This window comes from Haliotis rufescens, unplaced genomic scaffold (assembly GCF_023055435.1).
Source record: "Haliotis rufescens isolate VD_foot unplaced genomic scaffold, xgHalRufe1.0.p SCAF_1, whole genome shotgun sequence".
In the NCBI taxonomy this organism is placed as follows: Eukaryota; Metazoa; Mollusca; class Gastropoda; order Lepetellida; family Haliotidae; genus Haliotis; species Haliotis rufescens.
In genome coordinates, this window is record NW_025963779.1 from 35,855,517 (window position 1) to 35,918,382 (window position 62,866).

The following is a 62,866-nucleotide window of genomic DNA, read 5'->3' on the forward strand; positions in this document are numbered from 1 at the left end:
TAGTGGCTTTGATGTACAAGAAATATCTATGTACATACTTGCTGAACTCCTGTGTCAGATGTGTGTTCCAAACGCTTGGGTGTGTATTTGAGTATTGTACAGGTAAACGCTTTCTATTACTTTTGTGAGTTACTCGATTGATAAGCTGAACAGCTGTTGAGCTGAAGTTTGTTTCCAGCTATATGACGGCGGTCTGTAAATCATTGAGTCAGAAAATCCAGTAATTGGTCAGCGAACCTGACCACCCGATCTCGTTAGTCGCCTAATACGTCAAGCACAGTCGCCTTTTACGGCTAGCATAGATTGCTGAAGACCTATTCTAACCAGGACCTTCACGGGTGGTTGATCTGTAGGACTTGATGCACACCAATGAAATATGTGGCTAAGCATACAAAAAATACATTTTTCAATATTTGACATAAAAGCCACAGGAATCAAATTACGTTGTTTATGTAGGCATGTTTATTTAGGCATGAGATAATCAAACACAAAATTCATTCTTTCATTCTTTGTCATGCGAGTACATATGTACTTGTCCTTGGAGTTAAAGTTGATTATGCGTTTATATGTTTGTGGTTTGTTTCGTGTTTTATGCCGCAGTTAGATGCGCAATGTATATCACGTCGGCCTGAAAAATATCCAGTCTGGATCAGACAAACCAGTGATTGACATAATGACAATATCCCACGTCGTCGGGGTAAAATCACACGCAATCAACCAAGTCATCGATCTTGATCACCCAATCCTGTTTAGTCGCCTCTTAAGACAAGCAATAGAATGTATTATCAGTGTGAACGCAAAATGCTACACCTTTGTGTTTGGGCTACTGCTGACCTCATGGCCAGTGATCCACACAGTCGACGCACCATGGAACACAATTAGCCAGGTCACAAATTAAACTCTAACGACATTGGATACTAGGTACATGGACTCGGGTATTAATTTGGAGAAACACTTTATCCTGATAATAATGTCTGATGTTTTGGGGTATATTAGTTTTTGATGGTAGTCAGTTATGCCAAATATTACATAATGCACACCGTCAGTTTGAAGTGTTACATAATTAAAAAAGCTAATACGTTATTAATGTGTTCTGTTTTAAAAAAGAATGTACAGCTGAATAGTCTTGACCTTGGTTCTGTCAGCGGGTATATCTTAGTTCGAAACATCACCTGTACTCCTTTACCGCCGTGAATAGCAGAGATAAAGAATTTGCAAAATGTTTGAAAAACACCCTGAGTATTTCGACTAGAGTGTTGTCCATGTACAGTGCAGGTATAACATTCCCCATCCGATGTTCGGCGTATAACATTTGTATATACCTTAGATTTCTTCTAATATTATATGTTATTTGCTGACTTTTGATCATAATTTCTCTTCGGCCATTTTAAGCCATGCATTTCTACATTTCATAATTACAAATATATATGATCTGTAACAGCCAATACGTGACGCCTTAATAAACCATTAATTCATTCGGTATAAAACATTTAATCAAGAAGATTACCCTGAAGACACAAGACTTCAAGTCGTTTGATTTCGATTAAAAGCCCAGGAAAACACTTAGGTGCACCGATCGGGGATAACAGATTATCTCCTAGTAGAATCTGTGATATATTAATAAATCTTTCTGTCTACATAGCCAGTAAATATCAAAAACAATTCACTAACAATCACTTGTCATGCCCAGTGAAGAAAAGCAGGACCGTATCGTTGTTAATAGTTAACGATCACATGAGCTACGAGTTTCGTCGAGTTACAACACGGCAGCAGACACACGGAAACGTACAGCGTTTAACATTTATGATACCTTGCTGAATATTACACACTATTGTAGGTAGGTATGGCCTACATTTCAACCTACCTGGCAATCTCGCCACTGATTATGCATGGCGTAAACACCTGGAACAGGTATGGAGAAGACGAGCAGGTATCACCCAAGGTGTGTCGATACAGGTGACAGCAGTCTGATATGGGCCTGGTGTGCGGGACGGTTATCGCGCGACTGTCGTATGTGGAGCGAGAGAGCTGAATAACCTTCACCTTGGTTGTGTCAGCGAGTTTTAAGGTTGAATGAGCGTATGAAGCGATATGCGCTCAACTTGGGGTATCTTCATCACCGCGTTTCTTTATCTGATGACAAAAAGTAGCACTAGGCTCTGGCTTCTATCTTGTTATCTGACACTGCCGGAGTGAGTTGGGTGAGTGAGTGTGTGAGTGAGTTTGGTTTAACTTCGCTTTTAACAGTATTCCAGTTATATCACGGCGTGTCAGCTTAATGTGGGAGAAAAGCACGAAGTGATGCAGGTCTCAGACATCAGTTACCACTTCGGTGAAACCCATGAGCACGGTGAGCACCCATGAGTATAGTGATGACAACCCCCCCCCCCCCCCCAATAACAGGTTTCTGGCGTATCAAAGGGATGCACAACAAACTGCGGCGCCTTTGACGGCTGGGTGCCACCATGTCCGCTTGGGCTCATTTACTGCCGTGTGTTAGGAGTGAGTGAGTGAGTGAGTATGATTTTACTCCGCTTTTATTAGCAATATTCCAGCAATATCACGGCGGGGGACACCAGAAATGGGCTTCACACATTGTAACCATGTCGGGAATCGAACCCGGGTCTTTAACCATTAGGCTTCTCGACCGCCCCGCCGTATGTAAGGACAGTGGAAATACACTTTGAGGAAATGCCTGTACACATTCCTGTTTATATTTTGACATTGTGTATTTTATATTGAAACTGTGATATAAACCTTACTGTTTCACTGCTGTTTGTCGGCAAGTATAATGATCCAATTGATCTCATGATCATACAAATATATACAAATATGTGTCGGACCATCCTGACCCTGGGTTCAACCCATAACAACGACATGGAGATCGGAGCGTGCTAACCTACTTTACAAAATGTAACTATGACCGAGTTTAGACGACATCAACGACTGCCTCCGTGGTCTTGTGGTAGAGCGTCCGCCCGGAGAGCGGAAGGTCCGGGGTTCGATTACCCGGCCGCGTCATACCAAAAGAGGTTATTTTTAAGGAGCTAAAACAAGGACTAGTCGGGTCGGAGTCAGTATACTGTGTCTGAGTGGGGTATTCATGTTAAACTGTGGCATGGTATCTCAGTGTGCTAGCACTACAAATCGGCATCATTCCGGACTAGTACAAGCAGCCACACAACCACATACACACGCGCGCGCGCATGCATAAGTGTAGTAATCTTGGACGCGACGTTAAACCCCATTTCACCTCACCAAGGCGACATTAACACCTTCGGTTACATTCTAGTATAAAAGTTGCAACAGCGGTCTATGATATCACGCGTAGCTATGTCTAATGTCATGGTGGTAAATAGGGTTAACAACTTCTATATGACAATACATGCGACGTTTCGATGTAGATAGTAACACCGCTATAAAGCAAGTGATCTACTGATTGTGACACATCACATCATCATCTTTGATAACGCTGATACAGTATCCAAACCGAAACGTCGCATTTATTGTAATAAAGAAGTTGTATGTCCGTAGAACTATCTCGCTTGTTCGGATTTCGCGCAGTGGCGATGACATTGCAAGTGCCTGTGACTACCTCGAAAAGATGTACTCTGCAAAGACCAGCAAGTGTTATACAGATCCGAGTCCTGACGATGAAAGTGCCATTGGACAATAATATTATCGAGAAAGGACAAGAAAGTAAATGCAGTGGGCATGCAATGTTTTCGAAGCTTGGCATGTTACCAGAAGTGACAGAATCACTACTGATTCCATACTGCTGGCCAAAGATTAGCTTCATAAGCAACAAACTGGGCGATTAAAACGTGACGAATTGAACTGCAGCCCAGGGGAGTTGGTGCCAATATAGGCACCACAGACACGTGCTTCTACTTACACTTTCTTTAAAAAAACAACATATTCTTTATAAATTAAAAATAATAATATTTGTTTGTGGATCAATGTACTGGTGAGAATAATCTCTCCTTTAAGGGGAGATAACTCTAAGCAGACTTCATGCGACTCACTTCATGGCTGCAGCATGGCCTCAATATAGATCTTTTGATTCCCAGTTCATAAAGTCAACTCCTAAATCTAAAGAAGAGAGTCTACTACCCCAGGATATCACTGATCCTCACTCAAGTTTGGTAACTGTCCTGCAGAACGCGAACTAAAGAAGCGCACCACGTACCATAACCCGAAGCAGGTGTTCTTCCGGCGGCTGAGCTCAAGAATGACCTTGTGAAAAAGGACCTGCTAATTTGAAATGGGATGATTGTAACTTGTTCAAGTTCCCATCCAGGAACCACAATTAGATTATAATGCCAAACTGTAAGCGTCAAGTTCATCATACCATATGACTGAAGTGTGATATTTTTGTTAAAATGAATTTGTTTATTTAGCCCCATTCAGATGGACAAAATTTACTCATGTAAGCAAATTTACTCATGGAGTATATTTACTCATGTAAGCAAAAGTATATTTACATTGCGTTCACATGAAGTTGATGCAAGGCAGAAGTAAACATCATTTCATAAATAAATTGTGGACTTTTATCATTTGAGGCCATGTCGCTGTCGAAGATAGTCAAACAGAGGCGAAAGAGAGACTTTCCATACTTTCTTAGTATGGGATTAGTCTTAGGATTATGCCAGGAAAGAGAACTGTGGAAGAGAGATCGTTCTCAACACCGGTGGAACAATGTCGTCAAACGATCATTTGATGATAAACTGTGGATCGATAACTTTCGCATGACACGCGAAACATTTTATGAACATGTTATGTTCTTTGCAAGGAACTACAGCCGTATTTTCCTGATTATCAGTATCTTGGATTTAATATGCTTACGTAAGCAAATAGAGAATCTGTTCACATGACCAGAAATACTCCAGGAGCATTTATACTTATGAGTAAATATACTTTTACTAGACCTCATTAGGTGTAGCACATATACTTTTACTCATGTCTCTTTACTCCTGAGTATATTTACTCACGTACGCAAATGCGTTCACATGGCACCATAAGTAAATTTACTTATGTAAGTATATATACTCACGTAAGTAAAAGTGTCCATGTGAATGGGGCTTTAGAAACAGATTTATAGTCGAGATAAATAAATTAACGGGCAAAAGAAACGCCACCCAACAATTTTCTGGTCTAAAACAAAACAGGCGCGAAATTAAGTAACTCGGCAGACACGTTTATCATGTTGGGTGCACTGTCCAGTATTCCATCACACTCGCAGAATCGACGTCGATCTTTTTTAAAGTCCCGTGCTACACACATGGCTCAGTATCGGATGTGACCCCCTCCAGCAACAATGCAGGCCCTAACACAACGTCGAACTGAGTACACAAGTCTCCTGACATCCTGATTAGGGATCCTACGCCGTTCTTCCTGCAGGGCAATTGCCGAGGCACCAGTCGTTAATGTTTACAGACCGTCACATATCTGGAATATTGCTGTGTGCAGCGTTAAACAACAAACAGACAAACAAACACACTGTAACAACCAAATGTGTTTGCCCCAATGCTGTGGACCGCCTACTTGTCTCAAATGAGTTTTGTGAGTTGGTTACCTTGGAATACCAGTAAGTGACTGTCAGCGTATTATGGCATGTTTGTGGTTTGCCATCACTTTCAATGCATGGTTATTTAACGACACTTTTCCCATATCTTTAACCTTGATTATGGAACAATTATCACGAAAAACGTGTCGTCAGCGGGATTCGAACCCGCGCAATCCGCACCGAAGGCTAACGAATGTAGTCTTCTGCAACAGCGACATAGGAGAAATTATATGAAATTGAGAAATAAATATTCACTTACATCAGAACTAATAATTGTTCTGTTTAATGATCTATAGATCTAATCTAGTTGTGAGTGACGGTTAGAGTAGGATATGTTTACCCTTTCTGCAAACACCTGGTGTCATCACTGATTTTCATCACCTTTTTTCTTTTCACTCCAAATGGAATCTGTTTCAGTAGATATTCTTTACTGAATATTTCGTTGGCATTTACGTTTTGAAGTAAATTAAGTTTCTCTTTTGATGTCCCTTTTGATGTCAGTATTTCAGTTGTATGTATTTGGAAGAAGCACACGTCACAGCTCTAACCATACCAGTGAACACCTGCTTGCCAAAAGGTGAATGGGAGAAAATAATTGTTTCAGACACATTGATACAGTCACTTGAAAGCATGACATGCAATCAGCTGGCCTACACCTCCAGGTATAATGTGCAATCAGCTAGCCTACACCACCTGGTATGATACGTAATCAGCTGAGTCTGCACCACCAGGTATGACAAGCAATCAGCTGAGCCTGCACCACCAGGTAAGACAAGCAATCAGCTGAGCCTCCACCACCAGGTATGACAAGCAATCAGCTGAGTCTGCACCACCAGGTATGACAAGCAATCAGCCGAGCCTGCACCACCAGGTATGACAAGCAATCAGCTGAGCCTCCACCACCAGGTATGACAAGCAATCAGCTGAGTCTGCACCACCAGGTATGACAAGCAATCAGCTGAGCCTGCACTGCCAGGTATGACAAGCAAGCAGCTGAGCCTGCACCCTCAGGTATGACAAGCAATCAGCTGAGCATCCACCACCAGGTATGACAAGCAATCAGCTGAGCCTGCACCACCAGGTATGACAAGCAATCAGCTGAGCCTGCACCACCAGGTATGACAAGCAATCAGCTGAGCCTTAGCCCCTGATCCATTCAGTCGACTCTTCAGACAAGCAGTCTACAGGGGCATTAGTTCTAACCCATGACGGAAACCTACAATCTCAGTAAAGTGCTGGCAACCCAAGGATTTGAACCCACAAGAATCAGATCTTGGCAGAATCCCAGCAGATGGTGCCAGTGGGCCAACCATCCCTCATGCTGAATAGGGCTGATGAAGAACAAAAAACATTGGAATTGTCAGCGTTTATTGTGTTAAAAAGCTAGCAGCCACTAAACATGGGGTGTAAATATACTAGAAAATTAATCTCTGGATAATATCAATTTCTTAACAAAGTATATATTAATACTTGAGTAACAAATCCTGCTAATGCCATGCAGTCAAACCTCGTTGTAACACTATTTGTCATGGTTATATAGAGTGGCACTATAATGAGTCTGGCATTACAAAGGGGTTCAGATTCGATCATATCGAAATATCAAGTAGGTGAGCAGCAGTTGCCCGGGAGGGGGCGGGCTGCTTGGGGGCAACGAGGGCTGTATCCCTTTGAACAGTAACAGCATCATAATGAGAATTAACTGCACATAATATTAAATATATAAACTGTAAGTATTATCAACACTAAACAATGAAGAAAATTCTTCTAATGTCGAAATCTCTCTGGTAAAGGAACAGAAGAATGCCTCACTGTCATACCCAGTACTTGAGTAGACACTTGTACACACTGGTAATGTCTAAACCACCACACACAAAAAAACCCCACACTCTCTTGGAAAGAAACATACAAACTAAGATCCTGAAAATCTGTAAAAGAAAGTTCCTGATTTGAAATTGACAAGTGCATAGTGATGATGATTGACAGGTGCCAACACACAGAGGCTATCAACAAGCGTCTTGCCATGTGCAACATGTGGTGCACATCAGTAAATGCAAACTATCTAGAAATACCGTAGATGATGATATCTGAACTGTCAATACCATCTGCCAGCTGAAATTTATCAAGGCCAAACTATTCAGAATCCCTGTTTCAAAAACAAATTTACCTCACCGTTAAACAATACACTGACACTGTCAGTGACTCTGAGATTCAATCTTGATCTTTCGTTCATCAATTATTAATAACCATTACACAAAGCTAAAGACTGCATAGGATGGAGGTTTGGTTTTTACAGTATAAGCCACCAGCAGGAAAACAAATACCTATAATCAATAATACAGAAAATGGTGTTTTGAGCATTTGAATGAGATGCAATTTCCCTGTATGAAATCATTTAATGAACACTGAGGTAAACAAACAAAAAGCACTGCAATAAACTGCAGATATAAACATCAGTGATAGTCTAGAACGATACAACCAAGGATGTGGCACTGCTGGGGTGCTGAGCATTGATGTCAAACATAAATACATGGAAAATCAACAATTATATCCCTTAAACAAACACACCTAGTAAACCATGACTGCTCCCCAGTTTCCCCTCTCATCCTCTGTGATGCAGGGCATTTTTAATACAATGTTCCATTTAACAGCCTGGTCACAACTGACACGATATCACACAGTGCTGATCTATGTAGACATTCATGTTTAGTAACAATATCGCGCCCAATCAAACCAAAACCTATTATTTTGTTCCAAATCTCCAAAAAGAGCCAAGCAAGCATGAATTTGATTAACACATCCTGACAATTAAAAGGTTAGAACAAAGTTGTAATGAAACAACACTGTATCAGTAAGTTTGAAGTGTAGGTGTTTGATAATATTTGTTAGATACATAGCTTCACCCCAGTAAATAATAACATCAGTCGGTACTAAAAACACACCTATGATATAACCTAAAACCACTTCAACTCCACTATCACACTTTGTCATCTTCAACTGTAAGAAGTAGAGAGGCAGATTTCTTCATCAAGCAGCGAAGGACTTAATAACATACACATACCGCTGCCTGAGATTACAGATTATAGCATTCAGTGGTTGAAAGATTCGGGATATACACTGTATATGTGCTGCTATGATTCATATGCACAGTATACAAGGAAGACAACCATCTTTGGTGGCTACAAATCTTCCATTTTGTGTTTGAACTTACTACATCTATCCTTGACTTACTACATCTATCCTTGACTTACCACATCTATCCTTGACTTACCACATCTATCCTTGAAATGAGGAAGTGGGTGAGTGAGTTGGGTATTAAGCACCTTTTAGTATTATTCCTGCAATATCACCGGCAGGGGACACCAAAAGTGGGCTTTACACATTGTAGCCATGTGGGGAATCGAACCCAGGTCCTCATCGTGATGAGCAAATGCTTTAACCACGAGGCTACCCCACTGCCCTCTGTGAAATGAATGACATTTGTTATAAAAAACCCTACATAAAAGGGCCAGCACCTAGCTGATTTTGAATATTAATTGTTCAGTCCGTTGACAAACCATCACTGTTGAGGTAAGGTAGGAATAAGGTAGACCTAGTGTGATTCAGATGCTATTTGTCTCTGTACAAAGTACAATGTAGATATGATATGTATTAACATAGAAGCATCTTGAAGAAACCTCTTTGGCTATAGGCAAGTGATTTGGTCAGGTGATTTAGTCACGTGATCTAATCATGTGATCTGGTCATGTGATCTAGTCATGTGAGTGGGGCTGGTACAGGTAATCGGGCCGGATATCCTGCATAGACTTCAACAACAATTCACCAGCTTCAACCTTCTCGAATCTCTGTGCATCATCCAGAGCAGTGAAACCCCACCTGGAAGACAAAGGAGGAGAGCTTGTGCGAGAATATGTGATTAGGAAGTAATACATTGGAATGAGTGGATGAACATTTTAAGCAGCAATTCATCACTATTGCAGCAACATCACAGCAGACTGCAAGCTATCAATATCTGCACTACAAAACGAGTGGCTGACAGCATGAGCATATCAACAATGTCAGGATATGATATGGCACACAGTCACATGGAGCCTCATAATAATTTGACACGGTTCTGCCAAGTTGTTGAGGAATTCTAGAGGTACTTCTAGTTATTGTCTGATTTACATTAATGGCTACTCCCATGTTTATTCTGGATACAAACAAGGATACATAACAGTATTTGTTTTATTTTGTTACACTATCGATGGCAGTGATGGTATCTATTGATTTTAACTTGTCATGAATAAAGTGCCATTGGGCCATGAACAGTTGCCATGCATCAACAGATTTGAATCAATCATTGTGTCTGTGAAAGGCTTGACGCCTTACCTAGAGAAACAATGTGTAATATTGTGAAGACGGCCACCTAGAGAAACAATGTGCAATATTGTGAAGACGGCCACCTAGAGAAACAATGTGCAACATTGTGAAGACGGCCACCTAGAGAAACAATGTGCAACATTGTGAAGACGGCCACCTAGAGAAACAATGTGTAACATTGTGAAGATGGCCACCCACCTGTCCACAGCAAAGGGGCTGACTTTACACTTGTAGAGGAGGAACTTGATGACGTCAAGATGGCCCTCAGCAGCAGCAATGTGGAGAGCTGTCCGACCATCATAGTCAGGGGTGCTCATGTCCATCCCAGCAATAGCACATCTGTGAGCAGGACAGTACCACAAATCTTACACCCAGCTTGCAACAGGCTTACATGTGAAGTTGAGAAAGGACAAAGTGGCAGTTTGTGCAAAAGATGTTTGTTTCTCCAGGTAAGGTATTTCAAATCAACAATCTCTGAATGGGCAGGGCACACTTTTTGGCCCACTAGAAGTATAATTTTCAAACTTTCAAATGTTGGCCTGACAATTAACCTAATTTCTTTTATACACTTGTAAGGTTTGGAGACATGATCAAATACATGTACATATGGTTAAAATGAGTGAAAAGAGTAGGTACTTTTAAGTTCAAAAGAAAAAAAATCTAACAAAGAACAACTCTGTGACCCAAGATGAATTATTACCAGATATTATAATGTCTTTATCTGTATCTCCTTAGATAAACAGCTTGAGGCAAAGACTTCCTCATTTTCAGATATCGAAAAAATGCTTCCTGAAATCATCTTGAAGTCAGCCCTTTCAACACATAATAACATGTATCCACACATAGCTAGGAGATACATGGAACAGTAAGTTCTTATCTCTGAAAATATTGGCAAAAGAAATGTACATTGCCAATTGACAAAATGTTCCCTCGTACTTGTCACGAATATATCAAACATGGATCAAAGTGGAAAGATTTACAATGAATTTCCTTGGTAAATACTTTGAAAAATTAATGTGATATTTATGACATATCAATAGTAACTGACACTCATTTTAAACAAAATTACTGTAAGAGTGAAAATATTGCCTTTCTCCCTTTGGAATTTTATGATATCTGCCCATCTCAATTTGTAAATCAATACAATACAATGCTAAATCAGGACAAATATTAAATTGCTCATTTCTTAAATTATGCAGATCCTGTGAACAAAAATGGAGCCTTCTCACTTCTTATACTTATTTCATCCACTATTGCCTTCTGTCCTTCTCATATGAAGGTACAAATATAAGGGATTCTCTGTCTCGGACCAACTTGCATAAATGAACCTTAGTGCTAAGACTACTCAGTAAGTCTGTGTTAAAGTATGGGAGATTTGATAGTCTTAGTGCTAAGATGGCTTGGTGCAAGTGAACCCAGGCCTAGGGCTACAAGAACGCCATGTTGTCACAGAGAAGTAAGGCCGGCCACCGTTGTCCACTGACCTCCTCAGATCCGTCACATCCCCGTTAAAAGCTGAGAAGAGCAGCGTGACCACGTTGCTGGACTGGGTGTCCACCTTCCTCACCCGAGGGTCCCGCTTCTCGTGGGTGTGGTTGAGGTTGTCGTAGTTGTGGAAGTTGAAGCAGTCCACCAGGTTCTACAACAGCCACACAGACACAATGTTGCAATAGTCAACATATTGTCACATTGAAATGTTAACTTTGAAATACCAAGAGAGGGACAGTTTCATCCTGCTGTATCTTTTTTACCATCATTCTCCATGTTCTTAGTGAAAGTGTTTCTAGGTAGGTGGGTAGGTGGGTGGGTGAGTGGTTTCCCACTTCATCCCGTCAGTTCTTATCTTACTGCCCCGCCCAAAACAAAAACATTTTTATATCCACCAATTTGCCAACTTGAATATAAATTCTCCCACCCTAAATTTCTTTTTCAACGAATTTCAAATTTCATAACAAAATCTACACTCAATGTCATAAGGATTTTCAAAGAAGGGAACAAACTCTATTGCTTTCACCTATTGCCGTTTTTCCTATCTTCTAAATGCTCTGTTACACTCTGTAAAGCTTTTAACATCTACACAGAAACCACAGCACAATAACGATTTAAATTGTGAACCTTTCGCACATAACAAACAATACATATCAGTTGTATTTTTAACCAGTCATTTCTGTTAAGTTAGATGAATTCCTTGCCACCCTTGCCGATCTGTGTCTTCCCACTGACAAGATATCTCATATGTTGAAAGCTTGCCAGTATCCTGCCACTGATACACATCCCAAAGTTCCATTCTATTTCAAAATGATCTAAGTTTGAATCTGTCAAGAGAAGCTTATGATGCCTCCTTCATCTTTGGGTGGATGGGTAGGTAGGTGTATTCTCCTAATCTGAATCCTGTGACAGCTAAACAGATGGTTTCCTCACCTCACAGAACTGGATGCCTCTGGAGGAGTTCCCGTACTGGTCCAGAGGGGGTGACCACATGTAAATGCCCATCACATTGGGCACGACTAGCATCACACCACCAGACACACCCGACTTGGCCGGCAGACCCACCTGAATACAACAGGAACATCATAAACATGTCACTAGTGGAGTCAGTATAGTCTGGCCATTTGACGGCATTCTTCAAAGTTACAAATATTCCCAAAATTAAATAATTAAATAAGCATCCCTAAAGAACCCACTAAAATTCTCTCTCTCTCAAACATATGATAAAATCAGCTGAAGGGTATAGGTTCTCTTGCTTCTGAGTTTAGTTTTCGAGATAAGATACCTTTGTGGAACTTGGCTCAGTACTGTAACATGACATGATTGATAGAGAAAGAAGAGTAATTTCTGTGATTTTCTGTGAACTGTGTACACTATTTGTTGTAAATGTTTATTTTATGTTCATCGCCGCGAATGGCTGCAAGACTGCTGACGTGGCATAATGCAATATCTACTCTGGAAATATTTATTTAGACCTCTCTCTCTCTCTCTCTCTCAAAGTCGGCTGATGTCGCGAGGTTTCAATGCAACATCATTTGCTTGTCACATGACAGCTGACCCTGTCCGCACTTCCGAGTTACCATACTGAGATTCTGAGGGCAATCACAAAACATATCTAATATATCTAAATGTTACACAGAAATATTTCACTGAAAATAGTCTACGAAACATTTGAAGTCTAAATGATAAGTTTGTTACATATGTCACTAGCAGGATGAACAGTAGTGTACGAGCCCATTCAGTTAGCTCCTGACATCCTGTACACCCACCAGTGACACATGTAAGGCATTGTACCAGGTGTCTCTGCGTACCTTGAAGGCAAACTGGCCTGAGTAGTCATACATCCCACAGGACAACATGAGTGACAGTGTGTCTCTGATGGCAGCTGGCTGGAGAACCTTGTCACCTGTTGTTGGGCAGATGCCCCCGTTGGCCAGAGTGGCTGCAATCACAGCTCCAGACTCACATGTAATCTCAGCAGAGCAACACTGTAATGCAGAACATCAGGAATATATTCTGGCTCTGTTCTGTCACCGGCGGTTTTATGAACGTGCACCAAGGCACTGTTGTAGCCAACTAGTTCATTCAAGTAAGGTTGTATGCAGTGAAATCTTTACAGTCATCTGTGGTGTGTCCTGGTGGAAAGTCATAGCTTCATAAAGACTCCACTCTCTGCTTGGCATGGGTCTTGTAGTTACCAAAGAGGAGAATTGATTTTCTGATTTGTGAAAACATACCAGTGTCTTCCTCAGCCTTGAGGGAGAAGGAGCAGTAAAAAGACAGATGGTTGGATGGAGAATGACCATTTAGTCCTGGTGAGGTAAAGATTACAAAATAACAACAAGAGCTGGAAAGGCTGTATATCAAGAGACAAATTAGAACTTACTTGGAAGTAGAAGTCAAGCAGCTCGATGAGGTTGGTGCCCTTTGGGAAGCACTGTAATGTGACAAGCAGGTCATCAGAATAATGGACCTAGCAAATAGTCTCATTACCATGACATGAGGCAGATAGATGTCAGCTGTGTGCAGCTGATACCATAACCCAAATTGATTTAAGCATTAAATGATGCAGCAGCTGGATTCATAAGCTGGAACTTGTGGTGGAACAAACGGCATCATTGTCTAAGTGAGTGAGTGAAGTGAATTTTCAAGTCGGCCAATCAACCTCATGGTTTCTAAATTCTTGGAGTGAAGCATTCAGACAATGTCATTTCTGTTTCATAATCAGAGAATTCAGAATGCAAAAAACAGCATAAGCATGATTGTATTGTTATGGATACTGTATACAAAAGGGTGTACTATCAAGGGAATATTTTTGTTCTGTGGTGTTTTTCTTTCACTAACAATGAAATATCCTATTCAAGGAGTAAAAGAAATTAAACTGAATCATTTTAGAAATCTGACATCTCATTGAATCAAGTACCAAGACATGCTCTATTTAATTGGGCGGAAAAAGTTTGCTTAGGGTTCGCTCAGTGCTGATTGGCTGATTTGAAAGTTTGCCTGATTCAACCTTTTATTGTAGTGTTGTCAGATCTTGATACAGACGTGTTTTAAAGATGTGTTTTTAAAGAGACTGAATAGGACCGGACAACATGGCAACAGTCAACTAACCTGGTGGTTACAACACATCACCTTACACGACCGTAGATAAGCCGATCTCATAGACAAGTCCAGTTATTAACTTGCTCCATGAAATCTGTATCAAAGTGTTATGTGCGGTACATAAGCCGGACCCCCAACCTAAACCTACATCTTGTGAACCCTCATCGAAAATAGAATATCAACAAAACCTGTATTGAATTACGCAAGTTAATCCTGTTGTTGCACCATTGGAAATAAAAAGAGTTCATTGAATAGCTGGACTCATGTTAATATACCGGTATTCATGAGTTAAGTCCAGCCTTGTTACTTTAAAGGGACAATGGTTGTCTTCCATACCTTGTTCTCTCTCATGTAGTAACCCAGGGCAAAGTTTCTGTCAGCTGTTTCCCGCTCAGAAAGGAAGCTGAAAAGAATCAGATTTTTTTTCTGGTTACAAGGACATATGCAGTCACATGTAGCTTCACACATATCTGGTGACCAATTTGCAATGCACTGTGTGAAATAGAGACATCAAAACAAAATGGTGTTTAACTTGCCAGGATTAGAAATTGGCGTGTGTGTGTGAACCATCTACACAAGCACTGTCAATTCACACAGAGTTATCTCCCCTGGTGGTCACATTCACAGCAATTGATGTCCATTCTGGCCGCAGCCAGTTGGATGGAGAAGCTCACCCTTGTGTCATCTGTTATCAGTTGATCAACCCAAGTCAACTAAAGTAGTAAAACCCTCAGGCTTCGTCAAGGAGTTTTGCTAATTGCATTGACCAGTATTGACATACATGTATTTGACATAAAAAAAACAGACAAAAGAACTTCAGATGTTTAGTAATAAATATTTTTATAATTACTAGGAAAATAATTACCAGAAATATTTAAAAAGATAAAAGAGAATTTGTTAAGTTCACTACTTGTGTTACAAGAAAGGAGCTAGTTTGGTTTAATGCAGTGTTCGAAATACCTGCCTGCCCGACCGTCCAAGACGGGTTGATTTCAACTCGGGCTGCCAGATTTTCAAATCCCCCTGCCCGATGGTCGGGTTATATTTCATATGTGACAATATTCTAAATATTTCCCGATGATAATCATTAATTCACATGTAAAGATGAATGATAAAATGTAACCAAAAAGAAACCCTGTTAGCTTATCCTGAGAAACATATGATTATAGTGGGCAGGCAGGTTTTGGTCAGGGCTGGCAAGTATTTCACCTTGCCAGTCCTGTGGTCTGGCTGAAGTTTTTGGGAGTTTCATACCCTGGTTTAATGCCAGTGTTTCTGTTGTCACTGCTTGTCAGTTTTTGTGAGATGAAAATCTGTCATGATGCAGTTCTAGACATTGGTGCTGACAAACCCAGAAACATGATGATAATGAGATTCAAACCCATGATCATAAGTTTGTGGCAAGCTAAGGAACGTAGCTGTGTACAGGAAATGAGCTACCCATCCCCCAGAATTACAACGAGAAGTAGTATTCCAGCTATGATGACAGAATAACAAGCAGAAATCCATGTTATCTGATTTAGTAGGAGCTGCAACAGCTGAATGCTTCAATAGAGTTCATTAGTAACAACGTTAGAGGGGAAAAGCATGTCAAGCATGTTCTAGTTGAAGTAACAGGACTCGAAATTTGATCTGTTGTTTGGAAGTGAACACTGTGATTCTTTTAACTACAAACTAAATATTCACAACAAAGAGCACTTTCAACTATACAGGATGTTTTTGAACATTCACAGATCATTTTTATACAAATCATCCTTTTTAGTCTCGCAAGACATTCCAGAAATTTGTGATGTGTATTCATGAGCAGCACCTCATCAGACACTGAGCAAATTTTGAGCCCTGTCTTATAATTAATGTAAACTACTTGTACTGATAAGAATATTACAAAATGTCCCTTTCGTCAATTAAACACAAACATTAGGCATGTTTCAACAAATTGATAAAAACAATCAGGGCTTGAAATTTGAAATAAACCATTTTGAAAAGCAAGCAAAGCGTCAGCTTTAAACAACGAAAGGCAACATTTGCTACTATAGTGAAATTATTTTTTGGCAAAAGAAATATTTACCGCCTGTCACTGTCACAAATATGATCTGTGGGGTCAAAATATGCTTCATAACTGAAATGGGAATGTTCAAAACAATATACATATGTACATACCACTTGTACTGCATCACCGTACAATGCTTGAAGTGCACATAAAATATCAGTGCAACATTTGAAAGTGTGCAGTGAACAAAGGCAGAATTAGAGACTTCCCAGAACACCTAGAACTCTCACCCTCTTAACTGTTGTTTAAGTCTTCTTAAATTAATATACAGAAGAATTCTATTTCAGTGACCCAGTCTACTGTTCTTTGAGATTGTTTGGAAAATTCATTGTTGACTTGCAGATAATACCCACAAGCATCTGTTTTTTCAGCAGAAGTTAAGTCCCTGTGCTAAACCTCAAGGTTTTCATTTCATAATTATGAACTGCATCTAATATTAGTCAGTCTTTCACTGGGAATTTTTTTTAAAGATTAACAAGAGATTTTGTTGTTTAGCACCACACTCGGCATTATTGGAGCAATGATGGCAGAAAGGTAAATAACCACCTCTGGACTAGCACAATCCAGTGATTGACATTACGAGCAGCCTCCCTCAGAGTAAGATGACACCCTGTAGGTTGCTGGGGCCTATTCTGACCTGAATTCCCACTGGGGCATACATTATTGAAATGTCTGAGACATAATAACAAGAAACCTTTTAAAAAAAAGCCTGTTTGGTATTCCAGTTGACTGTCAGTAGTGGGTTAGCTAATCTTAGTGTTTGGTAGTTGAAAGTAATTGTGAGGTAGAATTACAGTTAACAGAAGCTTTATCTGAACTAGGCTAGAATGTAAGTCTACTGAAAATTACTACTGATGAATGTATGTTATGCTGGAGATTTATTTCCAACTTGCAGTCAAAGAAAAAACAAACACTACACAAATCTCATGAGTACAACTATGTACATTTGATTAAGAAACAAAAAGGCCTACTGACTAGACCGTGACTTCACTGATGACTAGACCAAGATAAGTGTGCTCTGTATACTGTGAAGAAGTCTCTCCAAGGACAATGACATGTAAGAGTGCAACACATAACATAGCATCTCCAGGGCTGTGAAGTGAAACATGATCAATTGACTCAATGAGTGACATGATGTAGTCGACAGTACTTAATACAGTAGAGAGGGATCAGAGTGACATGACTAAATGTTGTAGTCAACAGTACTTAATACAGTAGGGAGGGATCAGAGTGCCATGACTAAATGTTGTAGTCCACAGAACTTAATGCAGTACAGAGGGATCAGAGTGACATAACTAAATGTTGTAGTCGACAGTACTTAATGCAGTACAGAGGGATCAGAGTGACATGACTAAATGTTGTAGTCGACAGTACTTAATGCAGTACAGAGGGATCAGAGTGACATGACTAAATGTTTTAGTCGACAGTACTTAATGCAGTACAGAGGGATCAGAGTGACATGACTAAATGTTGTAGTCGACAGTACTTAATGCAGTACAGAGGGATCAGAGTGACATGACTAAATGTTGTAGTCGACAGTACTTAATACAGTAGAGAGGGATCAGAGTGACATGACTAAATGTTGTAGTCGACGGTACTTAATGCAGTACAGAGGGATCAGAGTGACATGACTAAATGTTGTAGTCGACAGTACTTAATGCAATACAGAGGGATCAGAGTGACATGACTATATGTTGTAGTCGACAGTACTTAATGCAGTACAGAGGGATCAGAGTGACATGACTAAATGTTGTAGTCGACGGTACTTAATGCAGTACAGAGGGATCAGAGTGACATGACTAAATGTTGTAGTCGACGGTACTTAATGCAGTAGAGAGGAATCAGAGTGACATGACTAAATGTTGTAGTCGACAGTACTTAATGCAGTACAGAGGGATCAGAGTGACATAACTAAATGTTGTAGTCTACAGTTCTTAATACAGTAGGGATGGATCAGAGTGACATGACTAAATGTTGTAGGCGACAGTACTTAATGCAGTACAGAGGGATCAGAGTGACATGACTAAACGTTGTAGTCGACAGTACTTAATACAGTAGAGAGGGATCAGAGTGACATGACTAAATGTTGTAGTCGACAGTACTTAATACAGTAGAGATGGATCAGAGTGACATGACTAAATGTTGTAGTCGACAGTACTTAATGCAGAACAGAGGGATCAGAGTGACATGACTAAATGTTGTAGTCAACAGTACTTAATACAGTAGAGAGGGATCAGAGTGACATGACTAAATGTTGTTGTCCACAGTACTTAATGCAGTACAGAGGGATCAGAGTGACATGACTAAATGTTGTAGTCGACAGTACTTAATGCAGTAGAGATTGATCAGAGTGACATTACTAAATGTTGTAGTCGACAGTACTTAATGCAGTACAGAGGGATCAGAGTGACATGACTAAATGTTGTAGTCGACAGTACTTAATACAGTAGAGATGGATCAGAGTGACATGACTAAATGTTGTAGTCTACAGTACTTAATGCAGTAGAGATGGATCAGAGCGACATGACTAAATGTTGTAGTCGACAGTACTTAATACAGTAGAAGGGGATCAGAGTGACATGACTAAATGTTGTAGTCGACAGTACTTAATGCAGTACAGAGGGATCAGAGTGACATGACTAAATGTTGTAGTCCACAGTACTTAATACAGTAGAGAGGGATCAGAGTGACATGACTAAATGTTGTAGTCCACAGTACTTAATGCAGTACAGAGGGATCAGAGTGACATGACTAAATGTTGTAGTCGACGGTACTTAATACAGTAGGGATGGATCAGAGTGACATGACTAAATGTTGTAGTCGACAGTACTTAATGCAGTACAGAGGGATCAGAGTGACATGACTAAATGTTGTAGTCGACAGTACTTAATACAGTAGAGAGGGATCAGAGTGACATGACTAAATGTTGTAGTCGACAGTACTTAATACAGTAGGAATGGATCAGAGTGACATGACTAAATGTTTTAGTCGACAGTACTTAATACAGTAGAGATGGATCAGAGTGACATGACTAAATGTTGTAGTCGACAGTACTTAATGCAGTACAGAGGGATCAGAGTGACATGACTAAATGTTGTAGTCGACAGTACTTAATGCAGTACAGAGGGATCAGAGTGACATGATTAAATGTTGTAGTCCACAGTACTTAATACAGTAGAGGGGGATCAGAGTGACATGACTAAATGTTGTAGTCTACAGTACTTAATGCAGTACAGAGGGATCAGAGTGACATGACTATATGTTGTAGTCGACAGTACTTAATACAGTAGAGAGGGATCAGAGTGACATGATTAAATGTTGTAGTCCACAGTACTTAATACAGTAGAGAGGGATCAGAGTGACATGATTAAATGTTGCAGTCCACAGTACTTAATACAGTACAGAGGGATCAGAGTGACATGACTAAATGTTGTAGTCCACAGTACTTAATACAGTAGAGAGGGATCAGAGTGACATGACTAAATGTTGTAGTCCACAGTACTTAATACAGTAGAGAGGGATCAGAGTGACATGATTAAATGTTGTAGTCCACAGTACTTAATACAGTAGAGGGGGATCAGAGAGACATGACTAAATGTTGTAGTCCACAGTACTTAATACAGTAGAGGGGGATCAGAGTGACATGACTAAATGTTGTAGTCCACAGTACTTAATGCAGTAGAGGGGGATCAGAGTGACATGACTAAATGTTGTAGTCCACAGTACTTAATACAGTGCAGAGGGATCAGAGTGACATGACTAAATGTTGTAGTCTACAGTACTTAATGCAGTACAGAGGGATCAGAGTGACATGACTCAATGTTGTAGTCCACAGTACTTAGTGCAGTACAGAGGGATCAGAGTGACATGACTCAATGTTGTAGTCCACAGTACTTAATGCAGTAGAGGGGGATCAGAGTGATAAGGAACTACATTGTAGTACCGATTCTGTGTCCTGCACTTGCACTACCGATTCTGTGTCCTACACTTGCACAGAAAGGAACTGTTACCAAGTGTATCCTACCTGCTGATTTACGACTTTAGCAATCTACCAATACTCAGACACGAACAAGTGTCATGTTCAGTCCAGCACTACGTTTACTTGCAATGCGTGTAGTCAGACTAGGAACAGGCAAACCTATGACTGATGGTGTGAGCATCAATCCACAATGCCACACCAAGACTGCCGGCTAAGGCCTAGGAGTGCCTATCCATGTGGCCACCCTCTTAGTATCACTAAGGCCTAATTAGTTGTCCTTTACAAACTTGAGTCCTCATGTGGTCAGAAGTGAATGTCAGGACTATTTGGCATATTCAATGAGACTCAGACGGCGAGCTGTGCTTCTGATAACAAGTCTGGCCATAAAACCTCAGACAATGAGCTATGCTTCTGATAACAAGTCTGGCCATAAAACCTCAGACAATGAGCTATGCTTCTGATAAAAAGTCTGGCCATAAAACCTCAGACAATGGGCTATGCTTCTGATAAAAAGTCTGGCCATAAAACCTCAGACAATGAGCTATGCTTCTGATAACAAGTCTGGCCATACCAAACACACTTACACTGAGTTGTTGAAGCTCACGTACTCGTTGCCAGCCATCCTCTTGTACATCTTGTTTGTCTGAAGACGAAGAACAAAATCAACACATGTGCTGTCATTCAAAGTGATCAATTCAGTACCATAGTCTGTTAACATGTTGAAAATGAGTCCATGATTATTACCACTGCTGCCAAACAGACCCTCTTTCCCATGTGCACCTGTAGGTGTGACTGCACCAGCCATACTGAATACATGTTACAGAAAGAGAAGAATGTAACATTGAGGTCACACAATGTAACCACTCACTCCTCATTATAGTCACCTTTTATGGCAAGAATGGGGAATTTGGGACAAATTCTACTGCAGAATCCTTATGGAACAGAATTTAAGTTCTAGGTCACATGCAGACACACTTGAAATTAACACTTACAGATTTTCCAAGCCAAATATCAACTTCATCGAATGAGTGAGTGAGTGAGAAGTGTTTTACACCGTTTTTAGCAATATTCCAGCAATATCACAGCAGGGGACACCCGAAATGGGCTTCACACATTGTACCCATGTGGGGAAATGAACCGAAATTTTCAGCATGACGAGCGAACGCTTTAACCACTAGGCTATCTCACCGCTTTCATCGAATGACTTACATTCTAAACTGTAAGGGTGTTTTTTATATGTCACTCCAGTAAATAGATGACCACTCACAAAGTCAAATCTGTCGGCAAGGTTGAGATCTTTCTTCAGCAGTGAGCATGTGACGATGGCGCCAGCGTTGATCATGGGATTGTGTGGCTTGTCTGTAGATAGAAAGGGGACACATTCTATAGACCAGTACAACCCTGACCCAAAGTCATGAAAGTCTACCTCTCATCACAAGAAAGGGTCTGAGAAGGCTCAACCAAATACAGATGTCATGCCATATGTCAGTTGTCAAGACCATAGCACTGGGTGCGAATGAGACTGGATTAACCGAGGAAGCTAATAATAATTTGCTATGGAAATTAAGTTCATTTACATAGTTATAATTATAAGATTTGTATATGTTAAATTTGAAATCTGTGACATGACATTGTTTAACATGGAAGCAATATTGAAAACAACTGTCAGTATGGTCAGGAAACTCTTTCAGTGTCATGCATGTAAATAGCATACAGGAAGTATTATTATTGTCTTCATGTGGAGCAAGGACTGACAGCAAGTCATGCAGGTATGGGAATGAAGGTGAGGTGAAAAAACCCATTGCATTCAAGATTATTGCACTTATATAGCAATGTGCATGCCTGTGTGTGTGTAGCTGCTTGTATGAGTCCGGACTAGGTTTATAGTGCTAGCCCACTGAGATACCATGATGAGTTTTAACATGTATACCCAACCCAGACACAGTATACTAACTCTGAACCGGCCAGTCCTTAATGACGAATGCCAGGCCAACTTTTAATGTCTTTCCCTGATTGAACCACCAAACTTCGGTTCTCTGGGCAGAAGCTCTATCAAACAGACCATGAAGCTTTCATATGAGCCTAAAGCGACATGATGTTTGGGTCTGCTGAGGTGTATTGAGGGTTTGAGCGATCTGAGTGTCACATTACTAAGACATTACAATTATGTCATGGTGTGTCAGTTAATGTGGGAAGAAGGTCCAATGTGGTTTACTGCTTTGGGGAAACAAATAAGCATTCCTGGTGTTGAAAAAACAATGATAACCGGATAACAAACCAATGATCAGCCAATCCTGGCAAGGTAAGGTATGCAACTCTGTAAGCTAGGCCGCATTGCGCTTGAAGCAAAGGATCTTGGCCCTGTTCCACAAGTTATCATAGGGCTACGACTAGCCAAGTCCATGTTGAAGTAAGTTGGGACAGTCCTAGGGCTATGACTAGCCAAGTCCATGTTGAAGTATGTTGTGGCAGTCCTAGGGCTATGACAAGCCAAGTCTATGTTGAAGTATGTTGGGACAGTCATAGGGCTACAGCTAGCCAAGTCCATGTTGAAGTAAGTTGGGACAGTCATAGGGCTACAACTAGCCAAGTCCATGTTGAAGTATGTTGGGACAGTCCTAGAGCTACAACTAGCCAAGTCCATGTTGAAGTATGTTGTGACAGTCATAGGGCTACGACTAGCCAAGTCCATGTTGAAGTATGTTGGGACAGTCCTAGAGCTACAACTAGCCAAGTCCATGTTAAAGTATGTTGTGACAGTCCTAGGCCTACAACTAGCCAAGTCCATGTTGAAGTATGTTGTGACAGTCATAGGGCTACGACTAGCAAAGTCCATGTTAAAGTATATTGGGACAGTCCTAGAGCTACAACTAGCCAAGCCCATGTTGAAGTATGTTGTGACAGTCCTAGGGCTACAACTAGCCAAGTCCATGTTGAAGTATGTTGTGACAGTCCTAGGGCTACAACTAGCCAAGTCCATGTTGAAGTATGTTGGGACAGTCCTAGAGCTACAACTAGCCAAGTCCATATTGAAGTATGTTGTGACAGTCCTAGGGCTACGGCTAGCCAAGTCCATGTTGAAGTATGTTGTGACAGTCCTAGGGCTATGACTAGCCAAGTCCATGTTAAAGTATGTTGTGACAGTCATAGGGCTACAACTAGCCAAGTCCATGTTAAAGTATGTTGTGACAGTCCTAGGGCTACAACTAGCCAAGTCCATGTTGAAGTATGTTGGGACAATCCTAGGGCTACGGCTAGCCAAGTCCATGTTGAAGTATGTTGGGACAGTCCTAGGGCTACGGCTAGCCAAGTCCATGTTGAAGTATGTTGGGACAGTCCTAGGGCTACAACTAGCCAAGTCCATGTTGAAGTATGTTGTGACAGTCCTAGGGCTATGACTTGCCAAGTCCATGTTAAAGTATGTTGGGACAGTCCTGGGCTACGGCTAGCCAAGTCCATGTTGAAGTATGTTGGGACAGTCCTAGGGCTACGGCAAGCCAAGTCCATGTTGAAGTATGTTGTGACAGTCCTAGGGCTACGACTAGCCAAGTCCATGTTAAAGTATATTGGGCCAGTCCTAGGGCTACGGCTAGCCAAGTCCATGTTGAAGTATGTTGTGACAGTCCTAGGGCTATGACTAGCCAAGTCCATGTTAAAGTATGTTGTGACAGTCCTAGGGCTACAACTAGCCAAGTCCATGTTAAAGTATGTTGTGACAGTCCTAGGGCTTCAACTAGCCAAGTCCATGTTGAAGTATGTTGGGACAGTCCTAGAGCTACAACTAGCCAAGTCCATGTTGAAGTATGTTGGGACAGTCCTAGGGCTACGGCTAGCCAAGTCCATGTTGAAGTATGTTGGGACAGTCCTAGGGCTACAACTAGCCAAGTCCATGTTGAAGTATGTTGTGGCAGTCCTAGGGCTATGACAAGCCAAGTCTATGTTGAAGTATGTTGGGACAGTCCTAGGGCTACAGCTAGCCAAGTCCATGTTGAAGTAAGTTGGGACAGTCATAGGGCTACAACTAGCCAAGTCCATGTTGAAGTATGTTGGGACAGTCCTAGAGCTACAACTAGCCAAGTCCATGTTGAAGTATGTTGTGACAGTCATAGGGCTACGACTAGCCAAGTCCATGTTGAAGTATGTTGGGACAGTCCTAGGGCTACGGCTAGCCAAGTCCATGTTGAAGTATGTTGTGACAGTCCTAGGGCCACGGCAAGCCAAGTCCATGTTGAAGTATGTTGTGACAGTCCTAGGGCTACGGCTAGCCAAGTCCATGTTAAAGTATATTGGGCAAGTCCTAGGGCTACGGCTAGCCAAGTCCATGTTGAAGTATGTTGTGACAGTCCTAGGGCTATGACTAGCCAAGTCCATGTTAAAGTATGTTGTGACAGTCCTAGGGCTACAACTAGCCAATTCCATGTTAAAGTATGTTGTGACAGTCCTAGGGCTACAACTAGCCAAGTCCATGTTGAAGTATGTTGGGACAGTCCTAGAGCTACAACTAGCCAAGTCCATGTTGAAGTATGTTGGGACAGTCCTAGGGCTACAACTAGCCAAGTCCATGTTGAAGTATGTTGTGACAGTCCTAGGGCTATGACTTGCCAAGTCCATGTTAAAGTATGTTGGGACAGTCCTAGGGCTACGGCTAGCCAAGTCCATGTTGAAGTATGTTGGGACAGTCCTAGGGCTACGGCTAGCCAAGTCCATGTTGAAGTATGTTGTGACAGTCCTAGGGCTATGACAAGCCAAGTCCATGTTAAAGTATGTTGTGACAGTCCTAGGGCTACAACTAGCCAAGTCCATGTTGAAGTATGTTGTGACAGTCCTAGGGCTATGACTAGCCAAGTCCATGTTGAAGTAAGTTGTGACAGTCCTAGGGCTACAGCTAACCAAGTCCATGTTGAATTATGTTGTGACAGTCCTAGGGCTACAACTAGCCAAGTCCATGTTGAAGTATGTTGTGACAGTCCAAGGGCTACAACTAGCCAAGTCCATGTTGAAGTATGTTGGGACAGTCCTAGGGCTGTGACTAGCCAAGTCCATGTTGAAGTATGTTGTGACAGTCCTAGAGCTACAACTAGCCAAGTCCATGTTAAAGTATGTTGTGACAGTCCTAGGGCTATGACTAGCCAAGTCCATGTTAAAGTATGTTGGGACAGTCCTAGGGCTATGACTAGCCAAGTCCATGTTGAAGTATGTTGTGACATTCCTAGGGCTACGGCTAGCCAAGTCCATGTTGAAGTATGTTGGGACAGTCCTATGGCTACGGCTAGCCAAGTCCATGTTGAAGTATGTTGGGACAGTCCTAGGGCTACGGCTAGCCAAGTCCATGTTGAAGTATGTTGTGACAGTCCTAGGGCTACAACTAGTAAGGCCCATGTTGAAGTATGTTCAGCATATTAGGCACCGGTAATTGTCTTTTGACTCTCTAAGTAATAAACAAGGATCGCACCCTTTGCATCCCAGAATACAGTGGCCATAACTTTCTTCACTCATCTTGCAGACTTGAATTTCTTTGGTGCCTAAGAAGTGGAATGGTGCCATTACATGGATTGATGTTTTGGCTCATAGTGGTAGACCCATGTTTCATCACCTGTACTAATCTCTGAAATCCTGTTCAATTAGCTCTTAATTTTCTCTGGTGTCACTAATATACAAACGGCCTCAACAGACCAAATACACTTGTAATGCACTACTAAAATAATGTGCTACATTGACTAGTTCACTTTGTTATGGCCCATGGTTAAAAGTTGTGCAGGCTTAGAACTTTTTGACCAGCCCTCGTAGTCCCTACCAGAAAGGGTTAAGGTTAAGGCAGAACTAACAGAAATAGAGCAGTAAGGACTAATGGTTTAGAATCTGTTTCAGTTACAGTGTTACTTTCAATACATGTTTCAGGAGGCACCAGGATGCCTTGTGGGGTCAGAAAGAGTTCTTACACATTGAGGGGAGTAGTTTGTTACAGAGGAACAGGATTACATGAGGTCTTTCTCATGGGGGTTAAGCAAGAAGGACTAATGGATTAGGATCTGTTTCAGTTACAGTGTTACTTTCAATACATGTTTCAGGAGGCACCAGGATGCCTTGTGGGGTCAGAAAGAGTACTTACACATTGAGGGGAGTAGTTTGTTACAGAGGAACAGGAATACATGAGGTCTTTCTCATCAGGGTTAAGCAAGAAGGACTAATGGATTAAGATCTGTTTCAGTTACAGTGTTACTTTCAATACATGTTTCAGGAGGCACCAGGATGCCTTGTGGGGTCAGAAAGAGTTCTTACACATTGAGGGGAGTAGTTTGTTACAGAGGAACAGGATTACATGAGGTCTTTCTCATCAGGGTTAAGCAAGAAGGACTAATGGATTAGGATCTGTTTCAGTTACAGTGTTACTTTCAATACATGTTTCAGGAGGCACCAGGATGCCTTGTGGTGTCAGAGTACTTACACATGGAGGGGAGACTACCATATGCCTCGACACATGAGACCTACTCACTGTTGGGATTTAGACAAAGCATGTTGAAGGGGAGTCCGCTGGGTTCCTGGCCCACATACTGATGGCTGACCTCTGACCCGAGATCACTCAGAACTAAGGCATAGGACAGCGCTTTACTAACAGACTGTAGACAGAATGGATCTGTGGTGTCGCCAACTGAATACCTAGTAATGCAAAACGTTATTTCAGGAGAAAGAAAGGCTTGGGACTCACTGTTTGGGTTGAGACACAGCATATTGAAAGGCTGTCCGCTGGGCTCCTGTCCCACATATTGGTGAACAACCTCTGAGCTCAGGTCACTCAGAACTAGTGCATATGTCATGGCTTTGCTTACTGACTGTAGGCAGAGCGGTACCTCAGTGTCGCCAATGGAATACCTAATGATGTAAACAGCCAAGTTATGATTCATAGAACTGCTTCATTGTTAGATGGTCACCCAGACAGACTAGTTCAAAATAACAGGTGCTTTCATGTTTTCAAATATTCCTGTACAATTAAAAGCTATATAAAAGGCATGATGCAAGTTTAAAAAAATGTTTTAAGTTAATCTTGTGAAACTTTATATTAGTCCAAAGAAATCTACAAAATGAATAATTTTTATGTCCTTATTCATAATACAATTATGGCTGGTAATATTTTGGGAAAAAGAGTCATCATTCAAGTATGCAGTGATACCCTGTTTGTTTTGTTGTTTAACGCCGCACTCAGCAATATTCAAGCTATATGACTGCGGTCTGTATATAATCAAGTCTGGACCTGACAATCTAGTGATTGTCATCATGAGCATCAATACCACAAAGTTGTGATACCATGACATGAATCAACCAAGTCAGTGCCCTGATCATCTGATCCTGTTAGTCGCCTCATAAGACAAGCATGGTCACCTCTTACGACCAGCATGGGTTGTCGAAGACCGATTCTAACCTGGATCTTCACAGGGTGATACCCTGTTAGAGCAGATATGACAAAACAAGACAATTACTGTCAGGGACCCTTAATAAATATTAATGGATATGCTTGGTACCCAGAATTTGATTATCCTTAAATCCTATTGACCTCATTTTGCTGGGGATGGTGCTATCTTGTTATACAGGGTGTCACTGTATTGAGCCATCTGTCTATAGCCAAAGTAATATTTTATCAGCCTATTGCCCATATTTCAGGTTCTGGAAAACATCTCTGAAATTCCAATCTACATAACTGCTACTCTGTGATGTCAAATATTAACATCAAAAGCAAAATTAGTTTTCAAGTCCAAACTGCGCCATCAGTAGTGTGTGTGGCCTATGAGACACATGGCCTCAGGTCCTCCCACATCCCCTGGCACTGTGGAAGGTATACTAGTGCCTTCACAAGGCATTGTTGGCTACTGATGTATGCTGCCAAGTCACTAAGCGCTGTTGGACACTACTGATAAAAGTGTGTGGTGTTGATATATGCAACTATACTATATATATACCTCTGGCCATCAACTGTACAGACTGACACACCCCACAGATTGGGGTTGAACCTTGCCAGCTGTGGGATGTAGGATGCTGGCTGAAAGAGAGAGGAGGACATTTAAATACAGTTCAGACGGCATCCCTCACAGATCAGGGTTGAACCTAGCCGGCTGAGGGATGTAGGATGCTGACTGAAGGAGAAAACAGGACACTGACATACGGTTCAGACGGCATCCCACACAGATCAGGGTTGAACCTAGCTGGCTGAGGGATGTAGGATGCTGACTGAAGGAGAAAACAGGACATTGACATACGGTTCAAACGGCATCCCACACAGATTGGGGTTGAACCTAGCCAGCTGAGGGATGTAGGATGCTGACTGAAGGAGAGCAGGACACTCTCACAGATTTGGGTTGATATGAATCTTATGCAATGGGCCTTTGGATTCCAGCTGAACAATAGCTAAGAGGAAATAAATAAAAAGACTCATGCATTATCATGAGAATAAGGATGCAGATCTGGCATAAACCCCTCACAGTAATGTACCTTGAAGGATTCTGGTCAGTCAAATACGAAAAAATAGAGATACTGACCGCTCCAGCTGTATTGGACTTGCCCTTCTCATACAGCTTATCAATGTCCTGACAGAAGGTAGAAAAGTCAGGGATCACAAACTCTTCTCGGAATGCCTTTGCGATGAGGACAATGTTGTCTGCAATACACCTGAAAAACATGATTACCAAAAATGATTACAGTAGTGGGTGAGTTGGGTTTAACGTCGCTTTTAACAGTATTCCAGTTACATCACGGCGTGTCATCTTAATGTGGGAGGAAAGCCCAAAGTGATGCAGGTCTGAGATGTTTACCACTTAGATGAAACCCACGGGCACGGGTATGATGCTGACAAACCTAGAAACATAAACGGGGCGAACCGGGATTCGAACCCACAATCATAGGTTTCTGGCGTGCCCAAGGGACACAACTCTGCACAGCGAATCACAGCGCCTTAGACGACTGGGTCACCCGTGTCCCCTGATTACAATAAACAGCAGCTACAATTGTAACCAGATAACAGACTAAACATATATCTACAAACATGTGCTAATTGTTCCCTCTTAATTTAATCCAATGACGACCAGCCCATGCTGTTAGTGGTATGGTCTGCCTTCTCTAAGTTGAGAGATGTCTCCTCTAGTGTGCTGGGCTTACTTCTTAAAAGTTTCTCTGTCCAAGAAGTCATATGCATGTCCCTCTCTCTTGATGTTCTCACTCTGTATGCTGGCGATCTTGGCCATTGACTCCTTCAGACGATGGTCAGTCTCCCTAAGCCCAGTCTTCTCCAGCTCCTGTGTTGGGATGAAGGGATGAGAATGTAACAGAGAGACAGTTCAGTAATGAGAGGGATATATCTGTAAGAGAGGTAGACAGGTAGACATAATTGACTCAAGTACAGTGTGGAAAACATGACCCAGAACACTGTACTGTCTCTCTTCCATATATGAGTTAGTGAGTGAGTTGGGTTTAACGCTGCTTTTAACAGCATTCCAGTTATATCACAGCGTGTCAGCTTAATGTGGGAGGAAAGCCAAAAATGATGCAGGTCTCAGACGTGTACCACTTTGGTGAAACCCACGAGCACGGGTATGGTGCTGACAAACCTAGAAACATAATCGGAGTGAACCGGGATTTGAACAGCAATCATAGGTTTCTGGCGTGTCCAAGGGGCACAACTCTGCACAGTGAATCGCGGTGCCTTAGACGACTGAGCCACCCGTGCCCCCTTCATATATCTGACACTATGCAACACTAACGGATAGAACTCATCACCAGAAAGGTTATCACGGGTCAGTAACAGATGGACACGTCAGTAACAGATGGACAGGTCAATAACAATTGTAAGAGAGAAAAATATTAAGGAGAGAGGAAAAAAGTACATTCAGCCCCTGAAATTGACACAGCATGGTTATAGAGTTCACAAAGAACTGAGTTTAGGATCATAAAAGGCAACATGACTGACCAACAGATAACAATGATACGTAAACTGACTTGATATCTGTTGCATGTTTATTCAAGAATGGTTCACAAACACCTTTCATACTAACACTGTTTGGCTCAACTAACGACAATGAAACACAATATAACATCATATGCACACTCTTGTTACCATGGTTATTTGACCATGGTGAAGGATAGAATTGCCACAATGTGAAAGAAGCACCCTTATAATGTAGTTTCCAAGCAGATACTGGTATAAAAGGTTACGGTAAATGACAACACAAGTTCTTGCAATTCAGATGTCATGGAGATTAATTTGAATTGTGGTATCTTGGTAACCAATAAACGAATTGACTCACTTGTGGTAAGTTAAGTATATATAGAATTAATAGACATAGAATTAATGTTCCGCAGTAAAGTCAGATCTAATTCTATTCAAAAGGGAAAACTCTGATTCCATCAGTGATCTTGAAATGAATGTCTCCGGTATAGTCCAGCCAGTATCAGCTGCTGAAGGTCTACTGAAGATCTTGACTGAACTCATGTTTCCCTTTCTTTCATCTTTTCATTATCTTAAAAGACGTTTACACACAAATTTTCACAAAACATCTAAAACGTGTACAACATAGAACCTTAGCATGATTAGATTCTGATCCACAGAACTGTTACAGGTTTGACCAAATTTGCCTTGAGAGAAAGTTCATATTTCGAAACGGGCTGGCTACCACTAAAAGAGAAACAAAAATATAAAAAACTTATGACAGTGCACAAAATAATAATGAATGAATGTCCCTCTATCTAAATGATTTGTTACCCCACCTCAGATCAGCTGCTTCAAATTATAACCTAGCTACGTAACAAACAGAACATGACTGCACGTTTTGCCACAACAAGTACGTTTCAGAAATAATTTATTATAGACTAATTAAAACAGTGGAATACAAAAAATGAAATCGATATAAAATAGTATTTCTGTAGCTGAATTTAAAACAAGAATATATCAAAATGTTATTAAATCTCCATATTATTTCAGTTATGGAAAGTGTGAAATTAATAGTATACACACAAGACTTAGACATAGATGTAGCAATCTAAATGATGACTTATTTATGGTAAATTTGTCAGCCACTATTTCTTGATCTTGCGGTTCCCCATGTGAAAATGCTTTTCACTATTTTCTTGAATGTAAACATTTTTTTAATAAGACAATCTTTATTTATCAGCATCATGTGTATAGGGGCTCAGCCCAATTTAGAAACAATTCTAAGTGGAAACAGAAATCTATCCAAAGAACAAAATAATTCAATGTTTACATATATCCATCAATTTGTAGTGGAAACAAAAGGATTTTCAATTTATCTTAATATAACAAGAATTACCTATCACTAGCTACTTCTAAATTCCATATTGTTACATGCTTGTTTCTGTACAAAAAGTCTCAGTTATATTTAATTTTTATTTTAGTTTTGGTATTCGTTATGACTGTGATTTTGATGTCAACAATAACATTCCATGTAATTACCACAGCATAGTAATGTTCTATTGTTCCCACCCTTTAAAATACTTACATTCAAAATGCCTGTCTATTTATTAACTACTGTCATTTTATAAATACATTAAATATCTTTAACAAATGTACCATTGCATAAAAATAAATATAAATGTATCTCGTGTGTGTGTGTGTGTGTGTGTGTGTGTGTGTGTGTGTGTGTACGTACATTCGTATATGTGTTTGTCTGTAATAATGTATATATGTATTTGTGTATGTATGTATGTGTGTGTGTTATTTTTATTACTTGTATATAATTTCTAAGCACTGTACATTTATTCTGCACTATCATTAGAAAACCCTTCTGTTATAAATAAAGTATGCAAATATTTTATGCCTTTAATCATAGATCCAAAATACTGTGATAGATACATTATTTAATGTTCATAATGCTAGATATGTTGCATTGTGTAATACCCCCATTCCACTGACCATCGGTACCTGATCTGAAGCTCATCTGATCCCAATTTTGCAAAAATTTCAGCATTCCGATGAGTTCCGATGAAAATTCACCCGACATTCTCTTTTTTGGGTCCCCGTTTTCCGTAAAATCCGATAGAGATCCAACACTAATCGGGGTAATCGGATGAAAGACTGGTAGCGGCCAGATGTCTGTCCGCCATTTTCATCGGCGGCGTCCAATTGATCCGATTGCGGTCGGATTGTAATTAGAGGGTGACCTGACACTAATCTGACACTTCCAACCCTCTCCCGACACCAATCCGACACATCGGTTACTTTTCGTAGGGTAATCGGACAGTGACCCAATTCTGGTTGGATTTGTCGCCAAAATCGACAGTCGAGTATAAAAGCGGGCTGCACCTCCTGACAGTAATAGACATGGATCAACTTCTTTGCAACGCTGCAGCCCTGGGCTGTGTTTTTATGCTCCAGCAACAAACTATGCAACAAGATGCAGGGAGAGCCGTGTGCCTGAGCAGTGATTGGGGCCTGAATAGGCCTATCCTCCGTCTCTGCATCTTCAGGAGGAGGCACAGAGGAATCTTCTGGCACTTGACATTGTTGAGGAGTGCTGGGAGATCTCTTCTCTGCCTTCTGTCCTCCAACATTTCTGTTCTTTCTTGGAGCCATCTTCAGGATCTTGGTGCTGTAGTGTCTGATGAAAATCTGCGAAGTGAGTGTCGGCTGACCCTCCTTTCATAGTCCGATATGTGTCGGATTGCAGTTGAGTTAATGAGCGATTACACTCCGATGTCACAACGATGTCTCCGATGAGAATCGAATTGGTGATGGGCGGCTATCAGGCGCGTAGGGCAGACCGCAGATTGCAATCAGATGAGCGTCAGATGACTGTTAATTATCGGACACTCATCAGATTGCCGTCAGACGTCGGCTAGACACGTCCGATAGTTGCACAACACGATTCTGGCACACATCGGACGGACTCGACATTCATCCGACACTGACTCAATTTGCGACCGGAAATGGCGTCCGATGGTGAACTAAGCTCTGAGCTTAGTTCCTTCATCGGACAATTTCGCCTCATCGGATCACGCCCAACACGTCGGACACTGACCTGATTGTCGACAAACACAAATCGGATTCATCGGAGTGTGATACGATACTCTTCGGTGGGTTACCGGAAGTAAAAAACTTTGCTTCCGATGAGTGACCGATGAACCAAAATTCTCTGTGGAATGGGGGTATAAGTTTCATGCTGACTAACATTTAAATCCCAGAAATAAAGTTACCTTATTTAAAAATATATATCTACAAAGTAAAAATTAAAATCCAAATGGAGCCCAGAACAAGGCTAAATTTCAGAGCTCAGTCAATCTAGACTTGCTAAATCATTCTAGACTTGTGGATTCAATATTAACTTATTCTGGGAGACAGATGAAAGTTTGACATAATGACGACATGCATCACGCTGTACAATTGGTTAATGTCTACAATCCATGAAAGAATGCTAACAAAAATCTGTAAACCACAAAATCCACAATATGTGGCCTTAGTAAGTAACAGCAGGCCCTGAGAGGACTGTCTGCCCGATTGTGTTCACTATCTATATCTGAGTCAGCCAAACTGAAATAGATCCCCCTGACCTCCTATCATGGACAATTTATTGTGATGATGAAAAGAACATGAGAGTTAATGTGTTGTGACACGAGCTTGACCAATAAATGTTTCACAAAATCTTGCTGTCCATTAGTTTGAACATTTATGTTCATGTCAATCGATAAACATCTAGTAAGTAGGAAATCCCCATCAAGAACAGAGCAGTCAAAATTCACAGTTACACAATGTGATATCATCATCAGTTACTTAAAGAGAAGCTGTTCTGGGATAAAATGTTGTTTTGGCCAACTTTATGGCTATGACCCTCACTCATGATGAGTGCTACAGTTACAGTAGGCCATGCTCACCCATTTCACCAACACCTGGATCAGAGTGTACGTTGCTTCCATTTAAAAAAAATAACTAAAACATTCTGTGAGTGAGTGAGTGAGTGAGTGAGTGAGTGAGTGAGTGAGTGAGTGAGCAATGCCATGGATGACTCACAATTAGTCAACCAGAAATATTTTACTAATAATATTAGAAATGTTCCGGTACTTTCTGGTATTGCAGCACAGTGTCTGATTCTGTCCTAATTCCAGTTTAAAACCAGACAAAAATTTCTAATTTTACCATTATTCTCAGCCAAGACGTCAAGAGGCAAGAGAATTATGGTCATTGATTATAACCTCAGATTAATCATGTTAATACCATAACAATTGTCTAATAATATTGGAAATTACTGTTGACCAAAAGACAGTATTTTTCCCCATAAAGTTAATTCAATACTTTTAACTATAGGTATTTTCAACTAAACACTGCGTTTCATCTATTTTATTATTTTCCCTAAGTGCCCCATTTAACAAAAGAGTCATCGTAAAATTGGAAAAAAAGCAATAATCGCTTAATCACTCATTTTGAATGCTGTTAAATAAAGCATTAAATACATTGTTGAATCATTACAAAAAGTAGACATAACTTGTTTAATACTAACATCAGCGCAGAGAGACAGCCTTTCACCAAGGGATGTACTTATTCATAATTTAGGGTATCATTATATATAAGTCAGTACTGTTGGTTTTATATGCAAACTTTTAGCCTGTCTATGAGGTTCTCCTTAACAACTACCTTTGAGACCTGTGAAGATCCGAGGTAGAATAGGTCCTCAGCAACCCATGTTTACAGTAAAAGGCGACTATGCTTGTCGTGAGAGGCGACTAACAGGTTCGGGTGGTCAGGCTTGCTGACTTAGTTAATGCATGTCATCGTATTCCAATTGCATGAATGTATGCGTATGATGTCAATCACTGGATTGTCTGGTCCAGACTCAATTATTTACAGACTGCCGTCATAAAACTGGAATATTGCTGAGTGTGGCGTTAAACAACAAGCAAAAAACTATCTGTGAATCCATATCTAAAGGGGCATTCACACGGTACAACTAGTAGTATACAACTTGTTGTATGCAATTAGTTGCACGAACTGAAGTTGTATACAACTCAGCATTCACACAGTGGCGAGTTGCATACAACTTGGGTCTCACAAGATCTCTTACAAAAAGCTTGTGTTTCACTACATTATTGCTGGAATCCTGGTTGCCAAGTTGCCTGGTTGTTTAGACGCATAGTTTTGAAAAATCAACGCTGTGCGAGAATTGTGGTCACGCGGTACTAAACATCTAACTTTGTAATTTAACGGACTTGTATATTATTGAATTTTTAACACCAAGGTGGAAAATTAAAGACTGGTTATAAAAGCAAAATGTGTTAAATGTTGTCTAAGTTTCTGTTTTGCTAACAAAAAAGCCTCTAAAATATGTAGCCACATTTGATCATACATAGATAAAGTACAGTGCGACGAAATGTTTTATTTGACAGGTTTATGAAAACTGTGAGCGAACAAAATACTTATATCCAAACAACATCATGACAGATATATTAGAATTGTACGATTATGTATAATGTGACACATTCGATACGAAAGCGTACTTGTTTTATGTGGCGAAAATAAATTTTCCACTATGACTTCAGAATACGAAGGAGATGTCTACATGTACAAAGACAAAAAGGGGCATAACTCCGCAATGCTTAACTGTAAGCCATTGTAACTCATCTTCTAGTCGTGGTAAGCATCTGCTTTGGCTCAGGACAATGCATTCAAGTACATTTTTGTTTATGTGTATCTACAAAGTTCCCATTCAGCTATCAATTGTAATAACCACATAGGTTCCTTTTCTGGGACATTGAATGATTGTCATCTAAAATGTCCTGGGCCCTGTTCCACAAAGCGATCTTAGTGCTAAGTTGGTCATAACTCCCTTACTTTATCACTGGCTTACGATCAACGTAGCACTAAGATCACTTCGTGGAACAGGGCCATGAAGCATGAAGACATATTGCAGATTTTGTGATCATAGAGAAGAATGACCTATAAAAATCCTGAATGTGCCCTGTGGCCAGTTGAAACCAGATACTTTTAGGTTATATTGCAATTTATAAGAAACGTTGAAATCGGTACCACAAATAGAGTAACAGTTTATTGCCACTAATATACGTTCATAGTATAGAAAATGTCGACTAAAAGAACATAATGTTGGGCTTTATCACTACAACAGCTCCAAAACCCCACACCCCAACCCCACCCACCAAGTCACACCCAAACCCCAACAGACCATGACCTGCCCCAACCCACTGAATCTCAAATGGTCAGCCCCTATTTTGAAACGCGCACCATAGACAGATGCAATCTTTAGCTGTCAATCTTCTGCCAGTTAAACAATAAAATCCAAATGTAAAACAAATAGTTGTTCACACATGTGTTATAAATTAATAAAAATATAACCTGACGAATTTCCTTCAGGTATACATTTACTTTAATTTAAGAAATGAAGTGCCTGTTTTATTGAACCTATCAATATAAATTTGCCACAATGAATATTTCACAATTCTCCAAAGGAAATATGTATATGCTGCAGTCTATTACATTCACAAAGCATCTTTTAGGAAGAATAACACGATTAAACTACTTCATGAACTGAATGTGTTGTATATTAATTCACCTGGCCTCAAAGAAAATAACAAATATGTACACCCATGTTGATGTTGACGTATACTAATATGACATCACTACCGGTAACCTCCCCTCATAACACAGCGAGTTCACTGATAGCACTAGGTTATACCGTGATGCTGGGATCACATATATACATAAATGAGTCATGTAAGTTAAGTAATCAGAATCAATCTGAAACCAACAAGTTCTATTTGTTTTTATGTTTCCATTCTAGCCTTGATACTACGTGGAAAGGCAGACCAATACCGTCGTCAGTGTGTGTGATTTTGCGTCAATCATGGCGATTTCTGTTGACTTTTCCAAATAAGTAACTAGACTCTTATTATTAATTCCTCAATTCTTGCAATGGTTATCGACCCATGCATATTTGTAATAATCTGAGCTAAGGTATGCAACAAGTTGACGACTGAATCTCTCGAAATAGTGGGAAATGTTAAGTAAAACTAGAAGTTTGCTTTGTTTACATTTTCAAATGAGAAGGCCCACTGGTAGGTTTCAGGGCACAAGGGTTGGTTAAAACTTGGTTTCACACTTGAATATTTTGGTTGATTTCATTTGAACCGTTTGTATTAGAGACTTTGACAATGTGTCAGTTGATTGTCAATGGTATGATGAATTCAGGGATGTGTGTATCGTAGCTGAGTGTGAAATACATGTGATGTGACAGGCATCTCGCCTGATGCAAAAATAACCGTGTATTTTGCAACACTATCCAACATGGAGGTTCGGTCCAGAGTTTTTATGTTTCGAAAACAAATATAGGGTTATTGGAGTCTTTTCGGAATGATGATTGGTGTTTGGACAAAGAGCAGAAACCCAATGGTTTTGTAATTGAACTTCTCATGTAGCTATATGTTATTTGAATAAATAATCACCTTTTTAATGGGGAATTGGTAAAATGCGAAAATGGCAATATTTTCGTTGTACACTATTTTCAGATGTCGTTTGTTGTACAAATGCTTTGCCTAAAATAGTTGTTAACGGCATCACATAATAGATACTTTCCCACAGAATCTAAAACTGTGACGTGTAATTGTGTGTATGACGTATTTCAAGTTTTAGAAAAGTATTATGGACCTAATCTCATCCTGGTCTACATGACAGTGTACAGTCACATAGCCTGTCGTTTCAAATAACACTATGAACAGTTTAACCTGGAGAATTAGACCGATGCAAATGTCAAGATATATATTTTTTTACAGTGTTATTCTACGTACCTACTTTTCATAGGTCCTTCATTGAGTAGTGACACTTAGAATACCGAAAAGCAGAAGTTACCGACGTGAATCGGAGTGGACATTTTTGTTTACAAATTGACGTGTAACCAATTGTATACAACTAGTTGTGCCCATAATACCGTACCATCAAACTCTCATCAAGCTTACCATAGCAATTATATATCCAATTTCCAGCAAGTATCAACATAGTCATCTGGCATGTGATTAAATTTTGCTAATTTTCAGAGATATTTTGCATTTACACAGTGTTAAGTGTATTTGATTTTCATTACTTGTGACTTGAATTATGTAGTAATAAATGATTATTTTGATATATCCTCAGATATACTTATCGAACATTAATTATTCCACTGCGAATACATACAAATATTAGAATTAGTATTAATAGAAAATAACATTAGTATTTATATTTCTGTTCATAGTCTACTTTAGGAGAAATAACTTTAATATTTTTGTAATTCTGTTCATTGTTGACTTTAGGAGGAATTATTTGCGAGGACAATTATGGATCATTAAGAGGCATGTTTACCACCAACAGCTGTTCATTTCATTGGCATGCGGGAGACAACAATCTGCAGTTATCACATTTCTAGGTCTTCAACAATGTGTGTTTTGATCAAATTCAAAATATTCAAAGTGATGACCTGAAATAGCATCTATTTCCGTCTGTAGTGTGTAACATATCCAAAGAAATATTATGGAATTTTGAATTAATTGAAAGTGATTGTTCATTAAACAATGAATATTGCTCCAGGTTCACACTTTTGTCACAACAATTAAGTCATTTATTTCCTGCAGAAGGCGGCGAGTTTGCCATGTGCAGAAGCATGAAAATGTTTCCGAGTAACCAGAAGTTGAAAAGATTGTTGACATTCACGATGTTTATGAGTTACATTTGAATGATTAAGTCACAGTTTTCAATTTTTGTGGACAAATCTGGAAGCAAACGTATTGTAGCATATTTTGGAAACTCTAAATCGAACTTGCTGTTTGGCCACTAGAAATATTTCAAAATGTGTACAGTAAACTACGGTTATAACGAACTCAAAGGGACCACTAATTTTAGTTCGTGATATCCGTAGTTCGTTATTAGCATATATACAGCATATATGCAACAAATGGCCAGGACTAAAAAATAAGTTTGTCATATCGGTCAGTTTGTTATAAGCATGTTTGTTATAAACGTAGTTTACTGTAATTCACACACACTGGCCATTCTTCAGTTCCTTGCACGAGGGTACATTCATGAACATTCTTCCACCAGTGCCCTGCTCTCAACCCTGTCAATTGTGAGGGTAAATACAGAATGATTCATCGAGAAGTCAATGAACTGAGCACAGCACGCAGATGTGCTACAGCGCCAACGACAGTCTGAAGAAACATTGTGCAGGTTGGATGGAGAGAGGACCCGTCTGAAGGTAAGACATGCGGGACACACTGTTCCTCCAAGGAAAAGACGAAGACTTGAAATATTGAAAAGGGAAAATTGCAAAAATAGAAAACCAAATGGATGCCCTTGTAGTATGCACATCACGAAACCGTGGCGATTCGAAAGATAATGAGTTGGATGGAGAAATCATGTGTTCAGCGTGTGTAGGTCGATCAGGGTGAAAAGCACACATGACCCAGACTGATGGGAGGGGACCATGGGGATACTAGGTGTGTTTGGGAGGATTGTTTTTTAGAAAGCTGGAAACATTTGTTTTAGCACATTTCCACTGAGGATCAAAAGAATGATAAATGTATACTGTGAGAAAGGATAAGTTGAAAAATATGCATCCTCATTGAAGCAAGCCTGATTTATATTGAATCAAAAGACATCAAGAATTGTTAACTTGAAAAAATGTACATTTTTTACCTACATAGTGACAGTTTACAAGAGATAGGTAAGCTTGAAGGACATCACAAGGGAATCCTGTACGCTTAACAATGAAACATAAATACATACTGGCTATTTACAAAGTCCTATTTTTATTTATAGTCAGTTTCAAGATCACATAGGCACAGTAATTTTCACTTTGCAAACTTTCTTTCTTCAAGACATGCACATATAACTTTATTCTATGTTAAATAAAATCAGTATCACTACGAATATTTAATCAACTGGCATAATGTCCAAAGGCTTTTTTCTTGTCCTTTTACTGGTCCAAAGATTGCATAATTATCGCACTCTGGGAAGGGTCGTCTAAAAATAGGACAAGTATTACAGGAGGGTAATTATTTTCATCAATTATTAGTGCATCAAAAACCTGAGTCACACATACTCCTGTAATAAATGACCGGTCCCTAACAGCAGTTTTAGCAAGGATTTAAAACTAATACCTGTGGCAGGCAGGTAGAATTCATAAGTTTGAAACAAATTATGAATTCTTTTTAAAAGTTATTATTTTCTTAAACTCAAAGGTACTCAAACATTGCATTCAGTGCAATTATGTCAAAGTAATTATCAAATATGTCTGGTCATATATTCAGCAAGATCAGTGAAATTCAAGTCACCATCACAAAGCTTAAACATAAGGAAAACTTGTGACATTTTGAATTCAATTTTGGTTTTTTTCTTACAGACATTGGATTTGACAGAGGGCCTCTAGGAATGCCCCGAAAATGCCGGGATAGTGAGGACTTACAAAAAAACATGCTTCAAAATTTCATTTTAATTAACACTTTGACCAATATTTTGACCACCAACTAGTTGTTTGGCAAATTACACTGTAAATCTTTAAAACTAAGAAGTAGAAATAAAGGGCCTAATATGATGGCTGTATATCTGTTTTCTTTTTTTGCCCGTGGGACAAACCCTCAGTGGGTACTTACTCTTGGATTGTATTACATGTACCAGTACTCGGTTCAAGGTCATAGCTAGGGAGGTCTTCAAATCTTTTTTCATGGTCACTGACCCTGTATAGTAATCATTATCCAACTTCAGAATGTAGGTCAAGGCTTTTGGGGGAACAAACACCAAATGTAGACACATTGTTAGTAAACATATTTCTACAGAAGTATACCAGGTCAAACCCAAAAGAATAACTTACATGGTTTCCATTCAAGTCTCAGAAATAATGTTGTGAACCAGTTGTGACTGCATTGCCTGATTCCTTTGATAGGCTAGTATACTCGGACCCCATGGTACCGCATCATTCATCGTATCGCGGCATTTGTGATTTCCGGTGGTTCACGCGGGACACGCCTCTTAGTGGCTGTCTATTAATGCAAATCAGTAACCAGGAAGTGCTCACTTCATAAACAATTTCAATTTCCTCGGAATGTTCCGTCTGCTGTAAGTAAGGAGTTATTAATCCGTTGATACATATTTCTGGCATCTGTTGTAATATTGCCTTACCCCCATCTATCAATGGCCAACGATATAACCCGCAGTTCCCCAAGTAAACTTTCTCTATCGACCTGAACTAGATCATCTGCATATTCATGGCGACTAATGAGGTAACGGAAGTTACGTAGTCCGCACATTTTTTCCCGCTCTGTGCCCAGAATCTATTGGGAGATCATAAGGGCCATAATGCCAAACTTAGAAATACGTTCTTCACTAGTAACCAAAAGATAAATACATACTTTGGGCATACTGGGAGTGCTTTTTATATATTTATTGTTGACTTTTAACATTTTTTCATTTTGTGACAAATTATTGTCATCCAAATTTTTTCAAACAATCTTAAAATATCATTTCTGATATTTTGATATTGACTTATAAAAATATTTTTCTCTTACTTTTCGGTAAATATGCATTGAATACCTATTGCTGATAACACATTTAGAATTTTACTTGTGCTGTCTTTGCACTTGTCTGGACAAATCACTGATGTCCTGCATGATCATACCAAGTGGTTGGTAGAATTATGTCCTCTTTTTGTCCAATTCAAACCTCGAAACACAATCTTTTCTCTGTACCGCGATACGATGAAGTTCTCTCCCTTGTCAAACGGGCGCGAGGCCCGGCTATTACTCGGAGCTACTAATGTAAATAATAAACTTTTATCAGTAAAATATGCATTGTTTGATAACATGAATGATATCTAATACAGAGAACACGAATAAACATAAAGGTTAGTGAGTGCATTTTGTTCCGTTTAGCGTACATGACAACAGAGACCATATAATAGAGGGTCGGCCCTCTAGCCTATGCGCGAAACCATCAGTGCTACGGCTTGTACTGCGCAGCCTGTCCGGAAGCGAGCAGAAACGCGTTCACTGCAGTCATCGTTGTCGCCTTTTTTTCCCCATGCAAAAGATATATTTCACAATAAATATTTACACTCATGTATTTCTTAACATTGTTAACATTACAACTGAGATTTGTTGGTGCCCTAAAGCATGTCGTTGTCACTGTATTTGATGACTGTGATCACGCTTTGTCTTTGTCCGAGAGAACAAAATGGCGCACATATAAAATCGGCAAAAGTGCAGATTTTGATTTTCAATAATGGCCTCTAATTCACAATGAAAGTCCTTGGTTACCAAGGTGTATAAAAAGGAGATATGTTAAAAATTGGCTTGGTGCCATTAACAAATTTAGGGCGGATGCAAAATTTCAGATTTTGACTCCAGAAATGGGACTAAATCTGAATTTTCCCGAAATAATTACACCCCAACTCTTAATTTTCGCATGTTTTCAGACGAATGTGTTCCTATTATCGGTCCTGAATTAAAAAGTTTTACATTCATCACGATTTCCCCTTTGGCTTGGTACCAAAGTTATTAAGGTACGATCGGTAGTTTTTTTGGTATGATTTTTGGCGCAAGGCAATATTTTACGTCACATATTTTAAGTTAAATTACCATATAGCAGACGACAGTACATCCATTTTGTCTGTGATTATCAACCACATATATTGTTTGAAACATTGTACAAAGTGACTTATATTGTATGATATTAGAATTGTTTTTGTAAGATGTGTATTTTTTTTACCATTGATTTCGCCATTTCTTCGTAAGTTTAACTTTGTTTCAGTTAGGCTTCTTTTACATATCACGCATATACTACATACTACAATACTACATATTTGTTATCTTCTGTAGATTTTGTCTGTATTAATCATGACTACATTTAATCAATTATTTATTTTATGCCGTGTAAATATTGATAATGAGCTATATGATATGGGCCTAAACCCAATCATAATAATGTAAATGAAGGTACTACTTACTTTTTGTGTATTTACACAACAATGAAAACATCATACAAAAATAAAAATCCGTTACATGAAATATTTGTTTTATAAAATTATCATTTGCTTCGTAAATGCCAAGAAAGAAGAAGGATTATATCGGCAGTTGTCGGGAGATAAGTTCGAGACAACAAAGTCGAAGGTGTCATTCAGTAAAATAAATAGATGGTCTATTGTCCTTTTCTATGAAAAATACATTTACATATGTCAGAGTTTGTGATGTTTTGTTTTAATAGTAATAGTTGCATGCCTCGTTCAAGGTTAGAGTTTAAAGTTTGTTTTTCATTGATCAGATATAAATAGAAAACTATGATGAAACAATTTTGAAAACTACAAACGTTACTACAGTTTACGATATACTACTATATATCTGGTACCATGCTCGTGGAAGCTATATTGTTACCTGAAATACCTAATTATTTGTATGCTGAAATATCAAACTAATCGGGTAATATTAAATAACGATTGTAAAATTACAATCATCCTCTTTGCTTTGGAATTTAACAGTAGCCTCCCTTTGAAAAAAACTTATCTCGCTCCGGCAAACCCCATTATCACTGCTAGCCCCAAACTGGCATTAACTAATAAGCTTTGATTCCTTCGAAGCACATTGTCGGACGCATCGAAAATTCATTGAACAACGCTCGTAGTTTAATGTGTATTTTTAATTCATTGGAACTATGAGCATTACAAAATAGTAGCGAATTTACATGAAATAAAAACATTAATATGGCGTCATTTGTTTCTGGCTAATAGTAAAGCATTTACACCAGTCGGTGAACATGCATTTTTGCAAGTAAATCTAATCTGGACTTATTATAAGATATGAAGTTAATCTGGAGATATATTTTGTGAACATCGGGAATATGGTGATATGTTACAAGTGTCTTCCTTGCTTCTGGATGAGGTTTATTTACACTTCCTGAGTTCCTGTGCAATTTACCGGATCGTAGTTTTCTGTGGCGTTCGTAGTAGATTTTGTATATTTGTTTATTTATAATAGTTAACAATTGCCGCATAAAATGAGATATATATCAACTGATTTTTAAAACAAATAGAATACATTATAAAATACTTTTGATATCGGAACAGCTTTTCCTTCACACGCCCTCGAAAACTTACGCTTGTGGACAGACGTCATATTTTCATTTCCTATCTTTTTCTTTGAGTGAAACCTTTTGAGAGGTATTTACCAATGGCTTGGTAGCGGTAACATCACTGTCATTCTATTTAGACCAAGAGTCATCCGAAACCAACCCCTGGTCGAAGAGTGGGAATTCTTCAAGTGATTAAGAGGAAGTAGCTACAGCTGGTGGGGCCTGGACGAGTCCAAATTTACTACCTTGGTACCCACCCCGCTATTACCTGACCCTACCCGGGTACCTGCTTCAGGTCTCAAGAGTTTTGTACAAAATGTCTGATTGGAAATAGTTTGAGTGTAGCCCTGGTAAAATGTATTTAAATATATGTATAAAACGATCTGGTCATGCATACACTGAAGTTGACTGAAGCATTACTTAATCAGAAAGTCCTGTAGTCCTGTGGGTACCCGGGTCCCACTCAGTACCCACCTGACCCAAGTCCCCGAGTTACCCGTCCCAGCCCTAACAGCTGGACAAGGCAACTGTTTAACCACTAGGCTACCCATATTTACAGATAGCTAGACCTGTTAGAAACAGAGAAGTAGCTTGTCTGTGCTGTCTGTAAAGTCCTCTGGTCTTGACCAAGAACACCGGTAGTCGACATAGTGAGCAGTGATCAAAGCGGTGGACACAAATAATTACCTTCTATCTTAACTTTGTTCTTCCCAGAAGATGTCCATACCTAGGTGCCATTGTTGCCAAAATCCAGGACAAGCATAAGACCCTGCGAATATTTTCTGCCCTAGACACAATTTGGGCCTTGTAGTTGTACTGATCATCTCATAAAGGGTCAGTGTTATGTCTGTTGAACTGTAAGCATCGGTACAGTTATCATATTTGTATATAAAGTGTTAGCATGAATTCATGAAGTGATTCGATCCCTCGCCGCATCATACCATATAAGATGGTACTTGTTGTTACCATGCCTGGCGCTTGACATTAAGGGGCATAAACAAGGGCTGGTCAGCTCGGAGTCAGTTTACGGTGTCTGAGTGGGGTAGTCATGTTAAACGGTGGCATGGTAACTCAGTGGGCTAGCACTACACACAGACACAGACATAGCATGCACATCGCTATAGAAGTGCAATAATATTGAACATGACATTAAACCCCATTTTAGCTGATGAAGTGATTGCTCCATTGACCTGTATTAATGAGACATGAGAAATGTACTGACCGTCTTGAACCTTGTGATGGACAGCTTGTCCGGCGTCTCACACAGGTAGTCAAAGAGGGAATCCTCCATGTGGACATGGTCGATCTTAGCTTCACTGGAAAAAACAGATATTCTGATACAGTCTGATGCAGACAATAGGGACAGCTTGTTTTTCAGAAGCACCAGGAAAAAAATATGTTGGACATGTCTGGGGAGGCAGTTCAACAGCCGAAGTGGGTTGGTGGGAAATAAATGCACCCTAAAATTACGCTTATTTGGGACAAAAAGTTAGCGGAGCATCTTTCTGTCATGACAAACTTTTATTTATTTAATGCTGGATTCAGGACTATTCCACCTGACTGATAATAGTCATGTCAGGACCTGCTGGACAGGACAAACCAGTGGTTGATGACATGCAATCAACCAGGTCACCAAGTGTGACCACTGGATCTACTGTCCCCTCTTACCACAAGCATAGGCTGCTGGTGTAACCCGGAATAACATAGAAATAAGTACATGGGTCTACCATCAAAGGATCAAACAGTTTCCGATGTATGCTCACCACCAAAAGAAACACAAAACATAGACATGTTTCCAATGTGTACTCACGTTTCTTTTGGTAGTGAGTATATGTACATTCAGTAAATCCTCTCTAACAGTAACACTCTCACAACTTATATGTCATCATGTACTTCTCAATAGTTGGTTCCTAACCAATGGTATTGTAAGTAACAAGCAACTCTGCTCCCAATACTCACCCTCTCCTCTAACAAACACACAGGTTTTACAAAATAACATAAAAAAGCTTTATACATCTTACTTTCAAGAACGTGTTTGTTTATCTCACTGTGAACAATAGAAAGACACCTTTCATTTAATGAAAAAACAACAACAAAAGACTTTGGGTGGGAATACAAGTAATAGTAAATTCACAGGGTATCAGTTGTCCCAGGTGGTAAAAAAATGAAAATTGTCCCCACTGATTTTTACCATAAGGCCCAGTAAAGACCCATCTTACAGTAATTTTTGAACTTCTACTATTCACTGTAAATCCTCTCGATTAACAGTCAAATAGAGCTTGAATGATAATTCACCAATCTAGTTTTAATCAGAATCCCTTGCTAATCAATAACAAACACACAGAAATGATCCTTTTATTTGTTTGCACATGTCAGCTAGTTCATCTGACACATCAGCTCATTTTGTTTTTTGGACCATCACAAGGTTGGTTGGTTGGTTGGTTTGTGGTTTAACGCCGCACTCAGCAATATTCCAGCTATATGACGGTGATCTGTAAATAATCGAGTCTGGACCAGATAATCCAGTGATTGATATCATGAGCATCGATCCATGCAATTGGGATTGATAACATGCATCAACCAAGTCAGCAAGCCTGACCACCTGATCCCTTTAGTCGCCTCTTACGACAAGCATGGGTTGCTGAAGACCTATTCTACCCCGGATCTTCATGGGTCGGACCATCACAAGGACAGCCCCACTTATACTGAGGCATGTTGACAGCAGCGGTTGAGATTCAGGTAGAAGACAGCCAGGTGTAGCTGACAAACGTCTGTGTTCACCTGCAAACAAATGAAACATCTGTTTAATATCAGGAAGTCAAATACATATATCTTAGCATTATCTAAGATTAAGTACATGAGAGATTGAATGTCAATACACTTCATGCAGTCAGCTATATTTGTTAACACTGGCAAATATATATAACTTTATGAACCCAATACCATTTTATTTCATATTAGAAAAAAACTATTTTTTAATTGGTTTATGGATTCTGCAGATCTTAAAATAATGATAAAAGGAAAAACAATATTGAAAGGCACTATTTCGCTTCATCCCTCTCGAACCAACTAGTATGTTGGCCACAAAGATACTGTACAGACAATAGGCTACACTGCAATCATGTTGGGAAAAGCTTAACTAACACTGCTAGAGTGGCATAATTTTCACAAAATCTTAAATGTATTTTTATCTTGCACCAAGATTTTTGCCAAATGAAACCAAAAACCTAGATGTAAAGAATCAGTGTGGTCTTAACTTTAACAAATCATAAACCCTTAGTACTTAAAAATAAGACAATATTGACAGGATGGGTTCAGGGGAAAAGGTTGAAAATGTAGATTAATTGTTCACAGTGCAATGAACTGATGAGAGACATACAGAGATTACAGAATTCCACCTTATTGAAATTATCACATGTAACACTTGGCAAATGCACAAATTGTGCACAAATTGTGCACAAACTTTAAATTAATGACAATAGTACAATATTAAAACATTAAATATATTGCTATATTTAAAATAAACATGTTACAAAAGACATGAAAACTTAATTCAACCTACTTCTGTTATTTCTCAGGAACATTTTCTTCAATCTTCAGGTCAGCTTGATGTCAAGGACTTGAAACCCTCCATAGAAAAAACAACCGAAATCCACCCTGGTGTAACCAAAACCTGTCCAGCAGTGCAAAGACTTAACTACTTATATACATGTAGCTTGGTTGTGTCACTGATGGAGGGGAGGGGAGGAAGGAGGAGAGATAGACCGATGACACATTCTGGGGGTCGGGTATCAGTAACGGGTACTGCAGGAGGAGTTGGGTCCACCCCCAAGTAAATTACTTCTTCATGCTACAATGGAAAACAATTTGTTTTAATGGCTACAATTATTGCAGTTATGTGTTACCGTAGATCTTGAATTCAGCTCCTTGAATAAGGAATAAGACCATCCAACAAACTGAGAAGTTTGCCTCTGCATCAACACAGATGCTGAGTGAACTAAAGTAGAAGTTTTGTTGGTCATGTTTTGTCCTATTTTATGCATAGCTATCTTGTCCATACACTCATTTTTTAAACATATTTATTTTGTTTTATTGATATGTTTGATAAAAGCTTAACAACTCTTTCACATTCCACGGACAGCACATTTTAGTGTGCACACAGAATTCCCCAAGCTCCAGGCACGGATATACTGAGTGTAGGGAATGTGTCAACACTGCAATACAGCTAAGGTGAGGTGAAATGGGATTTATCATTGCATTCAAGATTATTTCATATGTATGTATGTATGTATGTATGTATGTATGTTGTGTGTGTGTGTGTGCTTGTACTAGTCCGGACTAATGCCGATTTTTATAGTGCTAGCTTTCTTCTCACTTTAATGTATGCATGTTTGATGTTTAACACCGCAATATTTCAGCCAACTATAACAGTGGGTAGTCAACGATCAAGTTTGGATCAGACAATCCATGCAGTGATTGATATTGTGAGCAACAGTCCAAACCATCAGGGTCCGATGACACCAAGCCTGGCCACCCAATCCATTAGGCCGCATCTTACAACCAGCAAATGTTGCTTGGGTCCAATGCTAACACAGGGTTTCACATGAAAAGCACTGAGATAGTCTTGCTTTCCTCCCAGCGGTCTGTGTACAAACACAAGGCCATATAATGTTGAGAAAGATTGTGTATGATGAAGGGTAGGTGCTATTAAAACACATCCTATATTAGGGCAACAAGAAATAGATAACAAAGTTTTTGAACTAGGGGAGATGGGCAGAATTATATTTTTGTAAATACTAGTTTATTTTTCTTGACATTTACCATCCCATTGCGGCACATCCTGATGGTTCAAAGAAGAATCTAAAGTACTGGGGCACCTTTTGAACTTTACGAAAGGAAACCCACACAGAACTAGGACTTGGACGAGTCAAAATTTAATACATGGGTACCCGACCCCCTATTACCTGACCCTACCTGAGTACCTGCTGTAGGTCTCAAGAGTTGGGTACAAAATGCCCGATTGGAAACTGTCTTGACGGAGCACTGGCAAAAACTACCTAAATACATGCATAAAAAGACCGGATCATGTATACATTGAAGTTGAGTGAAGCTTTATCATTACTCAAACATATAACAGTCAGAAGGGTAGTGTGCATTGTCAGAAAGAAATGCAAACATTCAGCGACTTGTAGTGTAACCATGGAGTTTGACTGTTAGGGTTATTCAACAATATATCACTTAAATAACCATTTGATCCGGGTAGTCCTCTGGCTACCTACACAGAACACAAATGTACCTTAGACAGTACACCCATATGGATGCATCAAATTTCCCACAACAATATATTATTAGCATGGCCTTTATTAATTTGCATGATGTATGGCTGTTCATTTTCAAGATACAGAAATCAGATAGATATGCTTGTGGTGAGGAAACCATATGATGGAATTGATACACATTAGGGCTGGGACTAGTCCAAATTTACTACCCAGGTATCCGACCCCCTATTACCCGACCCACTGCAGGTCTCAAGAGTTGGGAACAAAATGTCTTATTGGGAATTGTTTTACCGCAGCCCTGGCAAAAACTATTTAGATACATGTATCAAACGATCAGATCATGCAATGGGGAAGTTGACTGAAGCGTTATCTTTACTCAAACATATGCAAGTCAAAAGGAATGTGTGTATCGTCAGAAAGAAATGCGAACATTAGCGACATGTAGTGTAACCACTGAGCTATAAAGTGTGTTCTTGTCATTAAACAATATATCACATGACTGGGTAATCCTGTGGGTACCCAGGTCCTACTCAGGACCCACCCGACCCGAGTTACCCGCCCCAGCCCTAATACACATAAACACATTTAACAAACATTCTTTGTAACAGGCATACAGATACTCTTAGATTGTGATGTCTCACAAACTGTTGTGATGGTGAGTGAATCCGGATCTGTTATCAAATGTTCTAGAGGCGTGTAAATATACTTACTGTTCAAGGTAGCTGCGATTCTGTCCACCTTTGAATTTTTGTAACTGTGTTGATTGCCATTCTTTTTTACTTTCACTTAAAGCTGCCACACTCAGTCCATAACACTTTGAAGGAGCACAGGAGGTTACAATATTCCTTGTTAGCTTCGCACCAACTTTTGCAATACTGGCAATTGTACTGTTTGGTTTCATGCACAACATACAACCAAAAGGCTTCATAACTCTACCTCAAATATAAAAACATAAATCGATATGTACAGTGGAATTACTCATATAATTAAATATTAATCATGTGAAATTCAATCTACTGTGAAATATGAAACAATATATGTAAATACTACCTAGGCGTGCTGTTTTGTGAACATATGCACACCAATATGACGATTTGTGGTTATAATAACATCGTTTGCACTCTAGATAAACCCGTCAACTAACAGTATAACGTTACTGTTAAAGATAAGCGCCCGGGCTGTTACGATGGAAATTGTAACACGGTAAAAATAGGGTTAGCATAATGACGGGGGTTTAGTTACTCGTATTAACGAGGGAGCACCTAACGGATTACTGTAAGCTCGTCATAATCACAGCGATAACACAATCTGGTAATCAAAAGGGTGTGAGAGGTAAGGGGCCTGTGTGAGAGGTGAACTGAAAAATTTGCTATCGCAGGTTTGACATTAGCGAGGTCAAATTCATTATACACGTGGGAATGGAGGATTTGGTACAAATGGCATCAGTCTATTGATTGGTTCTTCGGAAAATGTTTTTTTTCTCACGAACGTAACGTCATGATTTGGTATTGGTTGGCAAATTTCGACTCGCCCACTCTCTCGACTGGTGCCAACGACGCCACATGCCACATGTCCGTTGCTGTCGGATTGTTGATCTTCCGGTTAAACACGTCATCAATCACGTGATCTTTCTCAACCATGATTGGTCCAACGACAAAGCCCGAAAGCGAGGACATTTGGAGAAATCCTCCATATATAGAGATAATTTAACGAGTAAGTGCATCATACCGATTTTAAGAAATGAGCTTGAAAATTCTCGTATTTTACGAGCGGCAGCAAGGGTGATATATGAGTTCTTACAACCGTTTCGGAACAGTCTGTCTCCTAGACTCACAGGAACTCGATGATCGTTTATAGCATAATATATTTGAATAGATGGGATATTTTCGATACGATTAACGATTAACCGGACAACCACAGGAATTCGTAGCTGTACACAAAGTTATAAACATATGTTTCATTGTCCCGTAGAATACATGGGTTTAGGTGCGATTGTATAAAATATGTTTGCCACCTAATATCGTAATCATTATCAACTCGATACATGTATGTCTCAAAATATATTATCGAAAAGTACATATTTGCTGGTGTTTCTTCGATAAGTTGTGTTAGGGTAGGGGTAGGTTACCCCAAACTCTATCCTCAGCTGTTGGATCCTTGAATAGAAATAGTGGCGAATATAAACTGAGGAAAGTTATACCTCCTAGTTGATTTTATCATATATTTGATTTTCAATTGAACATATCTAGTGAGTGAGTGAGTTTGGTTTTACGCCGCTTTTATCAATATTCCAGCAATATCACGGCGGGGGACACCAGAAATGGGCTTCACACATTGTACCCATGTCGGGAATCGAACCCGGGTCTTCGGCGTGACGAGCGAACGCTTTAACCACTAGGCTACCCGACCGCCCTGAAAATATCTAAGTTAGCGATATTATATTTTTTTTAAATGAACTGTACTGTTGTTTTGCCAGCACTCAAAGCATACTTATACGTGGTTTTATTTTTTAAATTATATTTTGATTTAAAACTTTGAAAGAAATATAAAAAAGAAGAAATTTCGCACAATACAAAACTGTTGATGGGTATCTTAGACATCCAATCCAAAAAAAATCGGCAAAACTTTGAAACATTTCAAACACGGTAAGGATCATGTGGTTTTAAATTGATTTCTTACCTCAATCTTCATAGAACCAACATATTTTGACACAGAATTACCCAGACACAGATTACTTTTTACAAACTGTTGCAGGAATAAGTGGTGGTTAAATAAACATAATCAACTGTTTGACTGTCATTTTTAGAAGTTCATAAGTATGAGTAAAGACAAGATATCTTAATGGATGACAACTTCTTTATTCGATTACGACGCGACGTTTATGTATAGATCCTTATAACGTTGCCAAGGAAGAGTCACTGTTGACAAAAACTTGCCATCATCATAGAATAAAGAAGTTGTCATCCATTAAGATACCTTGTCTTTACTGAGACATAATCAAATTTAACAACACCTTTTTTTCAATTTTCAACTACATAAAAACATTATTATTCCCCAAAGTGAGAGTGACCAATCAGAGAGCAGAACTACTGAACCCACATGAGCCCGTATTCATTCAGTAAAAATCCAAGACGGTTGTTACTGACCTAATATGAGACCCGATACTGTCAGTAACAGCCATTTTGGATTTTCCAACACCCACCTCACATATTTCACATGAAAATTCTTGTACAGAAATTCGTTTTTCGACACTGTTTTGTGTTTTAATATCATTAATTTTGATGTGTAAGGAAATTAATGTTTTTTATCACCTTCATGACTTTAATAAACATTATATAAAGTTAAAATTATCAACAAGGTTTGGCCTCTGAGGTTTGAAGAATAGTCTCCCTTTGACCATCAACGTCTTAGGTTGAAAGTGTTTAGTTTTGAGATATAAGTTTTGACATGACGTGCGAGAAACATACCAAATAGTGTAAACTTTTCGGCATAATAAATTCGTTGTCTTTAGTTGCCGTATACGGTGTCATATTAGGTTAGCCGAAAAATATTTTCGGCTAACCTAATATGACGCCGTATACGGCAACTAAAGACTTAATAAACACGGTATCCACTCTTTTGCTCCTCAGTTTATCTGAACGATTTTTGTTGTATTTATGCTTCTGTTAAAAGTTGTCAAATTGTCAATAAAACCGATGCATTGTTGTGAGCATACGTGGATGTGCGGAGCCGAAAGGTACCAAGGAGGTGATTCTCTTGCCACATTGGCCCTTCCTCCAGTACCGAGTGATGCATCGGAAATACTGTTCAAACCGTTCAAACAACTAATTCACGTGTGACTTGTCGAATAGTTATAACCTCGTAAGTCAGTTGGATTTTGCTCTGTGTTAGTGAGTGAGTGTGTTTGGTTTAATGTCGTATATCACGGCGTGTCAGCTTTGTTTTGGGAGGAAAACCAATATGTTGGAGGTTGATCATCTTTCCCCAACAATTATTTATTGGTGTCCTGCTGACGATAAAAATGCATAAGCTGGATCAAAGAATTCTAGAATTGTGGCGCCTTTGACAACTGGGCCACCCGTGCACACATATTATATAAGTGAATCTCTCTATATATAAATATATATTTGTTCTCGTAGGTGTATAAGAACCGTTCCAAGGAAAATCGCTTTTTAAACACATTTTCGGAACAACGCTTTAAGCAATAGATGTTGCAAACAGTTATATAGTCAGGTCTTCGAAAGGCTTTTAGAAGTGCTACCACTAATTATACCTGTAATAAATTCATTAACTGAGCAACAAGTGAATGACGACAAATACACAAGTGTAGGGTTATACCAGAAAACGTTGATGACAACAAGGGAGTAGTAATCGTATGATCCACGCAATCCGAAATTGCTTTCACTGCAGGGATACTCTTTTTTTTTTTTATTAAACTATAACCATCAGGGGTATTTCCAAATGACGACATCCGATAAGCTTCCGCCGTTCTTTTTGTCGGTGTGAAGAAATTAATGAACATGCGCCCTTTGTCGAAATCTTCATAGATCACGGGTAACCAATCAGTGTTCAAAATGCGTAAAATAAATATTGCCTCCAAGTTTTTAGCTGTCCTTGTAGACGGTAGCCTAGTCTCTTGTCACGGTTAGTTGCGTTGGCGAGCAAATTGACTGACGGCAGCTAGTGAGCAGTCTCAGACCTGGTTTGAAATCGCGCTGAATATTAAGTCTCCTACATGTCGATTGATACCCGTGTAGATCCGGGATAGAATAGGTCTTCAGCAACCCATTCTTGTCGAAATGGCGACTATATGCTTGTCGTAAGAGGCGACTAACGAGATCGGGTGGTCAAGCTCGCTGACTTGGTTGAAGCGTGTCATCCATCCCAATTGCGTGGATCGATGCTCATGATATCAATCACTGGCTTGTCTGGTCCAGACTCGATCATTTACAGACCGCCGTCATATAGCTGGAATATTGCTGAGTGCGGCGTAAAACAACAAACCAAACCAAACCAAAATATGTTGATTGATGTAAAGCTGTTGTCTGTGTTGCGGAGCTGCAATGAATTCTATCTGGCGCAACGAGTCATTGACATTTCCAGGAGTAGTGTAACTAGGACTGTAAATGTCACGGTGCTCTCATTGTCAGGTCATAACAGGAAACAAATAACAGACAGGCCCACGGAGCGTGTGTTTACATATATTTTTTTATACTATACCAAACTTGTTTTGATTAGCATGATTAATGTCAACCATAAATCTATGTTTTAACAATGAATGATGTTGATTAGTTGGGAAACGCTATAGGAAAACATTTCGTTCAGGCTTACACGTTCTCACCCTTATCCTACTTCTTCTGTATTTCCTTAGAGAAAGGTATTGATAAAGAAATTAAGCATATGAATGCATTTCGTTCTGCGAGAAACAAATAGCGTGCACATAGCTTTATTGTTAACACAGAACGCTGTGATTAGGGCTTTCCGAGACGTGTCGTATTGTCAAGTTATGGTGGCCGAGGGGGGTCATCGCTTTCTAGCCTTCTTTTACGGCCGCGATTAAGCGATAACGCGAGACGAGAAAGCGATATTTCATTTGGCTTTCTCGTCTCGGGCTATCTCTTTCTTAAGCTGGGCCCCGTCTCTAATATCACAAGTTGACGACGCGCATAGGGAGCCGGGAACCAGCTTATCGCTTTCTCGCCTCGGGCTATCGCATTCTCGTCTCGCGTCATCGCTTTCTCGTCTCGTGCTCTCGCTTTCTCATCTCACGTTATCGCTTTCTCGTCTCGTGCTATCGCTTTCTTGTCTCGTGCTCTCGCTTTCTCATCTCGAGTTATCGCTTTATCGACTCGTGTTATCGCTTTATCGCTTTATCCACAATTGAAGGCGAGAAAGCGACGTCCCTCCTCGGCCACCTTATCAAGCTAAGTGTCCCTGAACTTTATAGCTACAACTTGTTACGCTCGCTGCATTTTACCTATACAATACCACTAGGTAACACCTGGCTCACGGTACAATCAACCATATTGCTTTACGGGCACCCTGAGGATGTAAATGTTGTCTATATACGGCCAGGCGCTGTTTCGTAAATTGACAGTATCTTTTTAATAGCGCGATTTACTTCTTTAACCATAAACGTTACACTTTGAAATAACTGAACTTCCCACAGTTTGATCTGATAAGGTTTAGACTAGGGAACGTCAACTGATCATAAGCCGATTTCATTTTTTATACATGGGTACTCCAAACAGATTATAGCTAAATATGTGATGTTTCAGGCCAATGAAACACTTTTTCCCGTTTTTCACATTATACCCTCGTACACTTTTTTAAATTTCAATTGTCGTAAGCGGCCATTGACGGGATCGGGTTGTCAGACTGATGCATGTCATCGTGTCCAATGGCGTAGATCGATGTTCATGATGACAATCATTGGATTGTCTGGCCAGTACTATATTATTTACAGACTGCCGCCATATAGCTGAAATGTTGCTGAGTGTGGTGTTAACCAACAGACACAAAATTAAATGTTGCGTTTGAAATTGGAAATACATACATATCCAAACTTATGATCAGTTGATAAGGTTTGTAATTTGTTCGTCAAATCCAGTGTTTAAGTGTAGACCGGGAGTTAACGATACACTAACACACTGCTTACAAAACGACCATGATATTGCCAAAAGCGGCGTCAAACCCAAATCACTCTCTTCCATACCGATGAAACACTTACTAAAACTAGAAGCAAAATGCATCTTCCACACTTCACATGCATTTATGCATTTGAACCACCACAATCTGACATCGGATAAAAAAAATAGCACACCCCCCCCCCCCCCCCCCCCCCCCCACACACACACACCTGAAAAAACAAAACAATTAGAAAACGAATGCAAAAATCAGTTTGAATAGGGTTAATAACGTCTATATAGAATTTAGTGTAATACCTACAAAGGTCTAATAGATTTTGAATAGGTCACGAAGTCAGATGCCCTTGATTTGAATTTTATAGAAACATGTAACAAACCTCAGCATTTCTGATATTTAGAAAATACGACAAATGCCCAGTGTAAATAAAGCAATGCAACTTACTTCAGCTGGCCTCCCTGTATTTTACTGTCCATGTTGAGGATAGCCTCTCAGCAAATGGTACTGGACGTGAGGCTGTGTATATATGACTTTGAATTTGTGAATGAAGCCTGAATGTCATGCTTTAGACATATATATCAGCAGGCGGTCCGGACCATCAACAAAGCGGAACGAATACCCGCGTAAGAAGATGCTGGTCCGGCTAGCCGCTCTACCACAGATATAATAGTTCTACGAAAAGTGAGAGAACCCTGAGAAGAACGTTAGCTCGCTGAAACTGTTTGTCTGAAGCAGTTGGCATGGAACTAACTGCTCGGATTGTGTACATCATGGAAACTCCAGCATTCCTCCACGGAATGTTCGAGGCTAAGGGAGAGCTGGTAGTGTTGCCTAACCTTTCTTTGAGCAACGAGGAGATGCCGCAGGTGGCATTTATTCCGATCTTGTTGGTGTTTCGGCACCATATGTCTCTATTCCTTATACCCATTGGTTTATGATCTACATCTTATACAATGAAACCTCGCTATTAGGGATGAAACCGTTCCCAGTGAGTGGAGTGAGTGAGTTGGGTTTAACGCTTCTTTTTGGTGGTATTCCTGCAATATTCATAATATCAACCACTGACTTTTTGTCTCGATTATGTACAGGTCGCCCAGACAGAGCTGGAATATTGCTTACCGCAGCGATGCACAACATTTACTCACCTTCTTTCAGAAACATTGAGATGGCTTTGATCCTTCACATCACATCGCACCAAGTGGATACAGTTTTGTTTGGAAAGGGAGGTGTGTGCGTGCGTGCGTGCGTGCGTGCGTGCGTGCGTGTGTTGTTACCTTTGGGAAAAGGGTGTATGCAAAGAGTGTTAATTATGTTGATTTCAGATAAATGTACATTTTATAACACACACACACACACACACACACACACACACACACACACACACACACACGTATGCGTGTAATAAATGCCACCTTATTGATTGATTGGGGTTAGTACCTTTAACCCTATATCTATTACCAAAGAACATTAAAACAAATTCCATTTTTTCGGAGAACGAAGAACAGTTCTTCCAGACTTTCAGGCTGTCGCACACGTTCTTTGACGCAACGACCAAGAAAATAATCCCTGGACTCATCGTTGAACATGGCATAACGCTGCTCAAGTAAACACCTGACGTCACACCGCCGTTCCCACTCTAAACGCGCATTGAGACCAAACTATTTGAGGGGATTACAGACGTCACTAGATGGCTCATGTTCGTCCATGCTCTGAACTCGGTGTTCACGTGTGAAGACAATTTAAAGCGATCCCGTAAAGCAATGAGCCTAATTTCGTGATCGTCGCGATGGATTGTTTTCGGCTTCCGTCCACGACTGCGTACATGATGATGAGCACAACATCTCCTGTTTGCTTATAGAGGTTCCTCAGACGTGACACCATACTGAACGACTTCTGATAGTCTGCTGCAGCCTGGCGTATAGCTTTTCCGAACCTAATGTTACCAATTAACGGCCATTTCTGTGCTTAACACCTGTATTGTCTTGCCATGTTTCCACAATGAATAAACGCGACGTTTGACGATGTCATGCGCATTGTCTTTATGGTCACGTGCACCACACCGCTGACACATGATTTCCACGTACATGTGAGTTTCATTGCTGCGTTTTGTCGTACTTATTGCAGTGGTATGGCTGCAATCAGCCGTCGCTAGTTGCGATGTTCCCATATTCATGCCTTCATGAAAAATTCCTTATTTATTGTACAATCAACAAGAAAGTCCAACAGGAAATTGCCAAAATGATTGCTTGTTTCGTCAGTGTCTCTGTGAGGTATACCATCTACACCCCGTGATGTAACTGGAGTATTGTTGATAGCGATGTTAAAACTAACTCACTCGCTCATCCACGAATTACAAAAAGTATTCAACACATGTTTTAGATAGGACCCCAAAAAACACAAATGGTGGCTATCGACACGGTCTTATAGCCTGAGTGAGTGAAAATGGTTTTACGCCGCTTTTAGCACTACTCCAGCAATATCACGGTGGGGGACACCAGAAATGGGCATCACACATTGTACCCATGTCGGGAATCGAACCCGGGTCTTCGGCGTGAGGAGCGAACGCTTTAACCACTAGGCTACCCGACCGACCCTTGTTACAACAATAGATTTATGAGTCCAGCCATAATTCCAGCCAGGTTCGACAAGGGTGGAAACTGGACTTTAATAGTCAGTTAACTCCCTTGCCTCGGGAAGATGTGATAGAGGGTGGTCACTTAGCTGGTACTGAAGGGACTTCCTTATGTAGACTTTGTAGTGACTAAGATACTCCTGAAGTAAAGACTAATGCACACTTTGTAGTGACTTAGCTAGTCTTTAAGGAACAAACTTATGTACACTTTGTGGTTACCTAGCTAGTACTGACGGGACTGACTTACGCTTTGTGGTTACGTAGGTCATTCATATGTACACTTTGTAGTGACCTACTTCTGAAGGAACAGAATTATGTAAATTTTGTAGTTACGTAGCTACTTCTGAAGGTACAGAATTATGTAAATTTTGTGGTTACGTAGCTATTTCTGAAGGAAAAGACTTATGTACACTTTGTCTTCACTTTGTCTTGAAAGGCCAGACCTATGTACCTCTTGTGGCGGGGGACACATTCCAGAAATGGGCTTCACACATTGTACCCATTTGGGGAATCGAATCCGGGCCTTCAGCGTGACGAGCGAATGCTTTAACCACTAGGCTACCCCACTGCCCCTTGCTGCATATTAAGTGAGAATGATGTATACAGTGAATCGAGCACATCAATTATTATGTGACATGACTTTTACATGTAGGAAGTTAGGAGGTTTCGTGCTGCTAGTAAATGTGTATCCTGATTAAATACGGTACGTTTTAGGCATGGATATATACTACTAAAAAAAAGCACCGAGTTTTACATATCATATGACTATAGTTAATCTGTCATGGCATGTTTATTTCGTTGTAAGAAAAGATATCTACACAATTTAGCCAACACTGATTTTGTAATTATTATGTGTTTTTTTTGTTTTTTCTTTTCTTGTGTTATTGTGTGTTTTTTGTTTGTTTGTTGTTGTTTTTTGTTTGTTTGTTTTTTGTTGTTGTTTTTTGTTTGTTTGTTTTTTGTTTTTTGTGTGTTTTGTTGTTGTTGTTTTTGTTGTTGTTTGTTTTGTTTTGTTTGTTTGTTGTGTTGTTGTTGTTGTTTTTTTTTGGGGGGGGGGGGGGGGGGGGGGGCTGGGGAGTGTTTGTTAGTGTATGTGTGTGTTGTAATATGATTAGTGTAGTGAGAGGTTGTTTGCTTTGACAATAATCTGCTGCCTTAAATAGATAAATGTCATTAATATATTCACCAGTCCTTAGCATTTGTATTACCATAATTTGATATAATGGTATTGTTTTTGTAAGCTATGTGTGGGTCTGATTAATGGTGCAATACTGCCATCCGCAAAAGCGCTCATTCATATGAAGCACATATTTAGTGTCATCACTGATGTATGTGTATAGTGAGTATTGTGGAGACAGAAGCAAGCAGACAGACGGGCAAGTAGGTGTTACCTGTGCCGAAATTGAGACATTTTCTATGTGAAATAGGTGATCTCTTTGTTCAAACGGGTGATAACTCTTATATGATAAGTGATAAGTTTTTCAAGTTGTCGAAATGGAGTTTAACGTCGCGACCAAGATTATTGCACCTATATAGCGGTGAGGTGAGGTGAAATTGGGTTTAAAGTCGCGTCCAAGATTATTGCACTTATATAGCGACGTGCATGCACGTGTATGTGTGTGTGTGGCTGCTTGTACTAGTCCGGACTGATGCCGATTTATAGTGCTAGCTCACTGAGATACTATGCCGCAGTTTAACACGAATACCCCACTCAGACACAGTATACTGACTCCGACCCGACCAGTCCTTGTTTTAGCCCCTTAATGCCGAGCGACAGACAGGGTAACAACAAGTACAATCTTTTAACGTCTTCTTGTATGACGTCGAACCCCGGACCTTCCGCTCTCCGGGCGGACGCTCTACAACAAGACCACGGAGACCTTTATAGCGACGTGCATGCACGTGTGTGTGTGTGGCTGCTTGACGTACTAGGCCGGGCTGATGCCTATTTATCGTGCTAGCACACTGAGATACCATGCCGCAGTTTAACAGGAATATCCCACTCAGACACTATATACTGACTCCGAGCCAACCACTTCTTGCTTTAGCCCCTTAATGCGAAGCGCCAGACAGGGTAACAACAAGCACGATCTTTTAACGTCTTTTGGTATGACGCGGCCGGGGATCGAACCTCAGACCTTCTGCTCTCCGGGCGGACGCTCTACCACTAGACCACGGAGGCACCTATAATCCAACACAGTCGCTTACTCCTGAATGTCTGAAACTAGCCCGTGTTTTATAGTGATTATTAGCTTAGTTATAGCTACTTACAGCTACTTGTTAAGTCTGCAATTAAAACACGAACTAACACAGTTAAAAGTAACGGAAAAAAACGCCATAGAATGTGTGTATCGCCCGGCCTTTTCTATTTCAGAAAACAACAGATAACATCGCATCAGTGAAATAATAAACTTCATTTATCGGCCTGTGCGTTATTTCTCATGACAAGTAATCAACATTTGCGAAAAATTCAAATAGATTCATTGGTTTCAAAATTAAAGTCGGTCATACAAAATTTAATATACATACATCAGCGGCACACACATGGCAAGTGACAGACCGTTCCTAACAAGTAGAAAGGAACAACGGGCAGAACATATAAAAGAATTAACTGTAAATTATAATTTGTCAACATTTCCTGTATATCTGATTATTTAAAGTAGGCAGCTAATACCAAATAAATGTGTGTGAGTGTGTGTGTGCGTGTGTGTGTGTGTGTGTGTGTGTGTGTGTTTGCTTGTTTCCTAATGAAGATATTTTAAACAAATAGTTTGTTCAGAAATATGTCCAAAGTGAATACTTTGTGGGCAGCGATGAAAAGATCAATGCTTGTAGTTTGTTATGTGGAAAATACTCACACAACAAACGTTTCGTGTTAATAGTGAAAATGAATAGATAATTTGGTGGTGCTCAGTAAGTAGATAGTCTGTTGGATACAGCTCTGGAAAAAGTAGATCGTTAAAAAATGAACCCCCTCCCCCATGCAAATCAATAGGGGTTATCACGAGAGTGTGTTTGGGGGTGGTAAATATCCTGTATTATGAATAAACATTGTATTTAGCGAGCCTTGGCGACGAAACAAGATATTTACCATCCCCAAACACACAAACGTGATAACCTATGTGTCATATAATGTCACTCTTCAATTCTGTGCTCGAAAAATCTCTCCCCATCTCTCACAAACATTGCGAAGACACTGCAGGCTTTCATGGAATTGTGCGCATTATGTATTACGCTTGAAGGTAAGTTACGTGTCAGTCGGACTGTGACAGTCAATACAGTTGCAACTGAAACCTGATTCTTAGACATTGGCGGAACTACATATAACACGTCCCATTTTAGTTCTGGAAACCCAATTGTCCAGAAACTTTCAATGATGTGGTCAGTCCCTGTCAAAGGTTTTTACAAAATTGAACATGCAGTTCTCATGGGTACATAAAAAGAAAGAAACCATGTAAGAAATCTTTCGAAAACTCAAAATTTAAACTACGCTCTTAAAAAAACGAAAAGTAGACTTTTAGTAAATTTATTGTAACTAATAAAGTCGATATATTTAATTTAACATCATAGATAAAAATTTGAAATTTTGGACCACGATACAAAGGCATCGAAAACTGTTCATTGTCATGTCACATAAGGCCACAAGGTTGCGCTGAACTCAGTATCTCGTGTCACCTC

General features: G+C 39.8%; 2 protein-coding genes across 4 annotated transcripts in view; both read right to left on the reverse strand.

Annotated features, from left to right (window-relative positions):
- Positions 1-2,032, reverse strand: part of LOC124139511 (tetratricopeptide repeat protein 38-like) — a 17,618-nt gene extending 15,586 nt beyond the window's left edge. The window contains exon 1 of the mRNA XM_046506631.2: positions 1,865-2,032. Within this exon, the coding sequence (XP_046362587.2) occupies positions 1,865-1,891 (27 nt within the window). The 5' untranslated portion in view covers positions 1,892-2,032. The remainder of the gene's footprint in view (positions 1-1,864) is intronic.
- A 4,885-nt stretch (positions 2,033-6,917) lies between these two features.
- On the reverse strand, positions 6,918-57,292 carry LOC124139512 (glutaminase kidney isoform, mitochondrial-like). Of its 3 annotated transcripts, none has more exons than XM_046506634.2 (16): positions 57,001-57,292; positions 45,855-45,948; positions 29,692-29,828; positions 29,076-29,205; positions 28,500-28,579; positions 27,254-27,417; positions 21,815-21,906; positions 21,132-21,190; positions 16,587-16,637; positions 14,855-14,921; positions 13,800-13,850; positions 13,225-13,401; positions 12,347-12,478; positions 11,410-11,564; positions 10,124-10,264; positions 6,918-9,439 (listed from the first exon to the last, which is right to left on the reverse strand). In XM_046506634.2, exons 1-16 carry the CDS (start codon positions 57,030-57,032, stop codon positions 9,316-9,318), a joined length of 1,686 nt encoding a protein of 561 aa, XP_046362590.1. In that variant the 5' UTR covers positions 57,033-57,292; the 3' UTR covers positions 6,918-9,315. The 3 variants fall into 3 exon arrangements, with proteins under 3 accessions (XP_046362590.1, XP_046362588.1, XP_046362589.1); XM_046506632.2 differs by lacking the exon at positions 57,001-57,292 and adding an exon at positions 50,622-51,527; XM_046506633.2 differs by lacking the exons at positions 16,587-16,637; positions 57,001-57,292 and adding an exon at positions 50,622-51,526.
- Positions 57,293-62,866: the final 5,574 nt, after the last annotated feature.

What these genes read in the sequence shown, in the direction of transcription:
- LOC124139512 (XM_046506632.2), bottom strand. Translation starts at nt 50,839, where the DNA reads ATGAAGCCTTTTGGTTGTATGTTGTGCATGAAACCAAACAGTACAATT. An exon ending in CAGGCCAGTTTGCCTTCAAG is followed by an intron (nt 12,479 to 13,224) that starts GTACGCAGAGAC and finishes TGTTGTATTCAG; the next exon opens with GTGGGTCTGCCGGCCAAGTC. An exon ending in GATGTGACGGATCTGAGGAG is followed by an intron (nt 10,265 to 11,409) that starts GTCAGTGGACAA and finishes TCCTGCTCACAG; the next exon opens with ATGTGCTATTGCTGGGATGG.